Source organism: Phalangium opilio, unplaced genomic scaffold, assembly GCF_054372755.1.
Source record: "Phalangium opilio isolate 3A_F unplaced genomic scaffold, DU_Popi_V2 ptg000093l_1, whole genome shotgun sequence".
NCBI classification, from domain to species: domain Eukaryota; kingdom Metazoa; phylum Arthropoda; class Arachnida; order Opiliones; family Phalangiidae; genus Phalangium; species Phalangium opilio.
Window position 1 is genome coordinate 1,069,648 of NW_028324198.1, and position 72,089 is coordinate 1,141,736.

At 39.0% G+C, this 72,089-nt stretch overlaps 1 long non-coding RNA gene and 8 other non-coding genes across 9 annotated transcripts; 1 reads left to right on the plus strand and 8 right to left on the minus strand.

Annotated features, from left to right (window-relative positions):
* Positions 1 to 16,358: 16,358 nt before the first annotated feature.
* TRNAK-CUU (transfer RNA lysine (anticodon CUU)) lies at positions 16,359 to 16,431 on the minus strand. Its single transcript has one exon. It is a non-coding gene; the product is annotated as a tRNA-Lys (tRNA).
* A 515-nt stretch (positions 16,432 to 16,946) lies between these two features.
* TRNAY-GUA (transfer RNA tyrosine (anticodon GUA)) lies at positions 16,947 to 17,019 on the minus strand. The gene has a single exon. It is a non-coding gene; the product is annotated as a tRNA-Tyr (tRNA).
* Positions 17,020 to 17,682: 663 nt separating this feature from the next.
* On the minus strand, positions 17,683 to 17,755 carry TRNAY-GUA (transfer RNA tyrosine (anticodon GUA)). Its single transcript has one exon. It is a non-coding gene; the product is annotated as a tRNA-Tyr (tRNA).
* Positions 17,756 to 20,594: 2,839 nt separating this feature from the next.
* TRNAY-GUA (transfer RNA tyrosine (anticodon GUA)) lies at positions 20,595 to 20,667 on the minus strand. Its single transcript has one exon. It is a non-coding gene; the product is annotated as a tRNA-Tyr (tRNA).
* A 663-nt stretch (positions 20,668 to 21,330) lies between these two features.
* Positions 21,331 to 21,403, minus strand: TRNAY-GUA (transfer RNA tyrosine (anticodon GUA)). The gene has a single exon. It is a non-coding gene; the product is annotated as a tRNA-Tyr (tRNA).
* Positions 21,404 to 21,770: 367 nt separating this feature from the next.
* Positions 21,771 to 21,843, minus strand: TRNAY-GUA (transfer RNA tyrosine (anticodon GUA)). The gene has a single exon. It is a non-coding gene; the product is annotated as a tRNA-Tyr (tRNA).
* Positions 21,844 to 25,285: 3,442 nt separating this feature from the next.
* TRNAY-GUA (transfer RNA tyrosine (anticodon GUA)) lies at positions 25,286 to 25,358 on the minus strand. The gene has a single exon. It is a non-coding gene; the product is annotated as a tRNA-Tyr (tRNA).
* A 368-nt stretch (positions 25,359 to 25,726) lies between these two features.
* On the minus strand, positions 25,727 to 25,799 carry TRNAY-GUA (transfer RNA tyrosine (anticodon GUA)). The gene has a single exon. It is a non-coding gene; the product is annotated as a tRNA-Tyr (tRNA).
* A 17,346-nt stretch (positions 25,800 to 43,145) lies between these two features.
* Positions 43,146 to 43,563, plus strand: LOC149640170 (uncharacterized). The gene is made up of 2 exons (XR_016372230.1): positions 43,146 to 43,263; positions 43,339 to 43,563. It is a non-coding gene; the product is annotated as an uncharacterized LOC149640170 (long non-coding RNA).
* Positions 43,564 to 72,089: the final 28,526 nt, after the last annotated feature.

Here is a 72,089-nt window from a genome sequence, read left to right on the forward strand (position 1 = left end):
TAGGGCTTTCACAGGGTTATAATACAAAGCTTCGAGAGCTAGGGCTTTCACAGGGTTATAGTACAAAGCTTCGAGAGCTAGGACTTTCACAGGGTTATAGTACAAAGCTTCGAGAGCTAGGACTTTCACAGGGTTATAGTACAAAGCTTCGAGAGCTAGGGCTTTCACAGGGTTATAGTACAAAGCTTCGAGAGCTAGGGCTTTCACAGGGTTATAGTACAAAGCTTCGAGAGCTAGGGCTTTCACAGGGTTATAGTACAAAGCTTCGAGAGCTAGGGCTTTCACAGGGTTATAATACAAAGCTTCGAGAGCTACGGCTTTCACAGGGTTATAATACAAAGCTTCGAGAGCTAGGGCTTTCACAGGGTTATAATACAAAGCTTCGAGAGCTAGGGCTTTCACAGGGTTATAATACAAAGCTACGAGAGCTAGGGCTTTCACAGGGTTATAGTACAAAGCTTCGAGAGCTAGGGCTTTCACAGGGTTATAATACAAAGCTTCGAGAGCTAGGGCTTCCACAGGGTTATAATACAAAGCTTCGAGAGCTAGGGCTTTCACAGGGTTATAATACAAAGCTTCGAGAGCTAGGGCTTTCACAGGGTTATAATACAAAGCTTCGAGAGCTAGGGCTTTCACAGGGTTATAATACAAAGCTTCGAGAGCTAGGGCTTTCACAGGCTTATAATACTAAGCTTCGAGAGCTAGGGCTTTCACAGGGTTATAATACAAAGCTTCGAGAGCTAGGGCTTTCACAGGGTTATAATACAAAGCTTCGAGAGCTAGGATTTCCATCAACCATTGATTATGGCTGACTTTACAAAGCTTCGAGAGCTAGGACTATCACTAACCCTTTCGGGTTATAATACAAAGCTTCGAGAGCTAGGGCTTTCACAGGGTTATAATACAAAGCTTCGAGAGCTAGGGCTTCCACAGGGTTATAATACAAAGCTTCGAGAGCTAGGGCTTTCACAGGGTTATAATACAAAGCTTCGAGAGCTAGGGCTTCCACAGGGTTATAATACAAAGCTTCGAGAGCTAGGGCTTTCACAGGGTTATAATACAAAGCTTCGAGAGCTAGGGCTTTCACAGGGTTATAGTACAAAGCTTCGAGAGCTAGGACTTTCACAGGGTTATAGTACAAAGCTTCGAGAGCTAGGACTTTCACAGGGTTATAGTACAAAGCTTCGAGAGCTAGGGCTTTCACAGGGTTATAGTACAAAGCTTCGAGAGCTAGGGCTTTCACAGGGTTATAGTACAAAGCTTCGAGAGCTAGGGCTTTCACAGGGTTATAATACAAAGCTTCGAGAGCTACGGCTTCCACAGGGTTATAATACAAAGCTTCGAGAGCTAGGGCTTTCACAGGGTTATAATACAAAGCTTCGAGAGCTAGGGCTTCCACAGGGTTATAATACAAAGCTTCGAGAGCTAGGGCTTTCACAGGGTTATAATACAAAGCTTCGAGAGCTAGGGCTTTCACAGGGTTATAGTACAAAGCTTCGAGAGCTACGGCTTCCACAGGGTTATAATACAAAGCTTCGAGAGCTAGGGCTTTCACAGGGTTATAATACAAAGCTTCGAGAGCTAGGGCTTCCACAGGGTTATAATACAAAGCTTCGAGAGCTAGGGCTTTCACAGGGTTATAATACAAAGCTTCGAGAGCTAGGGCTTTCACAGGGTTATAGTACAAAGCTTCGAGAGCTAGGACTTTCACAGGGTTATAGTACAAAGCTTCGAGAGCTAGGACTTTCACAGGGTTATAGTACAAAGCTTCGAGAGCTTGGGCTTTCACAGGGTTATAGTACAAAGCTTCGAGAGCTAGGGCTTTCACAGGGTTATAGTACAAAGCTTCAAGAGCTAGGGCTTTCACAGGGTTATAGTACAAAGCTTCGAGAGCTAGGGCTTTCACAGGGTTATAATACAAAGCTTCGAGAGCTACGGCTTTCACAGGGTTATAATACAAAGCTTCGAGAGCTAGGGCTTTCACAGGGTTATAATACAAAGCTTCGAGAGCTAGGGCTTTCACAGGGTTATAGTACAAAGCTTCGAGAGCTAGGGCTTTCACAGGGTTATAATACAAAGCTTCGAGAGCTAGGGCTTTCACAGGGTTATAATACAAAGCTTCGAGAGCTAGGGCTTTCACAGGGTTATAATACAAAGCTTCGAGAGCTAGGGCTTCCACAGGGTTATAATACAAAGCTTCGAGAGCTAGGGCTTTCACAGGGTTATAATACAAAGCTTCGAGAGCTAGGGCTTCCACAGGGTTATAATACAAAGCTTCGAGAGCTAGGGCTTTCACAGGGTTATAATACAAAGCTTCGAGAGCTAGGGCTTTCACAGGGTTATAATACAAAGCTTCGAGAGCTAGGGCTTTCACAGGGTTATAATACAAAGCTTCGAGAGCTAGGGCTTTCACAGGCTTATAATACTAAGCTTCGAGAGCTAGGGCTTTCACAGGGTTATAATACAAAGCTTCGAGAGCTAGGGCTTTCACAGGGTTATAATACAAAGCTTCGAGAGCTAGGGCTTTCACAGGGTTTTAATACAAAGCTTCGAGAGCTAGAGCTTTTACAGGGTTATAATACAAAGCTTCGAGAGCTAGGGCTTTCACAGGGTTATAATACAAAGCTTCGAGAGCTGGGGCTTACAAAGGGTTATAATACAAAGCTTTGAGAGCTAGGGCTTTCAAAGGGTTATAATACAAAGCTTCGAGAGCTAGGACTTTCACAGGGTTATAATACAAAGCTTCGAGAGCTAGGACTTTCACAGGGTTATAATACAAAGCTTCGAGAGCTAGGACTTTCACAGGGTTATAATACAAAGCTTCGAGAGCTAGGGCTTTCACAGGGTTATAATACAAAGCTTCGAGAGCTAGGGCTTTCACAGGGTTATAGTACAAAGCTTCGAGAGCTAGGACTTTCACAGGGTTATAGTACAAAGCTTCGAGAGCTAGGACTTTCACAGGGTTATAGTACAAAGCTTCGAGAGCTAGGGCTTTCACAGGGTTTTAATACAAAGCTTCGAGAGCTAGAGCTTTTACAGGGTTATAATACAAAGCTTCGAGAGCTAGGGCTTTCACAGGGTTATAATACAAAGCTTCGAGAGCTGGGGCTTACAAAGGGTTATAATACAAAGCTTTGAGAGCTAGGGCTTTCAAAGGGTTATAATACAAAGCTTCGAGAGCTAGGACTTTCACAGGGTTATAATACAAAGCTTCGAGAGCTAGGACTTTCACAGGGTTATAATACAAAGCTTCGAGAGCTAGGACTTTCACAGGGTTATAATACAAAGCTTCGAGAGCTAGGACTTTCACAGGGTTATAATACAAAGCTTCTACAGCTAGGAAGTTCACCAACCATAACGGTATACTAAACTTTTACAGCTATTTCTTTTTAACGAAACATATTCCTTTATGATACGAATAGTACGATTCTCTGTAAGAGGCCTCGAATCTGTCTTGAAAAAGTTTGTTTCCGAACGCTAAATCTAACTGGCAATGATAGTCAGTTGAAATTTTCTCTTCAAGACCCGGCAGAAGAGACATGTTAAAAGAATCAAAGAACATTTTCAGGGCCGTTTTACTTTTTAAAAAATTTATATTAAAATCTCCAACTACAACTGTCGGAACAGAGGCATCGTATCTAATATCGAATAAAGGATTAAAATCCTCAAAAACTGATCTCAAACTCGCTCCGGGCGATTTGTACAACAAAACAACAGTCATCGGTTCATTTTCAATGGAAACATCCAACCAGCAACGTTCCACATGCGAATTTCTGAAAGGTCTATCGGTTCGCAAAACCCTATTATCCAAATCGTTAACTACATTTTCGGGTGTGTCTTTTAAATAAATGGAAGAACCAAACGCAATTCTACGTGCCGTTCTTGGCAGATAAATACCGCCCACTTCCTTAAAAGATGGCACACTAAAATCATCGGTATCTTTCTTCCACGTTTCAACAAAGCATAATAACTGGGCATTTTTTATTACCGTGTCTGCTAAAATATCTTCCAAATGCGCGTTTAAGGACTGCACATTATGAACATAAATGTAAACCCGTTCGTTCAAAAACGGTAATACAATACTCTTCGTATCCCGTAATCTTTTAAGTTCCAATTCTACTTGATTGTTTTTAGGCGCATTTGGAACTTGAAATTTACCCTCTATATACAAACCGGAGGCGTTTCTAGCCCTACTACAAGCAACATATAAGTGAGTTCTTTCCAATTTCTTTCTGGGATTACAATGCACTACTACGGAAGAGTACGTATCGCCTTGACTCTTGTGTATCGTAATAGCCTCAGAAATGACCAAAGGAAACTGTCTCCTAGAGACTGAAACATTATTTTGCCTCCATTTTCTACTAAACGCCTTAATAACCTTCTCGACAGGAGTCCAAGTCCTGTTATAGTTATTCTGTTCGTACAATCCAAGACACTTTTGTCTCAAACACTTCCCAACATTAGCATCAGCAAACTCAATCCAAACCCTGAACGGAATTTGTTCCCCGAGCCTATTTTTACCGTACTCTATCTTCCTTAGCCAACCTGTCGCACCATTCGTAAGTCCATCAGACGTACCGACATTGTTAGTCATCATATATCTCGCACCACAAGCGAGTGTTAGTTCTTTAGGGAGACCATAAGTATCAGACGTTGCTAACGTTTGAATTTGGGAAAGAATGTTACTTTTAACTTCGCTACTAAGATCACCATTTACAACATCTACTGAAAATGAAATACACTTTTCCGTACTCATTTTTAATAGAGTCTCTTGGTTAAATTGGTTGACTTCAACGTTAGTAGGGAAAAGATGTATCGCTTCTTTTGGCGGTACACGCTCTCTGTTTACTTCCAAACTTACGAATAAGTCAATATCATCCTGATTCATAGTTCCCACAGCCATTCTATTCAAAGCTTCCGCAAACCTCTTATCATCTTTTTGCCTCATAATTTCCTCAAGCTCACTAAATTGGAATTCCTCCCATATTGGGTTACCAATTAAAGACGCATATGGATTGTCACTATCACTTTGACTTTGAAAAGCGAAATGATCCCGGACGGGTCTAAGTTGGTTAAAATCTCCAACTAAAAGTACAGAGACACCACCAAAATAATCTGGGCAACCCATTATCTCTTGCATTCTCGAGTTAACTCGGTTAAAAACCTTCGCACCAACCATTGATATCTCGTCAATAATTAATAACTTCACTTGACCATACATCAATCTACAATTGTGAAGAGTTTCACTTTCTAATCTGGAAATGTTTCCGTCAAATTGACTAACGGGTAGACAAAAGGTACTATGCAAAGTAGCCCCACCTATATTAAAGGCAGCCTTGCCCGTAGGTGCGCATCGCAGAACTTTAACCTCCGAGGGATTAGACCCTGGTTGCTTATTGTAAAATCTAGTAACAGATTCAAATATGGCACTTATCAAAACGCTTTTTCCAACACCAGCGCCTCCTGTAACAAATAGCCGTAAAGGCGTTTCTTTGCACTTTATATGGTGCAGAACTTCATAAAATATTTCTTTTTGTTTCAAATTCAGCTTTCTAACAAGGGCATTGTATTCTGAATCATTAACTAACGTGACTGATGGAGCAACAGTTTTTTCCGCATTACCATCAAGAATATCTCTGTTAATATTTCCTATTGCCTCTTCCACTGTATTAACTAGAAATTCAGAATCTTCAACAATTAAAGACCTATCTATTTCATTTTGATGTTCCAATTCAGGTTGAATATTAGTAAGATCAGCTTCATTAGCTTCACTTTCGAAATCTCTCACAGCCTGTTCAATAGCTACTTCGTCAATTTCATTATGAAATTCTTTTCTAGATTCCGTTATAATCTCAAGTCTAAGCTCATACTCAGATTTTACATCCTTTGTCAAAATATCTCTACTCTCATCACGCCAAGGCGAGAATAACATGATTTGTTCACGATAAAACTGCTCGGGATCTTTCACTAAATTGAATCTACGATACCGTATAATTTTAGAATGACCACGTTTTCTAATGAACCCTGAATCATTTTTCAGTTTTAACCATTTACCACATTGAACTTCATCGCTCTCACCGTCATCAATATGACTTTGAGTTTTCGAAACTCTACGACTTCTGGAAAATTCATACCAAGCCGCAAATTGAGCTAACGTTACTGCCTCTAAATCATCTGGCCTTTGAACATAATGGTCTAACATTCCAGAAGCGAAAACATCCAAACTATCTTTGGACAATTGTTCAAGCTCAACTTTGCTTTTGAGAATATGAACACGATTCTCGGGCACATTTGTATTAACATAAATGCAAGCCCGACTACACCTGGAGACGGGAATTTGTAAAGCGCTATAAGCGGCTTCATGCGCGCTTACCTCGTGCGCGTTCAAAAACTGATTAGCAATCGCCTTCAACTTTTGCTTCACCGTGCATTTATCAGACTGCGCTCGTTTAGCAGCTTCACGCAGAAGCATTGACATACCACGCTGAGATTTCCCTATATAAGACACGATATACATAACCAGAGCGTAAGGATCAAGAACAAACTGAATGTCCATATTCGCTTGCCAGAGGCGCAAAGTGCACGGGTTGTACGGATTAACCCTAGTATCTTTAGGGTGTCTTTTCAATAAAACCACTTTCCTTTTGAGATCATACGTAATGGCTTTAATATAATCATCTTCGGTTATACGCAACTTTTCCAACAACTCCTCAAAACTATCTACCCACAATTCTTTTTCTTTCGATTGCAAAAGCTCATGCAATTTCTTGGAATTGTTCTTACACTTAAGTTCTTCGTCAAGAGTACCGGGTTCTCTTAAACTCGGATCATAAATAATAGTTCTAGGCATGGGAGGAAATGGAATTCCAAAACGACAAACTGAACTATCATTAACCTTCTTCCTACACGTTGTCGTGTGTTTATGCATTTGCAATGACGTTAACAAATCCCCATTATCATCGTTCAATTTACCAGCGCAAGAAATAACTTTATCAATATATTCCTCTACCTCTTTAACATTTGACAAGTCATCTTTAAGCTTAGGCGCATCTTTAATCCATATCAACCCATGTTGATGAGGAGAGCCTCTTTGCTGTATTTCAACCCTGAAGTAATAATCTTCAATAACACCAAGAGGGCCTAGCTTTTGCAGAGCTTTAAGAAGAGCCCGAAAACGGTGGTCAAAATATCTAGCACAAGTAACAGGATCATCCTGAATCAACTTTGCCTTTTCCGAAAAACTTAAATTGCCAATTTCATCATTCGCTAAGCGATCCTGACCCGAAGTCACCCTCAATATGTTCAAAAGCTCAGGCCATTTGCCTTCCGCAGCTGAAAACGTTATAAAAAAGGTAGCCGTACCAAGCTGCCTAATCATAGCCATTAACTCTTTCTGCCTATGCTGCCAATATGAAGGCGAGGACTGCAAATTTTCTAATACTCTAAAACCATCATCCTGCTTAACAATTGAATCGAGTGCACCAGCAGACGATAAAAACCCAGCAGTGTAGTTTGAGCCATCTTTTCTCTTCGTTTTTCTCATACAAACTTGTATGGAATCTCTAACTTTCATAGTTTCCAACTTAACAAAAGTGTAAAACAATTTAGACGGATTTTTAGCACAACGCCTATCAATATTACGAAGCTCCCACTTAGCAATGTCCCCAAAACTACCTTTAACCTTAAGGTCTCTCTTCTGACCCACATAAATACTGGGGAATGACAATTCCTCCGCGTCCTCGTCATAGAGTAAAGACATTGGCGTTTGACCTTCACCAGGAGCAAACTTAACATGCATGGTATTAGTGGGTAGGAAATCAGACAATGACACTAACAACGTGTCTTGATTCCCTACTGGGAATGAGTTAACTTCGTTAGATTCATTCCAAATTTCATCGCTATCATTCTCATTCTCTACATTCATTGACCCTTGTGGGTTTTCACTTAATGTATCACCATGGTCTAACTGACGGTCATTTTCGTCAACAATAAATTCAAGTTCTTCTGGAATTGGATCTAATATATCGCTCCTAACGGTTATCCCATGCTTAATATACAACGGTGTTTTCACCAAAACCTTAAGAGCTTCGTGCATTTTTTTCGGCCTAACAGTTTCATACAAATAGGGTGTATTATATTGCATTCTCCTCATAAACTCAATTTGAATAGTATCTGTTCACGAGGTAACCGTGGTAACACTGACACTGTAGACTCTACATTTATAGGAACGTTGACCACGTTTCCCTTAATCCCCCTTTGTTGATCACAACCTAACCTTCTTATTTGCATAAAAGGTATTCTTGGTGAAATCATTCTTTCCTCCAAATTAGACAAATTAACTAGTTCTGCTGGAATTTCAGGGAATTCAAATCCATTTTCTCTGGAAAACTTGGGGATTTCGTTCTTTTTCACAGCTTTATTACAAGTACTACATAAAAATACTTTGTCACCTAATTGACGACCGTGAATCCCAGGAACAGCCAAAAGCACTGTAGACTTAACAAAGCTACCCGATGCTTTAAAAAAAAGACCTGAGCACCCTTCACATGGCCACGTTGGACCTTCCTTAATACTTTCAAAATAAGTCTGCTCTATAAACAAAGGATTTGTCCTCCTTTCAGCCATAGACAATCTATTTCTAGAACGCTCTGGGTTTCTAACATTTACATTTTCACGCCTGGCAGCCTTACTCAACTGATTTTTAACACGCTCAGTTTCAACGTACTCCAAATCTTGACGTTTACTAGCCATAGCCAACTGACTTATAACACGTTCAGTTTCAATGTACTCTAAATCTCGGCGTTTATTAGCCATAGCCAACTGATTTCTAACACGTTCAGTTTCAACGTACTCTAAATCTTGACGTTTACTAGCCATAGCCAACTGACTTTTAACACGTTCAGTTTCAACGTACTCTAAATCTTGGCGTTTATTATCCATGGCCAACTGATTTCTAACACGTTCAGTTTCAACGTACTCTAAATCTTGCCGTTTATTAGCCATACTTAACTGGTTCTTAACTCTTTCGCTTGCTCTATACGATTCATCCAGCCTTTTAACTCTCTTGCTCAGTATACCAACTTGGTGTTCCCTTTCACGATATGACTCATTCTCCCGCTTTTTGGCCATTGATCGCGCCTCTTTCATTCTATACTCTTCATTCTGTCTCAAAATTCTCATTCTCTCTAACGGATACACATTACCATGAGACGTACAAGGTAATTGTTCATCGCTCGCTACCATTGTCGAACTATTTGCTTTATTACTAACTAAATTCATAGGTTCATCGTCAGTAACCAGCTCTGAGTTTACAAAAGAGCGATCTGAACCAGAACTACCGTGGCCGACTGGCGACGCCATAGAACTATCAAACATATTAGGACTGGACGTTCTAGCACCGCTCCCTTCACCCTTAGCTTTTTTCTGAGCTGCTAAAACTCGTCTCCTTTCATTTTCTCTCTTTTTAAACTCTGGATCCGACCTTTTTGCCCTCATCCTTTCCCTAGCTTTACGCTTTCGCATTTCCTCCTTACTCTCAACATTATCTTCCTCCATTTTACATACAAAAATTCAAATACTCACAAAAAGAAGCGGCAAAAACCTGCTGGCTCTTTAAAACCACTTAATTTCACTTAATCTCCAATTTTCAACAACAATAATATACCGGTAGTTTAATTGACAACCTACTAGCATAGAAATTCTCATTAAGAATGGCTCCCGCGGAGTAAAAAGGTCAATTTTCAACTAGGTGGGCGTTATCTCATCAGATTTGAAAAATATCATTTTTTATTTTTTCGGACTGTTATCTAAAGCTAGGTGGTTTTAGGTCAAACAAACGAGGAGTGTAAACACAATAGTGGAAGCTTTAGTCATATTCAAAACATAAATATCAATTTTAATCTCTTAAATTTGCTTTAAAATGTTTATTTTGGATTTTTCTAAAGCAATCTTAGAATCAAAGCTCATAAAATATTTTTTAACAAAGAATAAATGTTTAATATTCTTATTAATAATAAATCAAGAGGATTAAAAAATGTCAGTTTAATTTAAGCTTTTATCATTATTACATTCTACAGCTACACTACTCTTACACAAACAAGGAGTATAAACCCATTAGTGGAAACAGTATTTTTATTCAAATATGAAACATTCCCGCTTATATTTATCATCTCTGGACATTGGTAAAAATTAACTCCATTACTCCTAGGTATGCACAGGATTTTAGTCCTTTATAACTCAAATTCATCTGATTATGTTTTAAAAAAATGTTTCCTTATCATTGTGGTGTTTCGGGACGGTAAAAAATATTTAAATACGCCGCTTATAAAATATATAGTTTCAACTTCTTAATTCTTTAAGAAAAGAAATTGAAAACACCCAAGGAGTATGAACAGAGGTGTGGAAGTTTCAAAAATGGCCGCGGATTGAAAACATCTCTCTAATAGTGTACCAACAACGCGAATGTGCATAAAACAGGGAAACACAACCTACCTCACTTACGATAGTTTCGCACTTACCAACCGTTACCTCTCTAACTGAGACAGTGACACAACAAACTGCATTTGTTATTTATCCTAATTCAACTCCTCTACTCCGTCTCTATTAACATCAATACTCGACCTATTTTAACTTTCTAGAGTTTCCATGATTAGTAATACAGTGGGCTAAATTCTTAAATACTCGCTCTGTATTAACTATGAAATGTGTACAGCGTATCGACTTTATACGCAATCTTCATTACTCGTCCTATATAAACTTTGACTATTAACATCAATACTAGACCTATTTTAACTCTCTAGAGTTTCCATGATTAGTAATACAGTGGGCTAAATCGTTTATAGAAACGTTATTCTATTATCATTTGAAACTTGGCTAATATAGACATTTTAAGTGCAGCATGCACCCTTTGTTTCGCCCTACCCAATTAGGTAGAATATAAGGATGTCGAACTACAGTTAAAAGCAAGAACAACCGCAATTGCGAAAACCTTTGGTGGATAACTAACCCTAGGGAGGCTAGACATTTCTCGTAACCCTAGCCGATCGCCGCGAATGTCTTAAACCCCACGATGACGATGGAGTTAGAAGCCAATGAGGCAGATTGGTGTCTATGTGGAATAGACGGAAGACCAGTAGATGGTGGAAATTAGAAGCCAGTATGTACAGACTGGTTTCCAAGTGGGATGTACAATGACCAGAAGATGGTGGTGATTAGAAGCCAGTATGTACAGACTGTTGTCCGTGTAGGATGGACAAAGACCAGAAGATGGTGGTGTGAGAACTCAAGTAGAGGAACCATTTCCGTGACTGTGAATGCAGTTCGGAAATGGCGAACACGTTTGCTCCGATTTGGAAACTGCGAACGCGGTCACGTGGGTGTAACAACAGACACACACACAGACAGACAGAAACGATCGTAACAGCACCTCTCCGTGACATACGTCACTCGGAGAGGTAAAAAAGTCTGTTACTACTGCCAGTTTACCATTAGCTCTCTTACTATTCTAATTGCCACCATGTTCTTTTCTTCTATTATAAAATCTTAACCTGATTATATAACAGTGTATTTAACTTTCGGCTCAGTCTGAACCGTTGATGTCTCTTCATTTCAGACACGAAAATCAGAGCCCAAAGTTTACTTCACCTCAGGGCTCAATTATTTACTCTTTGTTTCACTAAGCCTATTGCGGATAATACTTGATATAACCGCCCGAGTCTAGGTCTTAGTTTTCTTCATGAAATCCCTAAACCAAGGATTATTCTATATACAGATGTAGTATAGCTTAAGTTATATATAAACAGCCATTTCAAATAACAATATTAAAAACAATCTTTGGAATATCAAAATGAAACAGAGCTTTAAAGCTACAATAGTACTAAATGCATCATAATTACGAAAAATACTTCCACATATTCACTTTATAGTATGAAAAAAGGGAATATTAAGGTTCTGTATGATTTCTTAACACATCAACACAAGGCTAACTGCTAACGCGACGCACAAGTGTAACAATGGACGGACACACACAGACAAAAACATAGACTGCTTTTTAACTCTTTCCGTATTAATTTTGAGTTGAAAAACAGGATTATCTTAAATATTAAAATAAATATAATTAATATTAAATATTTTCTTCGTTAGTTGTTCGCCTTATTGAGCGTTACATCGTTTTGATAAAGAACAATTAAAAATTCGTGAAAGACTTGACTAATATTGGCGTTTGAAATGAAGCATACGCCGGTTGCTTCGCCTTACTCAGATAGGTAGTATATAAGGGTGTCGAACTACAGTTAAAAGCAAGAACAACCGCAATTGCGAAAACCTTTGGTGGACAACCCACCCTAGGGAGGCTAGACGTTTCTCGTAACCCTAGCTGATCGCCGCGAATGTCTTAAACCAAACGATGACGATGGAGTTAGAAGCCAATGAGACAGATTGGTGTCTATGTGGAATAGACGGAAGACCAGTAGATGGTGGTGTTTAGAAGCCAGTATGTACAGACTGGTGTCCAAGTGGGATGGACGAAGACCAGAAGATGGTGGTGATTAGAAGCCAGTATGTACAGACTGGTGTCCAAGTGGAATGGACGAAGACCAGAAGATGGTGGTGATTAGAAGCCAGTATGTACAGTTTGGTGTCCGTGTGGAATGGACAAAGACCAGAAGATGGTGGTGTGAGAACTCAAGTAGAGGAGCCATTTCCGTGACTGTGAATGCAGTTCGGAAATGGCGAACACGTTTGCTCCGATTTGGAAATTGCGAACGCGGTCACGTGGGTGTAACAACAGACACACACACAAACACACAAACACACACACAAACAAACACACAAACAGACACACACGATCGTTACAGAACCTCTCCGTGACATACGTCACTCGGAGAGGTAAAAATTCAAATACTCACAAAAAGAAGCGGCAAAAACCTGCTGGCTCTTTAAAACCACTTAATTTCACTTAATCTCCAATTTTCAACAACAATAATATACCGGTAGTTTAATTGACAACCTACTAGCATAGAAATTCTCATTAAGAATGGCTCCCGCGGAGTAAAAAGGTCAATTTTCAACTAGGTGGGCGTTATCTCATCAGATTTGAAAAATATCATTTTTTATTTTTTCGGACTGTTATCTAAAGCTAGGTGGTTTTAGGTCAAACAAACGAGGAGTGTAAACACAATAGTGGAAGCTTTAGTCATATTCAAAACATAAATATCAATTTTAATCTCTTAAATTTGCTTTAAAATGTTTATTTTGGATTTTTCTAAAGCAATCTTAGAATCAAAGCTCATAAAATATTTTTTAACAAAGAATAAATGTTTAATATTCTTATTAATAATAAATCAAGAGGATTAAAAAATGTCAGTTTAATTTAAGCTTTTATCATTATTACATTCTACAGCTACACTACTCTTACACAAACAAGGAGTATAAACCCATTAGTGGAAACAGTATTTTTATTCAAATATGAAACATTCCCGCTTATATTTATCATCTCTGGACATTGGTAAAAATTAACTCCATTACTCCTAGGTATGCACAGGATTTTAGTCCTTTATAACTCAAATTCATCTGATTATGTTTTAAAAAAATGTTTCCTTATCATTGTGGTGTTTCGGGACGGTAAAAAATATTTAAATACGCCGCTTATAAAATATATAGTTTCAACTTCTTAATTCTTTAAGAAAAGAAATTGAAAACACCCAAGGAGTATGAACAGAGGTGTGGAAGTTTCAAAAATGGCCGCGGATTGAAAACATCTTTCTAATAGTGTACCAACAACGCGAATGTGCATAAAACAGGGAAACACAACCTACCTCACTTACGATAGTTTCGCACTTACCAACCGTTACCTCTCTAACTGAGACAGTGACACAACAAACTGCATTTGTTATTTATCCTAATTCAACTCCTCTACTCCGTCTCTATTAACATCAATACTCGACCTATTTTAACTTTCTAGAGTTTCCATGATTAGTAATACAGTGGGCTAAATTCTTAAATACTCGCTCTGTATTAACTATGAAATGTGTACAGCGTATCGACTTTATACGCAATCTTCATTACTCGTCCTATATAAACTTTGACTATTAACATCAATACTAGACCTATTTTAACTCTCTAGAGTTTCCATGATTAGTAATACAGTGGGCTAAATCGTTTATAGAAACGTTATTCTATTATCATTTGAAACTTGGCTAATATAGACATTTTAAGTGCAGCATGCACCCTTTGTTTCGCCCTACCCAATTAGGTAGAATATAAGGATGTCGAACTACAGTTAAAAGCAAGAACAACCGCAATTGCGAAAACCTTTGGTGGAAAACTAACCCTAGGGAGGCTAGACATTTCTCGTAACCCTAGCCGATCGCCGCGAATGTCTTAAACCCCACGATGACGATGGAGTTAGAAGCCAATGAGGCAGATTGGTGTCTATGTGGAATAGACGGAAGACCAGTAGATGGTGGAAATTAGAAGCCAGTATGTACAGACTGGTTTCCAAGTGGGATGTACAATGACCAGAAGATGGTGGTGTGAGAACTCAAGTAGAGGAACCATTTCCGTGACTGTGAATGCAGTTCGGAAATGGCGAACACGTTTGCTCCGATTTGGAAACTGCGAACGCGGTCACGTGGGTGTAACAACAGACACACACACAGACAGACAGAAACGATCGTAACAGCACCTCTCCGTGACATACGTCACTCGGAGAGGTAAAAAAGTCTGTTACTACTGCCAGTTTACCATTAGCTCTCTTACTATTCTAATTGCCACCATGTTCTTTTCTTCTATTATAAAATCTTAACCTGATTATATAACAGTGTATTTAACTTTCGGCTCAGTCTGAACCGTTGATGTCTCTTCATTTCAGACACGAAAATCAGAGCCCAAAGTTTACTTCACCTCAGGGCTCAATTATTTACTCTTTGTTTCACTAAGCCTATTGCGGATAATACTTGATATAACCGCCCGAGTCTAGGTCTTAGTTTTCTTCATGAAATCCCTAAACCAAGGATTATTCTATATACAGATGTAGTATAGCTTAAGTTATATATAAACAGCCATTTCAAATAACAATATTAAAAACAATCTTTGGAATATCAAAATGAAACAGAGCTTTAAAGCTACAATAGTACTAAATGCATCATAATTACGAAAAATACTTCCACATATTCACTTTATAGTATGAAAAAAGGGAATATTAAGGTTCTGTATGATTTCTTAACACATCAACACAAGGCTAACTGCTAACGCGACGCACAAGTGTAACAATGGACGGACACACACAGACAAAAACATAGACTGCTTTTTAACTCTTTCCGTATTAATTTTGAGTTGAAAAACAGGATTATCTTAAATATTAAAATAAATATAATTAATATTAAATATTTTCTTCGTTAGTTGTTCGCCTTATTGAGCGTTACATCGTTTTGATAAAGAACAATTAAAAATTCGTGAAAGACTTGACTAATATTGGCGTTTGAAATGAAGCATACGCCGGTTGCTTCGCCTTACTCAGATAGGTAGTATATAAGGGTGTCGAACTACAGTTAAAAGCAAGAACAACCGCAATTGCGAAAACCTTTGGTGGACAACCCACCCTAGGGAGGCTAGACGTTTCTCGTAACCCTAGCTGATCGCCGCGAATGTCTTAAACCAAACGATGACGATGGAGTTAGAAGCCAATGAGACAGATTGGTGTCTATGTGGAATAGACGGAAGACCAGTAGATGGTGGTGTTTAGAAGCCAGTATGTACAGACTGGTGTCCAAGTGGGATGGACGAAGACCAGAAGATGGTGGTGATTAGAAGCCAGTATGTACAGACTGGTGTCCAAGTGGAATGGACGAAGACCAGAAGATGGTGGTGATTAGAAGCCAGTATGTACAGTTTGGTGTCCGTGTGGAATGGACAAAGACCAGAAGATGGTGGTGTGAGAACTCAAGTAGAGGAGCCATTTCCGTGACTGTGAATGCAGTTCGGAAATGGCGAACACGTTTGCTCCGATTTGGAAATTGCGAACGCGGTCACGTGGGTGTAACAACAGACACACACACAAACACACAAACACACACACAAACACACAAACAGACACACACGATCGTTACAGAACCTCTCCGTGACATACGTCACTCGGAGAGGTAAAAACAATTATCGTCGCGAATTTTCGCAAAACTTTGACTTTTTTCGTTACATAAGAGACTTCACAACACCGCTTCTGGCTGGGCTTGAACCACCAAACTTTCAATTAACAGCCGAACGCGCTAACCATTGCACCACGGAAGCTTTGAAAAACAATAATCGTCACGTATTTTGGCAAAACTTTGACATTTTACGTCACATCAGAGACTTCACAACACCGCTCCTGGCTGGGCTCGAACCACCAACCTTTCGGTTAAGAGCCGAACGCGCTAACCATTGCACCACGGAAGCTTTGAAGAACAATAATCGTCACGTATTTTGGCAAAACTTTGACATTTTACGTCACATCAGAGACTTCACAACACCGCTCCTGGCTGGGCTCGAACCACCAACCTTTCGGTTAACAGCCGAACGCGCTAACCATTGCACCACGGAAGCTTTGAAGAACGATAATCGTCACGTATTTTGGCAAAACTTTGACTTTTTTCGTTACATAAGAGACTTCACAACAGCGCTTCTGGCTGGGCTTGAACCACCAAACTTTCGATTAACAGCCGAACGCGCTAACCATTGCACCACGGAAGCTTTGAAGAACAACAATCGTCACGTATTTTGGCAAAACTTTGAATTTTTACGTTACATCAGAGACTTCACAACACCGCTTCTGGCTGGGCTCGAACCACCAACCTTTCGGTTAACCGTTGTACGCGATAACCATTCCGCCACGGAAGCTTTGAAATTAAATGATCATCAGGTATTGTAGAAAAACTTTGAATTTTTACGTTATTTATAAGTCTTCACAACAACGCTCCCGGGTGGACTAAAACCAACAACCTTTCGGTTTACAGCCGAACGCGCTAACCATTGCACCACGGAAGCTTCGAAAAACAATTATCGTCGCGAATTTTGGCAAAACTTTGATTTTTTACGTTACATCAGAGACTTCACAACACCGCTCCTGGCTGGGCTCGAACCACAAACCTTTCGGTTAAAACCCGAACGCACTAACCATTGCACCACGGAAGCTTTGAAGAACGATAATCGTCACGTATTTTGGCAAAACTTTGACTTTTTTTCGTTACATAAGAGACTTCACAACACCGCTTCTGGCTGGGCTTGAACCACCAAACTTTCGATTAACAGCCGAACGCGCTAACCATTGCACCACGGAAGCTTTGAAGAACAATAATCGTCACGTATTTTGGCAAAACTTTGACTTTTTACGTTACATCAGAGACTTCATAACACCGCTCCTGGCTGGGCTCGAACCACAAACCTTTCGGTTAAAACCCGAACGCGCTAACCATTGCGCCACGGAAGCTTTGAAAAACAATTATCGTCACATACTTTGGCAAAACTTTGATTTTTTACGCTACATCAGAGACTTCACAACACCGCTTCTGGCTGGGCTCGAACCACCAACCTTCCGGTTAACAGCTGTACGCGCTAACCATTGCGCCACGGAAGCTTTGAAATTAAATGATCTTCAGGTATTGTGGAAAAACTTTGAATTTTTACGTTATTTATAAGACTTCACAACAACGCTCCCGATTGGATTAAAACCAACAACCCTTCGGTTTACAGCCGAACGCGCTAACCATTGCGCCACGGAAGCTTTGAAATTAAATGATCTTCAGGTATTGTGGAAAAACTTTGAATTTTTTCGTTACATAAGAGACTTCACAACACCGCTTCTGGCTGGGCTTAACCACCAAACTTTCAATTAACAGCCGAACGCGCTAACCATTGCACCACGGAAGGTTTGAAAAACTATTATCGTCACGGAAGACCAGTAGATGGTGGAAATTAGAAGCCAGTATGTACAGACTGGTTTCCAAGTGGGATGTACAATGACCAGAAGATGGTGGTGATTAGAAGCCAGTATGTACAGACTGTTGTCCGTGTAGGATGGACAAAGACCAGAAGATGGTGGTGTGAGAACTCAAGTAGAGGAACCATTTCCGTGACTGTGAATGCAGTTCGGAAATGGCGAACACGTTTGCTCCGATTTGGAAACTGCGAACGCGGTCACGTGGGTGTAACAACAGACACACACACAGACAGACAGAAACGATCGTAACAGCACCTCTCCGTGACATACGTCACTCGGAGAGGTAAAAAAGTCTGTTACTACTGCCAGTTTACCATTAGCTCTCTTACTATTCTAATTGCCACCATGTTCTTTTCTTCTATTATAAAATCTTAACCTGATTATATAACAGTGTATTTAACTTTCGGCTCAGTCTGAACCGTTGATGTCTCTTCATTTCAGACACGAAAATCAGAGCCCAAAGTTTACTTCACCTCAGGGCTCAATTATTTACTCTTTGTTTCACTAAGCCTATTGCGGATAATACTTGATATAACCGCCCGAGTCTAGGTCTTAGTTTTCTTCATGAAATCCCTAAACCAAGGATTATTCTATATACAGATGTAGTATAGCTTAAGTTATATATAAACAGCCATTTCAAATAACAATATTAAAAACAATCTTTGGAATATCAAAATGAAACAGAGCTTTAAAGCTACAATAGTACTAAATGCATCATAATTACGAAAAATACTTCCACATATTCACTTTATAGTATGAAAAAAGGGAATATTAAGGTTCTGTATGATTTCTTAACACATCAACACAAGGCTAACTGCTAACGCGACGCACAAGTGTAACAATGGACGGACACACACAGACAAAAACATAGACTGCTTTTTAACTCTTTCCGTATTAATTTTGAGTTGAAAAACAGGATTATCTTAAATATTAAAATAAATATAATTAATATTAAATATTTTCTTCGTTAGTTGTTCGCCTTATTGAGCGTTACATCGTTTTGATAAAGAACAATTAAAAATTCGTGAAAGACTTGACTAATATTGGCGTTTGAAATGAAGCATACGCCGGTTGCTTCGCCTTACTCAGATAGGTAGTATATAAGGGTGTCGAACTACAGTTAAAAGCAAGAACAACCGCAATTGCGAAAACCTTTGGTGGACAACCCACCCTAGGGAGGCTAGACGTTTCTCGTAACCCTAGCTGATCGCCGCGAATGTCTTAAACCAAACGATGACGATGGAGTTAGAAGCCAATGAGACAGATTGGTGTCTATGTGGAATAGACGGAAGACCAGTAGATGGTGGTGTTTAGAAGCCAGTATGTACAGACTGGTGTCCAAGTGGGATGGACGAAGACCAGAAGATGGTGGTGATTAGAAGCCAGTATGTACAGACTGGTGTCCAAGTGGAATGGACGAAGACCAGAAGATGGTGGTGATTAGAAGCCAGTATGTACAGTTTGGTGTCCGTGTGGAATGGACAAAGACCAGAAGATGGTGGTGTGAGAACTCAAGTAGAGGAGCCATTTCCGTGACTGTGAATGCAGTTCGGAAATGGCGAACACGTTTGCTCCGATTTGGAAATTGCGAACGCGGTCACGTGGGTGTAACAACAGACACACACACAAACACACAAACACACACACAAACAAACACACAAACAGACACACACGATCGTTACAGAACCTCTCCGTGACATACGTCACTCGGAGAGGTAAAAATTCAAATACTCACAAAAAGAAGCGGCAAAAACCTGCTGGCTCTTTAAAACCACTTAATTTCACTTAATCTCCAATTTTCAACAACAATAATATACCGGTAGTTTAATTGACAACCTACTAGCATAGAAATTCTCATTAAGAATGGCTCCCGCGGAGTAAAAAGGTCAATTTTCAACTAGGTGGGCGTTATCTCATCAGATTTGAAAAATATCATTTTTTATTTTTTCGGACTGTTATCTAAAGCTAGGTGGTTTTAGGTCAAACAAACGAGGAGTGTAAACACAATAGTGGAAGCTTTAGTCATATTCAAAACATAAATATCAATTTTAATCTCTTAAATTTGCTTTAAAATGTTTATTTTGGATTTTTCTAAAGCAATCTTAGAATCAAAGCTCATAAAATATTTTTTAACAAAGAATAAATGTTTAATATTCTTATTAATAATAAATCAAGAGGATTAAAAAATGTCAGTTTAATTTAAGCTTTTATCATTATTACATTCTACAGCTACACTACTCTTACACAAACAAGGAGTATAAACCCATTAGTGGAAACAGTATTTTTATTCAAATATGAAACATTCCCGCTTATATTTATCATCTCTGGACATTGGTAAAAATTAACTCCATTACTCCTAGGTATGCACAGGATTTTAGTCCTTTATAACTCAAATTCATCTGATTATGTTTTAAAAAAATGTTTCCTTATCATTGTGGTGTTTCGGGACGGTAAAAAATATAAGACTTCACAACACCGCTTCTGGCTGGGCTCGAACCACCAACCTTTCGGTTAACCGTTGTACGCGATAACCATTCCGCCACGGAAGCTTTGAAATTAAATGATCATCAGGTATTGTAGAAAAACTTTGAATTTTTACGTTATTTATAAGTCTTCACAACAACGCTCCCGGGTGGACTAAAACCAACAACCTTTCGGTTTACAGCCGAACGCGCTAACCATTGCACCACGGAAGCTTCGAAAAACAATTATCGTCGCGAATTTTGGCAAAACTTTGATTTTTTACGTTACATCAGAGACTTCACAACACCGCTCCTGGCTGGGCTCGAACCACAAACCTTTCGGTTAAAACCCGAACGCACTAACCATTGCACCACGGAAGCTTTGAAGAACGATAATCGTCACGTATTTTGGCAAAACTTTGACTTTTTTTCGTTACATAAGAGACTTCACAACACCGCTTCTGGCTGGGCTTGAACCACCAAACTTTCGATTAACAGCCGAACGCGCTAACCATTGCACCACGGAAGCTTTGAAGAACAATAATCGTCACGTATTTTGGCAAAACTTTGACTTTTTACGTTACATCAGAGACTTCATAACACCGCTCCTGGCTGGGCTCGAACCACAAACCTTTCGGTTAAAACCCGAACGCGCTAACCATTGCGCCACGGAAGCTTTGAAAAACAATTATCGTCACATACTTTGGCAAAACTTTGATTTTTTACGCTACATCAGAGACTTCACAACACCGCTTCTGGCTGGGCTCGAACCACCAACCTTCCGGTTAACAGCTGTACGCGCTAACCATTGCGCCACGGAAGCTTTGAAATTAAATGATCTTCAGGTATTGTGGAAAAACTTTGAATTTTTACGTTATTTATAAGACTTCACAACAACGCTCCCGATTGGATTAAAACCAACAACCCTTCGGTTTACAGCCGAACGCGCTAACCATTGCGCCACGGAAGCTTTGAAATTAAATGATCTTCAGGTATTGTGGAAAAACTTTGAATTTTTTCGTTACATAAGAGACTTCACAACACCGCTTCTGGCTGGGCTTAACCACCAAACTTTCAATTAACAGCCGAACGCGCTAACCATTGCACCACGGAAGGTTTGAAAAACTATTATCGTCACATATTTTGGCAAAACTTTGATTTTTTACGTTACATCAGAGACTTCACAACACCGCTTCTGGCTCGGCTCAAACCACCAACCTTTCGGTTAACAGTTGTACGCGCTAACCATTCCGCCACGGAAGCTTTGAAATTAAATGATCTTCAGGTATTGTAGAAAAACTTTGAATTTTTGCGTCATTTATAAGTCTTCACAACAACGCTCCCGGGTGGACTAAAACCAACAACCCTTCGGTTTACAGCCGAACGCGCTAACCATTGCACCACGGAAGCTTTGAACAAGTTGGGAAAGCCAAAATATTACCTCTCCGAGTGGAGATGACTATCACTACCCCTTTAACAACCAAAATATATGCATCTATCGCTTTTTTTAATTCTTTGCAAGTGCAGGAATTGAATTTTAAAATAGTCTATTGTTCAAGCCTTTTCAATATCTCTCAATTGCTGTGGAAACTCTACTCTCTCGCTATACCTCAACCGTATTCTTAGTCTACCAGTATGATTTGTAACATTTGTCCATATCAAAGCTGAATCATACCTCGCCACACAAAAAGCAAATGTCCCCAAAACATGGAAGCCACAACCCAATCACACATAAGCTAGGCTCCCACTTAACCAAAATAATTATTAAACAGTTCAATACTCACAAAAGTTGGCAAAATCAATCTCCTTCAGTAATACGTAAGGCTTAATTATATTATTTGCCGAACAAAATTAATCGAGCAAATCTAACACTTAACTTCTTCCTTCGAAATTCTATCAAAGAATGATTCAACTGTTTAAAAAAAGGTTTTTTTCGCAAATAGGGCGCTATCATATCAACCGCAATTCCGTCATATTTAAAAAATATACATTGCCAACACTTTTTTAGACACAATAGTGGAAGTATTAGTTTCATTTAAAACATGTAAAACAATTATCTCATCTACAAATAGCTTACACATGTCTTTTTTTACCAATATCTAGCCGTTTGGATTTTTCTAAAGCAATCTTACCACCAAAATATTTTTTGATATACGTCGTTTACCAGGCAAATTCCAAGGGGGCTGCCATTGCGTCTTAGTAGTTTTTGAAACCGCCATCTAGCGTCGAAGTAAAGCGAAAAATTCGGTATTTTTGTCCCTTTAAACGTCGGTGCTTAAAGCCATCTAGCGTTCAAAAGCAGGAAGTTCAAAACCATCGTCTGAAATCCTTTGGCGCGGTGAATCCGGTGATTTGAACATATTTTTTAATTCTCATTGGTAATTAGTATGTTTTGAAAAATAAAAGTGGCAAGTTGGGGTAGAACATGTTCCGTTCTTGGCTGTAAAAGTAGTGATAGGGATTTAAGGGAGTGGAGATCGCGCGTTTGCAAACTTCATTCGGGGCCTGACAAAGGGTTAACTCTGTGTCATAAAGACTGTTGTTGTCCGACAGTCCGCGGCCATTTTTAAAATACGGAATAAAATCAAAGTACAGAATTCGCTCACTAGATGGCGCTTATCAAAAACTACTAACATTTAAGAAGTGGGAGGTAACCTCGTACATCGCGTATAGAATAAATGTTCTATGTTCTTCATTTTTGAAAATATATTTTTTAGCGTTTGTAATGATTACTCTCTACACCTACACTAATCTAACAAGGAGTATAAATCCACTAGTGGAAGCGGTGTTTTTATTGAAAATATATTTTTTAAGCGTTAAATCTAACTGGGAGTAATATGAAAGGAGTAGAAGCTTATCTGTCTTAGGAAATATGAAATTTTATCTTAACAGTTCGTTAAATCATAAGTTTATAACGAAAAAACGCGGAAGGGGAAAACGAGCAGACAACAACGATTTTTGGGGGTAGAAGTTTAAGAGCGCCATCTGTCGTCCGTGCCAAAGTTGAACTTCCACTCGAAAGGCAATGGGAAAGTGGATAAAATAATGCCATCAGCTATTTAACTGCGTCGATATATTTAACGACTTGACCCATGACATGCCCTTAACACTGGCTTCTATGAATCCTATTTATTCTTGGATGCTAGGAAACTTGGTAGACGTAACAGTCTGTACCAAGTACCCAAGCATCCTTCAATAAACGCCTGGCAACATTGTGGTACGCATGGTACAACTAAAAAATAGGATGTGTATTTATCTTTCGACTCACTCCAAGCCTTTAAGCCCTCAATACAGAGGATTTGAAACACTATCGTAATTCCTAGTGTCTCGAATCTCTACGTTCCTGTCCATTATGAACAGTGCTGAGAGAATGATACATCAGAAAGAGCCATTCAAATCGAATTGCCGAAAATATTATCCATATTTTCATTTCATATAACTGAGAAAACAAATTATTATGGTTCTGAGAGGAGCTTCCCATTTTGGTTGTTGTTCTCAAAAATATATCGCAATGCACGGGCCTCGATAGATATTGGAGGCAATGAAGGAAATATATCACAATGCGTGGGCCTTGATAGATACAGGAGGCAATGTAGGAAATATAACGCAATGCACGGGCCTAAAAGGATATAAGAGACAATGTACGAAATATAACGCAATGCACGGGCCTTGATAGATATAGGAGGCAATGATTTAACGACTTCGGTACTTGGGTTTATCTTTAATATTTAAATAAATATAATTATTTTTAATTATTTTAATCGCCAGTAAATAACTTTAAAAATAGTTAAATAGTTTAAAATAAAGTTGGTCCTATTATCTTTCGAAACTTTGCTAATATTGACGTTTAAAGTGAAGGGTACCCCTCTTGCCCGCTTTTTTCAAATTTTGGGGTATATATACGTTTCGATTCCATTATAATAATAGATAAAAACGCATTCGCGTGAACCGATGGTGGAAGCCCTGCCATTGGGAGGCTAGACGTTTCTCGTAACCCTAGCCGCTCGCCGCGTATATCTTAAAACCAAATAAAAACGCATTCGCGTGAACCGATGGTGGAAGCCCTGCCATTGGGAGGCTAGACGTTTCTCGTAACCCTAGCCGATCGCCGCGTATATATTGAAACCAAACGATGACGGAGGAAAAGAAGCCAGAATGTACTGACTGGCGTCCATGTGGAATGGACAAAAGACCTGAAGATGGTGGTGCATTGAAGCTGGTGTCAATGTGGAATTGACGAAGAACAGAAGATGGTGGTGCATAGAAGCTGGTGTCAATGTGGAATTGACGAAGAACAGAAGATGGTGGTGCATAGAAGCTGGTGTCAAGGTGAAATTGACGAAGAACAGAAGATGGTGGTGCTTGGAAGCTAACAAGTACAGACTAGTGTCCATGTGGAGTGGACGAAAACCAAAACTGGTGGTGTTGGAACTCAAGTAGAATAGCCAGAGGAGACAAACCCAAATTTCCGTGAACTGTCAATGCAGTCCGGAAATTGGGAACACGTTTGCTCCGATACGCAAACTGCGAACGCGGTCACGTGGGGTCTGACAGACACACAGACACACAGACACACAGACAGACAGACACGGCCGGTGTAATACCTCTCACGTGACATACGTCACTCGGAGAGGTAAAAACAATTATCGTCGCGAATTTTGGCAAAACTTTGACTTTTTTCGTTACATAAGAGACTTCACAACACCGCTTCTGGCTGGGCTCGAACCACCAACCTTTCGGTTAACAGTTGTACGCGCTAACCATTCCGCCACGGAAGCTTTGAAATTAAATGATCATCAGGTATTGTAGAAAAACTTTGAATTTTTACGTTATTTATAAGTCTTCACAACAACGCTCCCGGGTGGACTAAAACCAACAACCTTTCGGTTTACAGCCGAACGCGCTAACCATTGCACCACGGAAGCTTCGAAAAACAATTATCGTCGCGAATTTTGGCAAAACTTTGACTTTTTTCGTTACATAAGAGACTTCACAACACCGCTTCTGGCTGGGCTTGAACCACCAAACTTTCGATTAACAGCTGAACGCGCTAACCATTGCGCCACGGAAGCTTTGAAAAACAATTATCGTCACATATTTTGTCAAAACTTTGATTTTTTACGTTACATCAGAGACTTCACAACACCGCTTCTGGCTGGGCTCGAACCACCAACCTTTCGGTTAACAGCTGTACGCGCTAACCATTGCGCCACGGAAGCTTTGAAATTAAATGATCTTCAGGTATTGTGGAAAAACTTTGAATTTTTACGTTATTTATAAGACTTCACAACAACGCTCCCGGGTGGATTAAAACCAACAACCCTTCGGTTTACAGCCGAACGCGCTAACCATTGCACCACGGAAGCTTTGATAAACAATTATCGTCACGAATTTTCGCAAAACTTTGACTTTTTTCGTTACATAAGAGACTTCACAACACCGCTTCTGGCTGGGCTTAACCACCAAACTTTCAATTAACAGCCGAACGCGCTAACCATTGCACCACGGAAGCTTTGAAAAACAATAATCGTCACGTATTTTGGCCAAACTTTGACATTTTACGTCACATCAGAGACTTCACAACACCGCTCCTGGCTGGGCTCGAACCACCAACCTTTCGGTTAACAGCCGAACGCGCTAACCATTGCACCACGGAAGCTTTGAAGAACAATAATCGTCACGTATTTTGGCAAAACTTTGACATTTTACGTCACATCAGAGACTTCACAACACCGCTCCTGGCTGGGCTCGAACCACCAACCTTTCGGTTAACAGCCGAACGCGCTAACCATTGCACCACGGAAGCTTTGAAGAACGATAATCGTCACGTATTTTGGCAAAACTTTGACTTTTTTTCGTTACATAAGAGACTTCACAACACCGCTTCTGGCTGGGCTTGAACCACCAAACTTTCGATTAACAGCCGAACGCGCTAACCATTGCACCACGGAAGCTTTGAAGAACAATAATCGTCACGTATTTTGGCAAAACTTTGACTTTTTACGTTACATCAGAGACTTCACAACACCGCTCCTGGCTGGGCTCGAATCACTAACCTTCGGTTAAAACCCGAACGCGCTAACCATTGTGCCACGGAAGCTTTGAAAAACAAATATCGTCACATATTTTGGCAAAACTTTGATTTTTTACGTTACATCAGAGACTTCACAACACCGCTCCTGGCTGGGCTCGAACCACAAACCTTTCGGTTAAAACCCGAACGCGCTAACCATTGCGCCACGGAAGCTTTGAAAAACAATTATCGTCACATACTTTGGCAAAACTTTGATTTTTTACGCTACATCAGAGACTTCACAACACCGCTTCTGGCTGGGCTCGAACCACCAACCTTCCGGTTAACAGCTGTACGCGCTAACCATTGCGCCACGGAAGCTTTGAAATTAAATGATCTTCAGGTATTGTGGAAAAACTTTGAATTTTTTCGTTACATAAGAGACTTCACAACACCGCTTCTGGCTGGGCTTAACCACCAAACTTTCAATTAACAGCCGAACGCGCTAACCATTGCACCACGGAAGCTTTGAAAAACAATTATCGTCACATATTTTGGCAAAACTTTGATTTTTTACGTTACATCAGAGACTTCACAACACCGCTCCTGGCTGGGCTCGAACCACAAACCTTTCGGTTAAAACCCGAACGCGCTAACCATTGCGCCACGGAAGCTTTGAAAACCAATTATCGTCACATACTTTGGCAAAACTTTGATTTTTTACGCTACATCAGAGACTTCACAACACCGCTTCTGGCTGGGCTCGAACCACCAACCTTTCGGTTAACAGCTGTACGTGCTAACCATTGCGCCACGGAAGCTTTGAAATTAAATGATCTTCAGGTATTGTGGAAAAACTTTGAATTTTTACGTTATTTATAAGTCTTCACAACAACGCTCCCGGGTGGACTAAACCAACAACCTTTCGGTTTACAGCCGAACGCGCTAACCATTGCAACACGGAAGCTTCGAAAAACAATTATCGTCGCGAATTTTGGCAAAACTTTGACTTTTTTCGTTACATCAGAGACTTCACAACACCGCTCCTGGCTGGGCTCGAACCACCAACCTTTCGGTTAAAAGCCGAACGCGCTAACCATTGCGCCACGGAAGCTTTGAAAAACAATTATCGTCACATATTTTGGCAAAATTTTGATTTTTTTACGTTACATCAGAGACTTCACAACACCGCTTCTGGCTGGGCTCGAACCACCAACCTTTCGGTTAACAGCTGTACGCGCTAACCATAGCGCCACAGAAGCTTTGAAATTAATTGATCTTCAGGAATTGTGGAAAAACTTTGAATTTTTACGTTATTTATAAGACTTCACAACAACGCTCCCGGGTGAACTAAAACCAACAACCTTTCGGTTAACAGCCGAACGCGCTCACCATTGCACCACGGAAGCTTTGAAGAACAATAATCGTCACGTATTTTGGCAAAACTTTGACTTTTTTCGTTACATAAGAGACTTCACAACACCGCTTCTGGCTGGGCTTGAACCACCAAACTTTCGATTAACAGCCGAACGCGCTAAACATTGCACCACGGAAGCTTTGAAAACAATTATCGTCACGTATTTTGGCAAAACTTTGACTTTTTACGTCACATCAGTATACTGAAATGAAGAAATCGTTTCACAAAAGGACAGAAGAAAGTTAATTAAAAAAAAAGACAAAACGGTACACTATTATTTAGATTGGAATCCAAACTTTCGGTTTGGATCATCCCACGTGTAAAGATACAAAACGTTTAAACCAATTGAATAGCTCACCTATATCACAACCAATGTATTATTAGAGTGAAATGATTCAAATGAACTAAGTAACCATAGCAACAGTATAAAACCTAAGGATAAAGTATGGTAAGATTTTATTTCTTGTCATTTTTCCCAAGTTAAATTTATACCAAACACAAAGTGACTAACAAAGTAACACCTAAACATCCGTACATTACATGTCGATAAGTGGCGAGTAATAGCTAAGGCGCGAATTTTTTTTTTTTTAGCCCCATCTTTCGCGCCTTTTTCTAACAGTAACGTCTTCAGCGCCGTACTGATCGATAAAATACAGAGCAAAAGCATCTATAGCTGGAAGGCCCCAGAAACAACTATCTCCATCGTAAGAACGAACATATAGTTGAGGTTTGCAACTTTTGCACGCGATTCTATTCAGACATACTAGCATAGATTAGTTCGGTATACGGAGAGCTACGTCGGTTCCCGCTTCAAGGACCCGGCTGGGGGGGGGTTGAGGGGAAGAAACAGAAGTACACGACGTAATTAACAGCCAACCCCCATAAAGTCGCCGCAATCAAAGTTACAGAGACCAGGCCAGGCCGAAATTAGAACCGCCGACATTCTCTGTACATACATATATTGGATCGGAGCCTCCGAAATAAACTAGGCCCATGCGTGTCGCGAAGCGAGAATATTTTTTTAACCAATTTAGTTCGCCGTGGTTTTACGCTTGGGGGCGCTTATATTACCGTAAAATAAACAAAGTTCAACCCCGTGACCCTGTCGACTGCTTAATTATTTGGGCCAAGGTCGCGGATTGTAAGTATACGTTTTTATTACTCTTACTGAATTATTTTAATTGAAATAATATATTTTGTTTTCATCAATACAATCTAACCGAAAGATTCAATAAAAAGTGAATAGCCCCAAAAGATTCACGTTAATTAAAGTAGGCTTTAACGCAACTCCCCTTGCCCCTGTAAAGTAGGCTTTAACGCAACTCCCCTTGCGTTCACCAAGATATCAACGCAACCAAGATTGGTGAACGCAAGGGGAGTTGCGTTAAAACCTACTTTACAGGGGCAAGGGGAGTTGCGTTAAAGCCTACTTTACAGGGGCAAAGGAAGTTGCGTTAAAGCCTACTTTACAGGGGCAAAAGAAGTTGCGTTAAAGCCTACTTTACAGGGGCAAAGGAAGTTGCGTAAAAGCCTACTTTACAGGGGCAAAGGAAGTTGCGTAAAAGCCTACTTTACAGGGGCAAAGGAAGTTGCGTTAAAGCCTACTTTACAGGGGCAAAGGAAGTTGCGTTAAAGCCTACTTTACAGGGGCAAGGGGAGTTGCGTGAAAGCCTACTTTACAGGGGCGAAGGAAGGTGCGTTAAAGCCTACTTTACAGGGGCAAGGGGAGTTGCGTTAAAGCCTACTTTACAGGGGCAAAGGAAGTTGCGTTAAAGCCTACTTTACAGGGGCGAAGGAAGGTGCGTTAAAGCCTACTTTACAGGGGCGAAGGAAGGTGCGTTAAAGCCTACTTTACAGGGGCAAGGGGAGTTGCGTTAAAGCCTACTTTACAGGGGCAAAGGAAGTTGCGTTAAGGCCTACTTTACAGGGGCAAAGGAAGTTGCGTTAAAGCCTACTTTACAGGGGCAAAGGAAGTTGCGTTAAAGCCTACTTTACAGGGGCAAAGGGAGTAGCGTTAAAGCCTACTTTACAGGGGCAAAGGGAGTTGCGTTAAAGCCTACTTTACAGGGGCAAAGGAAGTTGCGTTAAAGCCTACTTTACAGGGGCAAAGGAAGTTGCGTTAAAGCCTACTTTACAGGGGCAAAGGAAGTTGCGTTAAAGCCTACTTTACAAGGGCAAGGGGAGTTGCGTTAAAGCCTACTTTACAGGGGCAAAGGAAGTTGCGTTAAAGCCTACTTTACAGGGGCAAAGGGAGTTGCGTTAAAGCCTACTTTACAGGGGCAAAGGGAGTTGCGTTAAAGCCTACTTTACAGGGGCAAGGGGAGTTGCGTTAAAGCCTACTTTACACAATAAAATTGTACCCTGTCTATGGACTCAACATCAATTTTTTTATTGTGACAAAAATTTATTCAAAACAATTGAATAAATTATATAATAAAGGACTTGGTGTGCCCAAGCCTAAAAAACAAAACGCATCGTTAATTTCGTCACTGCAAAAGCTAAGATAGGCCTAGTGCTTTTAAATATTCTTATCTGTGTTTTAAATTTCGAATTCCCGTAATTTCTCGCCATTTACTCGAATTGACTGACGTCATAAACGCGAAATTTATTTACCACCAGGGCCTGTGTACGTAGCCAAACCCAACCGCCGGCTTCTATATTTGACAATTAAGAAGCCAGTGACGTCATGGCTATTTATTTTTCGCACGACTTTTGACTACCATAAACACGAAACCTTAGCAAATTGATTTTCCAAACTTTGAAAACACTCATTTATAAGTAGTAAAGCTGTGTCACAAATATTTCAGATAATCCAAAATTTATCCCCTAGAACTAGAAGAGTTAAGAATTGATAAAATACTTCGCGTTCCCTCAAATACCATCATCGCAAGCGTCCATAAGTAATCATTTTTGTCCCTAACCCGCAGCAAGGTCTATAGGGTATGTTATCGATTGGGCGTGTTATCAAAACAACATTGTCCAAAACGGCTTTTTCATAAACGCGTTTGCCATTATAGCCATTTCTCGTTTTAGCGCATTTTTGATTACAGCGTTTATATCTTGAGCGTACGAAAGTACGCCTTTTCCAAAATATTGTTGTTTATCTTCATTAACTTCCCAAAATAATATGCCTTTTCCAAAAAATTACATTTTATATTTACTTTCGATATAACACTACTCCTTTTTGCATAATATTGTTCTTTGTCCTATATACTTAATATAGTAGAGATTTCCCTCCCTATCAATCACAGTTTGGGCGGAAACAGCAACCGCTGTTTTGGGAAATAGCGCTGTATTGAGAAACGCGGAAACAGCAACCGCGGTTTTGCAAACCGCTTTATTCCAAAACGCTCTTTTGAAAACCGCTCAACTACCCGTGAACCGGTCTATAGACATTCAACTCAAGAATAACTAGTGGGGATTATTTTAGGCCCTTTCAAGAAGTGATATCTATTAAGCAAAAGCTTCATATTATTAATCCTAGACAACAAAATAGGCTGGTAGAGGCGGGATTCGAACCTACGCCCCCGAAGAGACGGGTGCCTTAAGCCAGCGCCTTAGACCACTCGGCCACTATACCTGAAGGGTAAAGGAAACTCAGTCTATTAAGCAAAAATTTCATATTATTAATCCTAGAAAACAAAATAGGCTGATGGAGGCGGGACTCGAACCCACGCTCCCGAAGAGACTGGTGCCTTTAACCAGCGCCTTTGACCACTCGGCCACTATACCTGTAAACAAAAGGAAACTCAGTCTATTAAGCAAAAGCTTAATATTATTAATCCTAGAAAACAAAATAGGCTGATAGAGGCGGGATTCGAACCCACGCCCCCGAATAGACTGGTGCCTTAAACCACTCGGCCACTCTACCTAACAGCAAAAGGAAACTCAGTCTATTAAGCAAAAGCTTCATATTATTAATCCAAGACAACAAAATAGGCTGGTAGAGGCGGGATTCGAACCAACGCCCCCGAAGAGACTGGTACCTTAAGCCGGCGCCTTAGACCACTCGGCCACTCTACCTGAAAGCAACAGGAAACTCAGTCTATTAAGCAAAAGCTTCATATTATTAATCCTAGAAAACAAAGTAGGCTGATGGAGGCGGGATTCGAACCCACGCTCCCGAAGAGACTGGTGCCTTAAACCATCGCCTTAAACCACTCGGCCTCTCTGGAACCAAACCGAAATATAAAAGCAGCTAAAAAACCCTTAAATTTCTTGCTAAAAAATTAGCATGTTGTAATTATTTAAAATGTACTTCATTTAAAAAATTTATATTGTTTCCAATGTACCTGATTTTAAAATTTCAAATGTACCTTTCTAAAATTTCAAATGTACCTGATTTTTAAAATAAATAAGAAAAAAAAGGTTGTCTTCCTTAAAAATACTTTTAAATAAGCTAATAAATAAATTATAATTCAAAGAATATTAATACCAACAAGTTGGGAAAGCCAAAATTTTACCTCTCCGAGTGGAGATGACTATCACTACCCCTTAAACAACCTAAATATATGCATTTATCGCTTTTTTTAATTCTTTGCAAGTAACTTTGGAAAGGGTCATGTTTGCCCCGCGTGCTAGCTAGATTGTGGCACCAGATATAGTTTTCCCAGCGGGATTTTTATTTTGGCGGGAATATCTCGTACGACCTCCTCGTCAAGACATCTCCCGAACGTCCTTCAATTTATTTTTTTAAGCCTAACACCGGCATCCTCTTCCCACACAAACAGTTCATACGTACGAACTGAACTACTCAGTGGATCACGTACTAGAGGATCCACTCACCCTCCCCAACCCCTTTTTCCGATGGCAAATATCACATTCACGGCAAACAAAAAAAACTTGGGGTGATGGTATAGTACAAACAAACGCGTGGTCAATGTAGGAATTGCTGGTTAGAGATGGGGGGAAGTAAAAAAAAAGGGCCAAGAAGTGATATCTAGTTTATTAGGGAGAAGGTATAAGATGCCAAAGTATTCACGCGCCATAGTCTCAGTCCCCCTTCCAGAATACAAGGGGGGACGTAAAAGGAGGCCGGGCTACTTCGCCTCTCCTCAGTCGGAAAATAAGAATTTTCGTCATTCGCGTCGCGTTGACGTGATTTTTCAAAAACCAGTGAGATGCTGGTTGTAATTTAGAGGCGGGGATTGACTCCGGACCTACGTTTGGACTGGAGATAAAGCTAGAAATGTGACGAATTTACACCTCTCCCTAGTAAACTAGATATCACTTCTTGAAAGGGCCTAAAATAATCCCCACTAGTTATTCTTGAGTTGAATGTCTATAGACCGGTTCACGGGTAGTTGAGCGGTTTTCAAAAGAGCGTTTTGGAATAAAGCGGCTCCCAAAACAGCGGTTTGCAAAACCGCGTACTAGCAAAACCGCGGTTGCTGTTTCCGCGTTTCTCAATACAGCACTATTTCCCAAAACAGCGGTTGCTGTTTCCGCCCAAACTGTGATTGATAGGGAGGGAAATCTCTACTATATTAAGTATATAGGACAAAGAACAATATTATGCAAAAAGGAGTAGTGTTATATCGAAAGTAAATATAAAATGTAATTTTTTGGAAAAGGCATATTATTTTGGGAAGTTAATGAAGATAAACAACAATATTTTGGAAAAGGCGTACTTTCGTACGCTCAAGATATAAACGCTGTAATCAAAAATGCGCTAAAACGAGAAATGGCTATAATGGCAAACGCGTTTATGAAAAAGCCGTTTTGGACAATGTTGTTTTGATAACACGCCCAATCGATAACATACCCTATAGACCTTGCTGCGGGTTAACGTTACATTTAGTAAGTATGACCATAAATTCATAAGATATGTTCCATTAAGTTTGTCACTGGTTACTGAGACCTTGACATGAAGTGAGTGAGGTAGGTCATAAAATCTCGTAAAGAGACGCCTGGTAAGGCGCTCTCAAAGGCTAAGTAAGATATGTTCCAAAAGTTTGTCACTGGTTACAATCTGGAGCTAGTCACGAAGTGAAGTACGTAGGTCATAGATTCGAGGTAAAGCGACGGCTGGTGAGGCGCAGTCAAAAGGCTTAGTACAGACTAAATAGGACCTAGATGGCAGTCCTGCAAAATTAACCGAGTGTAGTCAATTATTGCAAGTTGTTCTCGGACTAGCCCTCTGTAAGTCTCTAGCATTACGAAGTATAGATAGTGTCATACTTATAGAACATATCACTTATAAACTTATGGTATCACCTATATATAATTTCCTAGTGAAGTTTATGGTGTCTCCGAGGTAGCTCGTTGTATATATAAATATCCTGGGTACATATGGAGTCAATTATCCATGCGTAAGACCAATCCTGTACGTGTTTGGATCTAAACCAGTAAAGAGACATTCAAATCCCCTAGACATTTGTAATGTCACGTTTCCATCTGAGAATGATGTCTTTTGACGATTATGCCTTATTCTTTTCTTTTCAAAAGGCGTTTAATTTTCATTAATTGTTAGTGATTAATTAATTAAATATGATGTACTCACACACTGCTTCAAGTCCATTTGTAAAACCAAAACTGGTAGTCCGTTAACATCTTGATGACAGGTAATTCCGGGTCCATAATTAAACGTTGTTTAAGCCTTTTCCTGTATTTCAGCTCTAAAATATATCAGTATCAATTAGTTTTTAATAAAATTTTCATTCGATAAACAATGTCAAATTTTATGTGGGGAAATATCCAGTTTGGTAAGGAAAATATTTTCACCATATATGTGTACGAGATGGCGCTTATATTACCGTTGTGACAGGGGTCTTCCTTAAATTATCGTTGATATTTTAGGGGCAGTCAGAAAATTTTTATGATTGAGTAAAGTTTCATCCTAAAATTAACGTGAATTTTTTGGGGCTATTCACTTTTTATTGAATCTTTCGGTTAGATTGTATTGATGACAACAGAATATATTATTTCAATTAAAATAATTCAGTAAGAGTAATAAAAACGTATACTTACAATCCGCGACCTTGGCCCAAATAATTAAGCAGTCGACAGGGTCACGGGGTTGAACTTTGTTTATTTTACGGTAATATAAGCGCCCTCAAGCGTAAAACCACAGCGAACTAAATTGGTTAAAAAAATATTCTCGCATCGCGACACGCATGGGCCTAGTTTATTTCGGAGGCTCCGATCCAATATATGTATGTACAGAGAATGTCGGCGGTTCTAATTTCGGCCTGGCCTGGTCTCTGTAACTTTGATTGCGGCGACTTTATGGGGGTTGGCTGTTTATTACGTCGTGTACTTCTGTTTCTTCCCCTCAACCCCCCCCCAGCCGGGTCCTTGAAGCGCGAACCGACGTAGCTCTCCGTATACCGAACTAATCTATGCTAGGTGAAGGTGGGTGTGTATGAATTTATCGGATATCTATATTTCATCGTTAACCATATAACATACCAGTAGAATATCTTAGAAGTGCCCGGCCCGATACCAAAAGGGGAAGGATATTGGCCTAATTTCGTTTCCATTGGGTCTACCTTTGTGGAATCTTATTTATAATAAAGGCCTTTTCAGACGATACAACTTTGACTCAATGGGATGTCATAAACCTTAGGAACAGATATGGCACCCTAACATCGTGGTTGTTGTAACATTTATCCCCTCCCTTCTTCTTCTTTTTCTTCTTCTCTCCCAGCGAATGATTAAATTCTCTTCAATAATGGACAAATCGAGTAGAAACTTCCCGGCCGGGCTCCGCTCCCTGCAAACTTCCTTCTCCTTCCCATCTTCATCCAGCTCTTGGCTTCACTCCGTCCGTCCGTCTCTGACAGTTTAATTCTCGCGAACCCCCCAAGAACCCCCCGGCCCCACTCTCTTTCCTGGCCCAGAAAAATTTCCTTATAAACAACTTCATTAGCAATTCCCTCTCGTTACTTCCTCCTTTACTTCCTCTCCCCCCTCGGGGTAAGGGAGCGACCCCTCTCACGTGTTTTTATACAAACCCCTCTCCCTTCCTACTCCCGTTTCATCTTCCTTGAAGGAGAAAAACCCAAGACTAAGAGATGAGGAAGAGAAAGGATAATTGTGGAAGTAAAAAATAAAAGAACTGGAGCGGAAGTTGGTCCCAGTTCCGATCTGCAGTTCTTCAATGTGTTACGCCAGATAGACAGGGTGCGTTTCAACCCCTGACTATAGCCAACGTTGCAACTTAAGTTAACGAAATTTAGTAAAGCAAACGTTTGTGCCAGCGCCTGCTGCAAGAGGAACCCGGGTTCGATCCCGGACTGCAAGTTCCCTCCCTAATTGTTTAAGTGGTTATACTCCGCTGTCTTACCCTGTTTCTCTATTCTTTCAATACTTGCTGAGGTTAACGGTAATAGTTAGTGTAGGGCGCTGTCGGTTAGCTGTGGGGCAGACGGGGCTAGCCCCCTGCACCCCTCTATGCATTGTAAAGAAATTCGCCCATCTTTTTAATTTTGGATTTGAGAGAACCTAAAATTTGTACAGTTTATTTGGCTATGTTTCGTAATTAGACCATTTTAAATGCGAAGGTGGTGATATTGTAAGTTCATGAGATATGTTGGCCATAAGTTTGTCACTGGTTACTTCAATTTGAAGTAGGTCATAGATTCGAGGGGGTAAAGCAAGGGAGGCCTGGTGAGTAATGCGGACTAAATAGGAAAACTCTCTTTGCGTGGGAAAACTCTCTTTGCCTGGGTAAACTCTCTTTGCCTGGGTAAACTCTCTTTGCCTGGGTAAACTCTCTTTGCGTGGGTAAACTCTCTTTGCGTGGGTAAACTCTCTTTGCCTGGATAAACTCTCTTTGCCTGGGTAAACTCTCTTTGCCTGGGTAAACTCTCTTTGCCTGGGTAAACTCTCTTTGCGTGGGTAAACTCCCTTTGCCTGGATAAACTCTCTTTGCCTGGGTAAACTCTCTTTGCCTGGGTAAACTCTCTTTGCGTGGAAAAACTCTCTTTACGTGGAAAACGGTCTTTGTGTTGGGAAACTCTTTGCGACTGAGTTTAATGGTTAACCAGCGACCCCTGGTTTTACCTCCAGTAAACACGGCACAGAGTCAAATAGTCAATGTCCACGGAATGAACTTCCGGTTCTCGAATCATGTACGCTGTGAATTAAACCCCATAGGCACTAGGCAACGATTAAACCCGTTTTTAGGGACTCCTCTTGCTCTGTCGCTTAAGTATAAAAAATTAACGGTAACCGAAAAGTAAACTCTTAATTTGATTAGTACAATCATAGTAAGTATAAAAGATGAAGTATGTTGAAAACGTTTTATTACAAGGTATAAATATATTCTAACGAACCTGTGAACGAATTTTACTTGATGTGTAGAAAACTTAAATATAAAATCATGGATTAATTAACTTATATTGTCGCCCTAAAATTCTGTCTGAACCGCGAAATTTAAAACTTTTTGAAGCTGTAAGGGTTGTTTCAGCGCTAGGCATGGGCCTAGCATGTCAATTGCATGGAACAAAAAAAATCCAAGATAAAGCCTATGTTTAGTCAAGGTTTAGTTTAATTTGATTACTACAATCATTGCGAGTATAAAAGATGAATTACATTGAAGAATTTACTTTTTTATTACACTACGCATACGGAGTAAATATATATACGAATCAGTCGGCTCTAAAAGTTAGATTAACGCATGTAGATTTACATAGGGATATTGATATATCATAAGTTACGTTCCATATCAAGCATACACCCATGATATTTATTAAATTTTCTTACCTACCTTTTTCTCCATAGAGTTCCAGTCTCTAGATGGAATTATTCTATGAACTTTTAACGTGATTAATGAAGTAAAATATTTTAGAAATTATACTAATTAGAAGATGAAGTTTTTAAATTATTTCTAATCATATTTGGGAATAGGCTTGCCGGCAGGCCTGTGCGAGTACTCGATCAAAGGCGAGTACTTGATCGAGTCTCGAGTCGAGTACTCGACTCGAGACTTGAAAATCAAAATTTTAGGACTTGAGAATAATTTCGAGTCCTCAAAAAGCCTCACTACTGGACTCGAGGAGGACTCGAACTGAGGCTTAACACCATATCAAGTCCAAAAATATTTATTATGGATAAAAAATTTATTCTTTTTTCGTCTCTTGTCAGCACGCACAAATCTACATTACATAGAAGCCTAGCTTTCCCGTGCTGACAACCGAAGCTGCAACAAAGTATATATCGAATAAGCTGCCTTCGGAGATAGGGAGTTGCCTATCCTCTAGCGTGAAAACAAATTTACTCACGCTCATCCTTTATCCATGTATTTCGTCTGAACTCGGTGACTCGGAATTTCAAGTATCGGAATTTCGGTATCTAGTGGGGTTTACCGTTTTACCGATTTAGATTTTAGAGAAGACAGATGATTGGACAAAAATTTGACGTCAGCTAGAACATGTTTATTGACGTTTGTATACTTTTTATATCCAAGCTGTGATATTTGAACAAATGAAGAGTAAAAAATAAAAGATATGAAAATATTTAGCCTTGATTTTGACATGAAATAATTTACTAGGACTCGACTGGGACTTGATATAATTTATCGGGACTCGATACTGGACTTGAGACGTAGTTTTGAAGCTGAATTTAGGACTCGAAGACTCGATACCAGTTAAAGGACTCGACTCGCGATTCTATAAGACCTTTTTTTAGGACTCGAGACTCGACTCGAAGCCCAAAAAACTGGACTCGCACAGGCCTACTTGCCGGTGTTAATCTAACTTTTAGAGCCGACTGATTCGTATATATATTTACTCCGTATGCGTAGTGTAATAAAAAAGTAAATTCTTCAATGTAATTCATCTTTTATACTCGCAATGATTGTAGTAATCAAATTAAACTAAACCTTGACTAAACATAGGTTTTATCTTGGATTTTTTTTTGTTCCATGCAATTGACATGCTAGGCCCATGCCTAGCGCTGAAACAACCCTTACAGCTTCAAAAAGTTTTAAATTTCGCGGTTCAGACAGAATTTTAGGGCGACAATATAAGTTAATTAATCCATGATTTTATATTTAAGTTTTCTACACATCAAGTAAAATTCGTTCACAGGTTCGTTAGAATATATTTATACCTTGTAATAAAACGTTTTCAACGTACTTCATCTTTTATACTTACTATGATTGTACTAATCAAATTAAGAGTTTACTTTTCGGTTACCGTTAATTTTTTATACTTAAGCGACAGAGCAAGAGGAGTCCCTAAAAACGGGTTTAATCGTTGCCTAGTGCCTATGGGGTTTAATTCACAGCGTACATGATTCGAGAACCGGAAGTTCATTCCGTGGACATTGACTATTTGATTCTGTGCCGTGTTTACTGGAGGTAAAACCAGGGGTCGCTGGTTAACCATTAAACTCAGTCGCAAAGAGTTTCCCAACGCAAAGACCGTTTTCCACGTAAAGAGAGTTTTTCCACGCAAAGAGAGTTTACCCAGGCAAAGAGAGTTTACCCAGGCAAAGAGAGTTTATCCAGGCAAAGGGAGTTTACCCACGCAAAGAGAGTTTACCCAGGCAAAGAGAGTTTACCCAGGCAAAGAGAGTTTACCCAGGCAAAGAGAGTTTTCCCACGCAAAGTGAGTTTTCCTATTTAGTCCGCATTATTCACCAGGCCTCCCTCGCTTTACCCCCTCGAATCTATGACCTACTTCAAATTGAAGTAACCAGTGACAAACTTATGGCCAACATATCTCATGAACTTACAATATCACCACCTTCGCATTTAAAATGGTCTAATTACGAAACATAGCCAAATAAACTGTAGAAATTTTAGGTTCTCTCAAATCCAAAATTAAAAAGATGGGCGAATTTCTTTACAATGCATAGAGGGGTGCAGGGGGCTAGCCCCGTCTGCCCCACAGCTAACCGACAGCGCCCTACACTAACTATTACCGTTAACCTCAGCAAGTATTGAAAGAATAGAGAAACAGGGTAAGACAGCGGAGTATAACCACTTAAACAATTAGGGAGGGAACTTGCAGTCCGGGATCGAACCCGGGTTCCTCTTGCAGCAGGCGCTGGCACAAACGTTTGCTTTACTAAATTTCGTTAACTTAAGTTGCAACGTTGGCTATAGTCAGGGGTTGAAACGCACCCTGTCTATCTGGCGTAACACATTGAAGAACTGCAGATCGGAACTGGGACCAACTTCCGCTCCAGTTCTTTTATTTTTTACTTCCACAATTATCCTTTCTCTTCCTCATCTCTTAGTCTTGGGTTTTTCTCCTTCAAGGAAGATGAAACGGGAGTAGGAAGGGAGAGGGGTTTGTATAAAAACACGTGAGAGGGGAGGCTCCCTTACCCCGAGGGGGGAGAGGAAGTAAAGGAGGAAGTAACGAGAGGGAATTGCTAATGAAGTTGTTTATAAGGAAATTTTTCTGGGCCAGGAAAGAGAGTGGGGCCGGGGGGTTCTTGGGGGGTTCGCGAGAATTAAACTGTCAGAGACGGACGGACGGAGTGAAGCCAAGAGCTGGATGAAGATGGGAAGGAGAAGGAAGTTTGCAGGGAGCGGAGCCCGGCCGGGAAGTTTCTACTCGATTTGTCCATTATTGAAGAGAATTTAATCATTCGCTGGGAGAGAAGAAGAAAAAGAAGAAGAAGGGAGGGGGTAGAAGAAATGGTATACCTGGGATAGATGTTACAACAACCACGATGTTAGGGTGCCATATCTGTTCCTAAGGTTTATGACATCCCATTGAGTCAAAGTTGTATCGTCTGAAAAGGCCTTTATTCTAAATAAGATTCCACAAAGGTAGACCCAATGGAAACGAAATTAGGCCAATATCCTTCCCCTTTTGATATCGGGCCGGGCACTTCTAAGATATTCTACTGGTATGTTATATGGTTAACGATGAAATATAGATATCCGATAAATTCATACACACCCACCTTCACCTAGCATAGATTAGTTCGGTATACGGAGAGCTACGTCGGTTCGCGCTTCAAGGACCCGGCTGGGGGGGGGGGTTTGAGGGGAAGAAACAGAAGTACACGACGTTATAAACAGCCAACCCCCATAAAGTCGCCGCAATCAAAGTTACAGAGACCAGGCCAGGCCGAAATTAGAACCGCCGACATTCTCTGTACATACATATATTGGATCGGAGCCTCCGAAATAAACTAGGCCCATGCGTGTCGCGAAGCGAGAATATTTTTTTAACCAATTTAGTTCGCCGTGGTTTTACGCTTGGGGGCGCTTATATTACCGTAAAATAAACAAAGTTCAACCCCGTGACCCTGTCGACTGCTTAATTATTTGGGCCAAGGTCGCGGATTGCAAGTATACGTTTTTATTACTCTTACTGCATTATTTTAATTGAAATAATATATTTTGTTGTCATCAATACAATCTAACCGAAAGATTCAATAAAAAGTGAATAGCCCCAAAAAATTCACGTTAATTTTAGGATGAAACTTTACTCAATCATAAAAATTTTATGACTGCCCCTAAAATATCAACGATAATTTAAGGAAGACCCCTGTCACAACGGTAATATAAGCGCCATCTCGTACACATATATGGTGAAAATATTTTCCTTACCAAACTGGATATTTCCCCACATAAAATTTGACATTGTTTATCGAATGAAAATTTTATTAAAAACAGTACCGCTTCTGGCTGGGCTCGAAACACCAACCTTTCGGTTAACAGCTCAACGCACTAACCATTGCGCCACGGAAGCTTAGAAATTAAATGATCGTCGGGTATTGTGGAAAAACTTGGAATTTTTACGTTATTTATATGACTTCACAACAACGCTCCCGCGTGGACTAAAACCAACAACCTTTCGGTTTGCAGCCGAACGCGCTAACCATTGCACCACGGAAGCTTTGAAAAACAATTATCGTCACGTATTTTGGCAAAACTTTGACTTTTTATGTTACATTAGAGACTTCACAACACCGCTCCTGGCTGGGCTAGAACCAACAACCTTTCGGTTAACAGCCGAACGCGCTAACCATTGCACCACGGAAGCTTTGAAAAACAATTATCGTCACGTATTTTGGCAAAACTTTGACATTTTACGTTACATCAGAGACTTCACAACACCGCTTCTGGCTGGGCTCGAAACAACAACCTTTCGGTTAACAGTTGAAAGCACTAAGCATTGCGCCACGGAAGCTTAGAAATTAAATGATCGTCGGGTATTGTCGAAAAACTTTGAATTTTTACGTTATTTATATGACTTCACAACAACGCTCCCGGGTGGACTAAAACCATCAACCTTTCGGTTTGCAGCCGAATGCGCTAACCATTGCACCACGGAAGCTTTGAAAAACAATTATCGTCACGTATTTTGGCAAAACTTTGACATTTTACGTTACATCAGAGACTTCACAACACCGCTTCTGGCTGGGCTCGAAACAACAACCTTTCGGTTAACAGTTGAAAGCACTAAGCATTGCGCCACGGAAGCTTAGAAATTAAATGATCGTCAGGTATTTTGGAAAAACTTTGAATTTTTACGTTATTTATAAGACTTCACATCAACGCTCCCGGGTGGACTAAAACCAACAACTTTTCGGTTTGCAGCCGAATGCGCTAACCATTGCACCACGGAAATTGCCCCTGACGTATTCTTGACGACCTTTGTGTACTTGACTCCATAATAGTTTACGAGTAAATAAATTATACAATAGGGTGTTTCCGCCAGAGTAAAAAGGGAGAAGAAATAGGGGGCGAAAACCGGTTTTCAGGGGATGTCAACATGGCGTCCTAACGTGGCCAGAGCGGGAAGCCGGCAAGGGGGGAGGAAAGGGGGAAGGTAACTTGACGTCACGCGCAAATACCCTATAGTAATCTTGACCTATTTATCTACTACTCCTAGCATTCCTTAAATAGACCTGTCAATATTTGATTGATTGAAGAAATATTTTTTTACAGTACATCTTCAAGTATTGTCGTAAAAACCCACTACTGGAATGACGGATCAACTCTTTTGTTCTTTTGTAATACCGACTGTTAATTTGGGGGGGGGAGATTGGACCTCTTAAAAGCTATTGTCATACGTGTTTCAGCATGCCACCACCCTTCGTCATGTGATTTATATTCTATAGCTAATATACTGAGAGAAAGGACTTTGAAAAGTATATAAACCGCACTCCAACCATTTGGAGAATCATCATTTAGGAAACTATCTTCCAGATAACATGAAATCTGTAGTAGTTGACTTTGAGTATCTACACGGTAAGGACGAAAAATGCAACCTCGCAGTCGATCTGATAGTTAAAGAACTAAGTTGTGCTACTGTTACTAAAATTCCAGGAATAGTGTCATAGACATTTTTACCGCCTTATAGTCAATCTACGCTTCCTTCATCTACACAACGACTCAATAGCTACATCACCAGAAATTTACACGGAATCTCATTTGGACGAGGAGAAACGCCTTATCATAATCTTCGTCGCTGTCTCATGTTAGGTACCCGGTTCGCAGACCGTATATATTGCAAGGGTAATCAAAAATGTTTCTTTCTTTTTAAAATTTTAAATAAAGAAGTCATAAATTTGAATGACGTGGATTGTCCAAAGGCCATGGATATAGAAGGGGAGACACGTGTCACCTGTCTCTATGACCACCAATCAAACACGTTAGCCAGTCATCGTCCGTGCGCATTGGAAAAGAGCCTTTTATACGCTGATTTCGTATACCAGAACGAGGAGAGCATAAATTTTATGTTAATAGTGTAAAATTTTGAAAATTAAAGTTAAGTTTATTGCATTTAAATATATATTTCTTATTGGAATGCATAATAATAGATCATGAAGGAGAACGCTTTTCGTAATTGTTAGTTTGTATAATATACATTTTTTTATAATGGCTCTCTTTAATTAAAATGAGAATATTTTCATAGATATTGCATACGTCACAGATGGGGGGGGTAAATATCTCAAAAAATTCGATTGCGGGGAGGGGGGGGGGTAGTAAATACCCTCGTATAACGGGTAAATATTATAATTGCCTCAGGACGTTTCCCAGTACCATAGATTGCGAATGCGAACGAGAGAAAGGCCACTGATCGAAGATCTTTAAGTAATGCAAGGTTTTATTCTCTACCTGACAATGTATAAGGTCTATAATATAAAGGAACTTTTTCAGCATGGGAAACTCTATAAGAGCCGCTTGCCGAACGAAAAACATACAAATCAGCATTGATAACCATGGAAAATACGCTGAACCACTTGACCTATTTATCTATTAATAGAGACGACCCTAACCTGTCAATATTTGATTGATTTTGGAAATACTTTCTTAACAATACATCTTCGTGTAATGCCGTAAAAACCCCGCTAATGGAGTGACGCATCATCTCTTTTCTTACAATCCTTTTGTTGAACTAAAAAAAATCTATTGATGACTCATCATTTTGTTACCATCTACCACCTCTTAAAATCACTCTGATGTCAATCTTATGTCACCTATTGTTGATTTACAAACAATATTAAACGTGTTTAAACACGTCCGAAAGGACAACGTACCCTTGACCAATAGATGCTTAGGTAACCCTCCACCCCCTTTACCCCCTCCTGCTTGGGATAAATTCTTTTGTTATGAACCATGTTCGACCCCCCTCGTCCCCCTTGATGTCATATAACACACACACCTGAGTGGCCAAAAGGGGGATTTTGTAAACTATAGAGAGTCATTTCACTTCCGAATTCTGGAGAGAAAGGTTGGTGACAAGGGTAGTAAGAAATCACGTGTTTCCTCCGATGCACCTTACGTAATATGTAATTCTTGTTTTGGTAAAAATGTCCCTTAAAATGTGTGCTAAATAGAAAACATATGAGACAGTCTAGCCATATTCGTGTATACTTTACTCGGAAATGTTAAGATCGGTAAGTTTTTTAGCATAATAAGTAATATTCCGGTATATTTCATTCATCTGACCACATCTCTTTCGGTATGGCCGAAAATGTTCAAGAAAACCTCAAAAAACTAGGTTATGCCCCCGTGCCACGTACGGGTCATCTACACTGCCCTCATTGTGATGGTACTTTAAAAGATGTGCCTGACTGCGGTCAATTAAATTATTTCTGCAGATCATGTGACTGCGCGCACTTCAGACGTTGTGTTTTAGTTCAATCTAAAAACCTTATCCGTATGTCGACCCATAAAGAGCGAAGACATCTTCTTGACGAGCGAAACTTTTGTACTCTGTGCGGTGAGTTTAAATACCGGATTAAGGACTTGTGCCCGTGTTACAAATGGACAGATGATTCACCAGAGATCTAACTCAGGTACGGCAGTGACTTTCGAGATGAAATAGAATTGTGGAAGCATCATAGTTAATACAAATCAACTTTTGCTTCATAAAAAAGGGTATGTTTCACTTTGCATCATAACAATGTTTGTATTTTAGTCGATATTCATGTGTACTTTAGTATTATTCGTATGAAGTTCAGTATTAATTTCTAATAAGCCACTTGTGCAGGGTAAAATTGGTGTTTTTTAGGTAGTTCATGTGTATTTTAGCCAGTATTCAGCTATAACGTTTGCATGTATTTTATATAAATCCCTTGTAGTTTAGTATTATTCGTATGAAATTCAGTATTAGTTTCTAATAAGCCACTTGTGCAGGGTAAAATTGTTTGTAATCTCTTTTGTATTTTTGAAAAATAAATGCGTCACCTTTTTTAGCCATATCGTAGTATACGATAGGCTCTTAGTTTGACCCGAGCCGTAGTAGTAATAGTAGTAGTAATAGTAGTAGTAATCTGAGGTTTTCTTGAACATTTTCGGCCATACCGAAAGAGATGTGGTCAGATGAATGAAATATACCGGAATATTACTTATTATGCTAAAAAACTTACCGATCTTAACATTTCCGAGTAAAGTATACACGAATATGGCTAGACTGTCTCATATGTTTTCTATTTAGCACACATTTTAAGGGACATTTTTACCAAAACAAGAATTACATATTACGTAAGGTGCATCGGAGGAAACACGTGATTTCTTACTACCCTTGTCACCAACCTTTCTCTCCAGAATTCGGAAGTGAAATGACTCTCTATAGTTTACAAAATCCCCCTTTTGGCCACTCAGGTGTGTGTGTTATATGACATCAAGGGGGACGAGGGGGGTCGAACATGGTTCATAACAAAAGAATTTATCCCAAGCAGGAGGGGGTAAAGGGGGTGGAGGGTTACCTAAGCATCTATTGGTCAAGGGTACGTTGTCCTTTCGGACGTGTTTAAACACGTTTAATATTGTTTGTAAATCAACAATAGGTGACATAAGATTGACATCAGAGTGATTTTAAGAGGTGGTAGATGGTAACAAAATGATGAGTCATCAATAGATTTTTTTTTAGTTCAACAAAAGGATTGTAACAAAGAGATGATGCGTCATTCCATTAGCGGGGTTTTTACGGCATTACACGAAGATGTATTGTTAAGAAAGTATTTCCAAAATCAATCAAATATTGACAGGTTAGGGTCGTCTCTATTAATAGATAAATAGGTCAAGTGGTTCAGCGTATTTTCCATGGTTATCAATGCTGATTTGTATGTTCTTCGTTCGGCAAGCGGCTCTTATAGAGTTTCCCATGCTGAAAAAGTTCCTTTATATTATAGACCTTATACATTGTCAGGTAGAGAATAAAACCTTGCATTACTTAAAGATCTTCGATCAGTGGCCTTTCTCTCGTTCGCATTCGCAATCTATGGTACTGGGAAACGTCCTGAGGCAATTATAATATTTACCCGTTATACGAGGGTATTTACTAACCCCCCCCTCCCCGCAATCGAATTTTTTGAGATATTTACCCCCCCCAATCTGTGACGTATGCAATATCTATGAAAATATTCTCATTTTAATTAAAGAGAGCCATTATAAAAAAAATGTATATTATACAAACTAACAATTACGAAAACCGTTCTCCTTCATGATCTATTATTATGCATTCCAATAAGAAATATATATTTAAATGCAATAAACTTAACTTTAATTTTCAAAATTTTACACTATTAACATAAAATTTATGCTGTCCTCGTTCTGGTATACGAAATCAGCGTATAAAAGGCTCTTTTCCAATGCGCACGGACGATGACTGGCTAACGTGTTTCTTTGATGATCATAGAGACAGGTGACACGTGTCTCCCCTTCTATATCCATGGCCTTTGGACAATCCACGTCATTCAAATTTATGACTTCTTTATTTAAAATTTTAAAAAGAAAGAAACATTTTTGATTACCCTTGCAATATATACGGTCTGCGAACCGGGTACCTAACATGAGACAGCGACGAAGATTATGATAAGGCGTTTCTCCTCGTCCAAATGAGATTCCGTGTAAATTCCTGGTGATGTAGCTATTGAGTCGTTGTGTAGATGAAGGAAGCGTAGATTGACTATAAGGCGGTAAAAATGTCCATGACACTATTCCTGGAATTTTAGTAACAGTAGCACAACTTAGTTCTTTAACTATCAGATCGCCTGCGAGGTTGCATTTTTCGTCCTTACCGTGTAGATACTCAAAGTCAACTACTACAGATTTCATGTTATCTGGAAGATAGTTTCCTAAATGATGATTCTCCAAATGGTTGGAGTGCGGTTTATATACTTTTCAAAGTCCTTTCTCTCAGTATATTAGCTATAGAATATAAATCACATGACGAAGGGTGGTGGCATGCTGAAACACGTATGACAATAGCTTTTAAGAGGTCCAATCTCCCCCCCCCCCCAAATTAACAGTCGGTATTACAAAAGAACAAAAGAGTTGATCCGTCATTCCAGTAGTGGGTTTTTACGACAATACTTGAAGATGTACTGTAAAAAAATATTTCTTCAATCAATCAAATATTGACAGGTCTATTTAAGGAATACTAGGAGTAGTAGATAAATAGGTCAAGATTACTATAGGGTCTTTGCGCGTGACGTCAAGTTACCTTCCCCCTTTCCTCCCCCCTTGCCGGCTTCCCGCTCTGGCCACGTTAGGACGCCATGTTGACATCCCCTGAAAACCGGTTTTCGCCCCCTATTTCTTCTCCCTTTTTACTCTGGCGGAAACACCCTATTGTATAATTTATTTACTCAGAGACTTCACAACACCGCTTCTGGCTGGGCTCGAACCACCAACCTTTCGGTTAACAGCTGTACGCGCTAACCATTGCGCCACGGAAGCTTTGAAATTAAATGATCTTCAGGTATTGTGGAAAAACTTTGACTTTTTTCGTTACATAAGAGACTTCACAACACCGCTTCTGGCTGGGCTTGAACCACCAAACTTTCGATTAACAGCCGAACGCGCTAACCATTGCACCACGGAAGCTTTGAAGAACAATAATCGTCACGTATTTTGGCAAAACTTTGACTTTTTACGTTACATCAGAGACTTCACAACACCGCTCCTGGCTGGGCTCGAACCACCAACCTTTCGGTTAAAACCCGAACGCGCTAACCATTGCGCCACGGAAGCTTTGAAAAACAATTATCGTCACATATTTTGGCGAAACTTTGATTTTTTACGTTACATCAGAGACTTCACAACCCCGCTTCTGGCTGGGCTCGAACCACCAACCTTTCGGTTAACAGCTGTACGCGCTAACCATTGCGCCACGGAAGCTTTGAAATTAAATGATCTTCAGGTATTGTGGAAAAACTTTGAACTTTTACGTTATTTATAAGTCTTCACAACAACGCTCCTGGGTGGACTAAAACCAACAACCTTTCGGTTTACAGCCGAACGCGCTAACCATTGCACCACGGAAGCTTCGAAAAACAATTATCGTCGCGAATTTTGGCAAAACTTGCCTATTTTCGTTACATCAGAGACTTCACAACACCGCTCCTGGCTGGGCTCGAACCACCAACCTTTCGGTTAACAGCTGTACGCGCTAACCATTGCGCCACGGAAGCTTTGAAATTAAATGATCTTCAGGTATTGTGGAAAAACTTTGAACTTTTACGTTATTTATAAGTCTTCACAACAACGCTCCTGGGTGGACTAAAACCAACAACCTTTCGGTTTACAGCCGAACGCGCTAACCATTGCACCACGGAAGCTTCGAAAAACAATTATCGTCGCGAATTTTGGCAAAACTTGCCTATTTTCGTTACATCAGAGACTTCACAACACCGCTCCTGGCTGGGCTCGAACCACCAACCTTTCGGTTAACAGCTGTACGCGCTAACCATTGCGCCACGGAAGCTTTGAAATTAAATGATCTTCAGGTATTGTGGAAAACTTTGAACTTTTACGTTATTTATAAGTCTTCACAACAACGCTCCTGGGTGGACTAAAACCAACAACCTTTCGGTTTACAGCCGAACGCGCTAACCATTGCACCACGGAAGCTTCGAAAAACAATTATCGTCGCGAATTTTGGCAAAACTTGCCTATTTTCGTTACATCAGAGACTTCACAACACCGCTCCTGGCTGGGCTCGAACCACCAACCTTTCGGTTAACAGCTGTACGTGCTAACCATTGCGCCACGGAAGCTTTGAAATTAAATGATCTTCAGGTATTGTGGAAAAACTTTGAATTTTTACGTTATTTATAAGTCTTCACAACAACGCTCCCGGGTGGACTAAAACCAACAACCTTTCGGTTTACAGCCGAACACTGGAGTTCGACCGCATAAATGTGAATATTGTGGAAAAGAATTCATTCAAGCGGGTGGATTGAAAGCCCATTTGTTTGTCCACACCGTGAGTGAATTGTCAGCAAACGAACTCGCTACTCCATGAGTCCTTGATATATTTGATCGGGGATTTCTATAATTAATCTTTCAGGGTCAAAATGGATTCGAATGCGAAGATTGCGGAAAGGTGTTCAACATCGAAGCCCGTCTTCAAATGCACATTCGTGGAGTGCATGAAAAGATAAAGCCATTTCAATGCCAGGAATGTGGCAAAGCTTTTTCTCGAAGGGGAGATCTCTATCGTCATTCGGTTTCGCATTCCGGCGAAAAGCCTCATCAATGTCCCACGTGTCTGAAGAGATTCGCCATCAAATCTTCGTTGAAGCGTCACGTGTTGACGCATACGAAAGAGAACGCAGATCGTGTTGATTCGAATTGATTCCCAATTATGTGACATTTTATTTTATTTTAATATATTTCTTTAATAGTATGTTCATTAATTTTATTTCTCCTCATCTCGGATTTTATGGGAAAATCAATTTTAGAAGTATGACACGAGGTCAATTAAGTTCGCTAAGTATGTATGTGTTTAAGGGTCAACATGAAATTCCGCCAGGATCAAAATATTGCTTAATTTGTCGGATGTATACTTTGTAAAGCCAAATGAATTAATAAAATAAGTAAATTAATCTCGAACTGGGACTTTCACGAAATTCATTGCTGATTAGCCTTTTGGATTTAAATTTAGGACTAATACCGGTTTATGGCAAAGAGGCTATTTGTAAATTAACTAAGTAAGACTAGTGGCTGGATAATGTCACGCTTTTTAGATATGTAAGTTAATCATACAAGAATAAATTTTTATATTAATCTATTGTCCCCAGCAATAATGCAAGTTTTTTATATATGAAAATTATGGGAATATTTGATTTACACGCTGGCTATTGGTGGAATTTGGCTATTGAAAATTCCAAAATGATGTCAAGTTGATTTTTATCCCTTCAGGAGCATATTATTTTCTGAAAACTAAAAGAAAGAAAGATGAATTTCTGATCCATTTTAACTCTGAATTTGATTATGAAATAAAATTGGTAAAAAGAAAATAAACTCTAAGATTAATTATTTTACTTAGTCAAAAACAAATTTTACAAGAAATTATTTAATAACAAAATGTTACAGTTGACCTTGCTCATCTCAAGTACAGCAAATGAAGTGAGCCACGCTAATGTAAGTATAATTAGGCCTAGGGGGGTTTACAGCATGGATTAAAAAAAGGCAAATAATTAGAGCATTTAGTTTTATAATGTGATGGTTTTTGAAATCTTTTCTCAGGACTTGGGAGTTGCTGCTAATTTTTGCGCGGCTAAAGATGCCTGTAACTTCACTTCCATTGTTTCAATAACGGCTATAATGAGGATTGCATTCATTTTGGGTTTGTTAATAATAAATAATTTTTTAACCATCTCTAAAGATAACTTTTGGTTGGGCAATTTTCTGTGACATATGTACACTATCTTACGTGACAATGTTGCGTCACTATTTAGATTTACATAGGGTGCAATGAAATACATGTCCGGGTACGACAATATTTAATTGTTAAAATATTAGACCGAGACCTTGCAAGTTACAACCATCTATATGATTGAACTCTTGATTTTTATCCAACTTTTGAACATAAATTTACAAAAATCTGCAGCAACGTTCGAAAATGACCATTTTCCTTTACAACCCCGAAATGCGGAACAAAATCCATTTTCAATTTATTATGATTATTATTATACTACTTGCTCGGGTGTTTTTTATCTTTTTATTGACTAAAAACCGGCAAGAGTTTCCTGTGTATGTACAAACAAAATCCCAAATAGTATTGCGGGCAACGCTTTTGCAATATCTGCATTATTTGGTTAAAAAAATAATATTTTTAAAAACTTTCGATTCATGCTTTAATCATAAAGCTAAAATGTTAGGGGTCTGTTATAGGACGTTTTTAACAGTCTTAATCTCAAAGGACCCAACCTTGAGTATCTCAACCAAAGCATTCTCTAGAATTACTAATATCAACTAAAGTTAATATGTCCGATAAGTTTGTCACTGGTTACTGAGAGTTTGTCACAAACGTCATAGATTCTCGTAAAGTGACACCTGGTGAAGCGCTGTCAAAAGCTCAGTGCAGACTAAATATGAAGATATACTGCATAACCGAATATAGTCAATTGACTCGCTTCCGTCGTTCTAGTTAGTCTCAGTTAGTCTCTAGCATTACGAAGTATAGGTAGTAGTGTCATACTTACGGAACATACTTATGAACTTTTGATATCAACCATTCAGTTTAGTCGAACTGTGCTTAAAGAACAAACATCCAAAGCAACAAACACACTTAACCTTATTTCCCAATATATTTTTTCACCTTCTACGTCGCAGGGAACTAATATCAACATCCAGTCGCCATAAATTTTGATGCTCCTGTTTTGAGGGGACGAATCTCTTCTTGTTTCATCCAAGTTAACGTAAGGTCGGTACAATTTTGAAATTCTTGAAAAGTTTCATTGTAAAAGAGACGTTTCATTGCTTTTATTTTCAGGATCAACGTCATCTCATCGTCACTCCATAGAAGTTGGTAAGGATGAACGTGTACGCGGACGCGGGGGATGATTCCGGATGAAAAGACACGAGTGTTCGTCGCGTACGCGTCAGAAGTCCAGACGGATAACGGATACGGTCGAGATATCAATTGCAATGATGGGAAAAGTTGGGCGAGTGAAGGACCACGGGAAAGAACTACGTTTCCAATTTTGACCCCTATCCTAAGAGAAGCAAAGTGACCGCACCAACTCAGGAAGCCTGACCTCGAGGAAGGGGAAACCTCATTCAACCCACCAACCTTACCCCTCATCTAACCCAACCTCACAATTAACCTAAACCTAATATTTACCTTGACCTAAACCTCCCCCTTCTTCTACTGAGGAGACAGGCTCTGCTAGAGATTAAGGACATGGTGGTCAAGCACAACCTGTAAAGGTTGTTAAAGGGAAAATGGACAGACGACCACCATTATTAAATCTCTTTAGATTAGAGTGGACAGTTCACTCTCCCTTTAAGTATCTTCTGGCAGTTCTTTCTCGTGGTTCCTTTCACTTTCCCTTCATCTGGAATTGTTGTCGACTACTGTCCCGACAACTGGACACCACCTTCTTCCACCGACTAAACGGTGTCCGCGAAAGAGTCTTCCCTCTTCTACACTTTGACCACAAACGACCTTTGACCTTCCTCATCATGGGACTGCCTTCCAGTGAGTCACCAACTTCCGTTATTCATTTCCCCAGTTCGGGATTCGACAATTCTTCAATTTGCCGAATTGACCCCATCATTTCCACCTAAGTCTATTTATTTATTTTGAACAATTTCAAGAGTTAGTGGCGAGATTCACGAACAATTAAAGCCATTTACGGATTTAAAAATACTTAAATGAGTTTTCAACATTTTATTAATTGACGCCACGAGTCTTGGTGAACTTTTTCAAGAACTTCCCGTGTAAGGTTTCGCGATAATTCCGGACCAAATAACTCAATCATTTCGAATTAACTTTTCGCCAAATATTTCAACTTTGTGAATAATTTATTAACCTTTTTTATTCGCAAATGCAACGAAGACTTAATTTTCCGTTCATTTTAAATAATGTCTAGTGAACTTAATGGGAATTTTCAAGAACGAAAGAATCAAATTATTTGCGAAATTTATTCATCTTTTTCTCATGAATTTACGAGTTTTTTCTATGAAAATTAAAATATATTTTTCGTAACGATTAAATTTGATTGAAATCGAAACTTTAAGTTTTGTTTCAAATAAGAATTGATCAAACTGAACTAGGCCTAGTTTCTGAATGTTTAATATTTTCACAATTATTTGAAACGTTTCAATGTTTTTTTGAAAATTGAGCGCTATTATCCAGAGACCAGATTGAAAATTTTATCGGACCGGTCGGGTCGGGCTTTTCAAATTTTGCAAATTAAGGGGCTGACCCGGGCCGGGCTTTCGATTATTTTTTCAAAATTCGGGCCGGGCCTGACTTTGTTCTGCTTTAATTCATAATTCAAATGAAAGATAATTTAAACGAGTATGAGCTTCTTAGAACAAATGTGACGTTGTGACGGACTATTATTAATAAAAGTGAATAATACGCGACGCTAAAGCAAATATCAATTCAATTCATTGATGATATTTAAAAAGAAAATAGCAACGTGGCTGGTCAATTCTTGCAATCGACGGGCCGGGTCGGAAAACCAACTTTATACTCGGACCGGGGCCGGGTTACGGATTTTTCAAGATGCTAGATCCCGGGCCGGGCTCGGATCGGGCCTGAAAATTCGGCTACTATCCCTTTAGTTTCCTGGGATTTTCCCAATTATTCCAGGGCTTTTTGAATGATCGTGGAATTAATTATTTCCAATGTTTTAAGTTTAGTTATTGGTTAAATTATAATTTTAATTCGGTCAATTTTAAACCCAAGGTCCTTACGCCTAACCTAATCTAAACCTGCCAAGGGAGAGACCTATTCTTCCAATTAATAAAAAAAGTAACTTTGATGACAAAGCCTTGAAAATTAAAAGATAAGTGGTCAAAATCATTTGGGTGAAGTAAGGTATAATACAAAAATTCAGTTTTAAAGGCAACATAAATTACTTGAAAGAATTAGGCCTACTTATCATGTTTCTTTTTTGACCAAAATCTTTCATTTAACGAAAATATTTTTCAACCTAAAAGACAAAGAACTATGAGGGACTTTTCCTATGTACTTTTCACATTTTTCTATGAAATGTGCTTCTCGGAAGAACATGGGCTCTTCCCGGATAGTGGTGAATCATGGCCGGGGCTTAGGTGAAGAGAGAGTGCCGTTTGAAGAAAACATTTACTTTATAAATGTTATTTTTCAGTGGTTTCCACTCCTCCCCTATATTCTCTTTGGTGACGTAAAACGCGTAGTTCTCAGCTTGGCGAAAAAACATGGAGGAATTAATTCAAATAGCTCTTGCTGATTCTGATGGGACTATAGCTATTTAATTGGCGTGAAACCAGTTGAGCACGCGAGAATTTTAAGAGACGTGTTAGTTTCTAATTTTAATTATAAAAGTTGTTGTTATCTATCTCTTTAAATAAATTATTATACAATTTTTTCGAAGAATTTTCCATCTCCTCAAGCGCTTTTTTTCTCTTTGTAGCTTAACTTTCAAATTTGCGACTCATAGTTTTTACTCGTCTAAACCCACTGACCCTTGCGATGATTTAGGATATTTTGAAGTTTGACAAATATAGGCCTGAAAAATCCATGCGTGCTCAAACTAAAACCGACTCATTTAAGAGAGCAAAGTTCATAACTCCAGTTTGGCCTATCACTCACATTTACATCGCTGCATTATCCCCTGCATAGCGTTTGAGGGACAATGCGTCACGTTATCAGTTAGCGTTAGGAAAGGTAAACAAGAAAAGTCCATTAGTGTGGTTTATTGAAAATTCAAAATGAGTGTATAAATAATATAATTTGGTAATCAGATTGTACTTGTTGTATGTTTGTACTATGTATACATTTTATATGGGATATTTTTACGAATCAGGCCTAATGCGCTCTCGCAAATATTCCTGTTTTAAAGAATTAGGTACAATCACGTTTTAACTTGTAAGCATCGATATCGAAGAACATTTGGGTTTTCTATCTATTTTACCGCGAGATGGCATTGCGAGCTGGACCAAAACGTGCGCGAAAATGATTATTTCAAATTTCAAGCTAGGGAAAATGCTTATTAGCGAAGCGGCAACTCTATAGACCTTGGGGAAAATGAACATTTCAATTTCCTTAAGTCCAGCTAACAGCGCTCTCGGGTGAGAGAATTCGGCAACATAAGTTGAAAAAAGAAAAATGAAAAACGGCGTTGCGCTGGCCTTGATTAATGTAGGCAATATATAAAGTAACAGATTAAGTAAAGTAGAGTGAAAAGACAGTTTAGATTGAAAGACATTGAGTTGATTGGATTTAATAAACCGTTTGAATTCGGCTAACAGCTAAAGCAAATCAGACTGATTCTTTGATGTTACGAACGGGAACTATATAGTGTTTTGATTTTTCAGTCGGTCGGAACACTAAAAAAAATTTACCTGTCCTAAATTAAAGTCAACGGAGTAAGAGAATAGAACGATGACATGCATGCAGCTTGGGCTAGGTATACTTTTATCTCAGTAAACATGTGTGAATTCATCTGAGAAGGGTGGTTGTAGCCATGGAACCTAGTGTAGGCCATGAACCTCTTTAAAAAGGGGGTCCACAGAGATTTTGGTTAGAAAAATTGTTCACAACTTAATATTCCCTCGAAGCGTGACGGTCATATTTACGTATTGCCAACTTCTTGAACAAGAAATCTGGGGCCCTTAATTCACGCGGGGCCCTGGGCTATAGCCCATATAGCCCATGCCTTAAGACGGCACTGGTTTGAAGTTTACTTTGCGAAGGCATCCGACGAAGTTGGGCCTTATTTTGGCTCCGACATTGGAGCTGGTTTTATCGCTGCCACCGACGAATAGAACGCTGCTCGATAACAAGGAAAAGGTCCCGGCTGTCGAACCACGTTGCGTGTAAACTCCATCCACCGTAATCGAAAACTAACATAAGATCAACACACCTAAATTAAAACAAATTTAGTGGGCAAAAATAAAACGCTTCGCTATACTTGCAGTTGCACCATAGAGAGCATAGAGTAGAGGAGTAGGCACTTTAGCTCCACCAGAGATACCTCTAGTTTTTTTTCTTAAATATAATTTAATCGCGTATTATGGAAAGAAATTACAATTACTTGTGGTAATAAAGTTATGATTAAAGACATAATTGCTGTGTAACTTATGTTCCTCGTGTTATAACTAGCAACCCACTTTGGCTGATCTTCAGTACAATAGCCTCAATATAGGAGCCGTTAAAAGTTTGGATCCCCACCACAGAGTACTATTTTATATAAACTTTGACCCCCTAAAGCTCTTTTTTGATTAGTTGGTTCTTGTAAAGGTTGAGAGGAGGGTCGTGTGCTTCTCATTTTACATGGCGTCTACTGTCTACAGCCAAAGCCCAAAGACTAGGAACATTGAGAGAAGTTTCAGGGTCAGAACTGTTAGCTCCCTGTAGTAGTAAAAAAGGCGCGCCAAAACGCACGAGCAAAAATACAAATGAATAGGATAGGTACGCGAGGTGCAAGGTTCGTAAAGAAAGCGCTATATAAGGTTGCCTCGATCCCGCCGTTTTCTTTCGATTTTTTCTCATTATTTTATTGGTCTCTCCCTGACTCTCTCTGTGACGTAGTACGTGGAGATTCTGCAGACGACCATAGCTCAAATATACAGCGTAGAGGCTATAAGTTATGGACAAGGCTTAGATAAAATCAATTAATTTTGATTAGTTCCTATTTTTTAACTTGTTTTAATGACCTAAATAAAATATTTAACATGCCGTACGGTGGAGCAAAGTGTGCAATAACTGGATGTGATAATAAATGTTCCGTAACTTCTAAAAATGTGGACAAGAATCATATCAGTTACTTTACATTACCAAAGGACTCAAAAATCCGAAGAATATGGATTTCTAAATGTTACAATCCTAAAATTAATACTACTTAACTTATGCAAGAATTTGCTCAGAACATTTCAAAGACGAAGATTTTGTAAGAGATTTTAAAGCTGAATTGATGGGAACGAAGCCTAAAAGACGGTTAAATTCAAGAGCAGTTCCTTCTATGAAGTTACCATACTAACAGTCTGTGTGTGTGAAAAGTTCAGAAGCAAGAGAGTCTAGAGCCAGATGTAGAGGAAGAAGAAAACTTATTGATGAGTTAGTAAATTCAGAACTGTTAGAATCTAGAAAGATTTCTTCCAAATCAAGTATATTTTCAAATATAACGACTGAAACCATTATTTTTGTACTTTTTTCTGTAATCTTTTGCCAAAATACGTGACGCGCAATGGTTAGCGCGTTCGGCTGATAACCGAAAGACTGGTGGTTCGAGCCCACAAGGGAGCGTTGTTTTGTAGCCTTATAAGTAACGGGAATTATGCAAAGAAGCTGCCAATTTTGGTGTCAGAAAAAAAAAAATTCATCTTCTTTTGAAACTTAACCTGAGTAATTTAAATTAAAGAATAGCTTGATATCTTGGTGAACGCAAGGGGAGTTGCGTTAAAGCCTACTTTACAGGGGCAAGGGGAGTTGCGTTAAAACCTACTTTACAGGGGCAAAGGAAGTTGCGTTAAAGCCTACTTTACAGGGGCAAAGGAAGTTGCGTTAAAGCCTACTTTACAGGGGCAAAGGAAGTTGCGTAAAAGCCTACTTTACAGGGGCAAAGGAGTTGCGTTAAAGCCTACTTTACAGGGGCAAGGGGAGTTGCGTTAAAGCCTACTTTGCAGGGGCAAAGGAAGTTGCGTTAAAGCCTACTTTACAGGGGCAAGGGGAGTTGCGTTAAAGCCTACATTACAGGGGCGAAGGAAGGTGCGTTAAAGCCTACTTTACAGGGGCAAGGGGAGTTGCGTTAAAGCCTACTTTACAGGGGCAAAGGAAGTTGCGTTAAAGCCTACTTTACAGGGGCAAAGGAAGTTGCGTTAAAGCCTACTTTACAGGGGCAAAGGAAGTTGCGTAAAAGCCTACTTTACAGGGGCAAAGGAGTTGCGTTAAAGCCTACTTTACAGGGGCAAGGGGAGTTGCGTTAAAGCCTACTTTACAGGGGCAAGGGGAGTTGCGTTAAAGCCTACATTACAGGGGCGAAGGAAGGTGCGTTAAAGCCTACTTTACAGGGGCAAGGGGAGTTGCGTTAAAGCCTACTTTACAGGGGCAAAGGAAGTTGCGTTAAAGCCTACTTAACAGGGGCAAAGGAAGTTGCGTAAAAGCCTACTTTACAGGGGCAAAGGAGTTGCGTTAAAGCCTACTTTACAGGGGCAAGGGGAGTTGCGTTAAAGCCTACTTTGCAGGGGCAAAGGAAGTTGCGTTAAAGCCTACTTTACAGGGGCAAGGGGAGTTGCGTTAAAGCCTACTTTACAGGGGCAAGGGGAGTTGCGTTAAAGCCTACATTACAGGGGCGAAGGAAGGTGCGTTAAAGCCTACTTTACAGGGGCAAGGGGAGTTGCGTTAAAGCCTACTTTACAGGGGCAAAGGAAGTTGCGTTAAAGCCTACTTTACAGGGGCAAAGGAAGTTGCGTAAAAGCCTACTTTACAGGGGCAAAGGAGTTGCGTTAAAGCCTACTTTACAGGGGCAAGGGGAGTTGCGTTAAAGCCTACTTTGCAGGGGCAAAGGAAGTTGCGTTAAAGCCTACTTTACAGGGGCAAGGGGAGTTGCGTTAAAGCCTACATTACAGGGGCGAAGGAAGGTGCGTTAAAGCCTACTTTACAGGGGCAAGGGGAGTTGCGTTAAAGCCTACATTACAGGGGCGAAGGAAGGTGCGTTAAAGCCTACTTTACAGGGGCAAGGGGAGTTGCGTTAAAGCCTACTTTACAGGGGCAAAGGAAGTTGCGTTAAAGCCTACTTTACAGGGGCAAAGGAAGTTGCGTTAAAGCCTACTTTACAGGGGCAAAGGAAGTTGCGTTAAAGCCTACATTACAGGGGCGAAGGAAGGTGCGTTAAAGCCTACTTTACAGGGGCAAGGGGAGTTGCGTTAAAGCCTACTTTACAGGGGCAAAGGAAGTTGCGTTAAAGCCTACTTTACAGGGGCAAAGGAAGTTGCGTAAAAGCCTACTTTACAGGGGCAAAGGAGTTGCGTTAAAGCCTACTTTACAGGGGCAAGGGGAGTTGCGTTAAAGCCTACTTTGCAGGGGCAAAGGAAGTTGCGTTAAAGCCTACTTTACAGGGGCAAGGGGAGTTGCGTTAAAGCCTACTTTACAGGGGCAAGGGGAGTTGCGTTAAAGCCTACATTACAGGGGCGAAGGAAGGTGCGTTAAAGCCTACTTTACAGGGGCAAGGGGAGTTGCGTTAAAGCCTACTTTACAGGGGCAAAGGAAGTTGCGTTAAAGCCTACTTTACAGGGGCAAAGGAAGTTGCGTAAAAGCCTACTTTACAGGGGCAAAGGAGTTGCGTTAAAGCCTACTTTACAGGGGCAAGGGGAGTTGCGTTAAAGCCTACTTTGCAGGGGCAAAGGAAGTTGCGTTAAAGCCTACTTTACAGGGGCAAGGGGAGTTGCGTTAAAGCCTACATTACAGGGGCGAAGGAAGGTGCGTTAAAGCCTACTTTACAGGGGCAAGGGGAGTTGCGTTAAAGCCTACTTTACAGGGGCAAAGGAAGTTGCGTTAAAGCCTACTTTACAGGGGCAAAGGAAGTTGCGTAAAAGCCTACTTTACAGGGGCAAAGGAAGTTGCGTAAAAGCCTACTTTACAGGGGCAAAGGAAGTTGCGTTAAAGCCTACTTTACAGGGGCAAAGGAGTTGCGTTAAAGCCTACTTTACAGGGGCAAGGGGAGTTGCGTTAAAGCCTACTTTACAGGGGCAAGGGGAGTTGCGTTAAAGCCTACATTACAGGGGCGAAGGAAGGTGCGTTAAAGCCTACTTTACAGGGGCAAGGGGAGTTGCGTTAAAGCCTACTTTACAGGGGCAAAGGAAGTTGCGTTAAAGCCTACTTTACAGGGGCAAAGGAAGTTGCGTTAAAGCCTACTTTACAGGGGCAAAGGGAGTAGCATTAAAGCCTACTTTACAGGGGCAAAGGGAGTTGCGTTAAAGCCTACTTTACAGGGGCAATGGAAGTTGCGTTAAAGCCTACTTTACAGGGGCAAAGGGAGTTGCGTTAAAGCCTACTTTACAGGAGCAAGGGGAGTTGCCTTAAAGCCTACTTTACACAATAAAATTGTACCCTGTCTATGGACTCAACATCAATTTTTTTATTGTGACAAAAATTTATTCAAAACAATTGAATAAATTATATAATAAAGGACTTGGTGTGCCCAAGCCTAAAAAACAAAACGCATAGTTAATTTCGTCACTGCAAATGCTAAGATAGGCCTAGTGCTTTTAAATATTCTTATCTGTGTTTTAAATTTCGAATTCCCGTAATTTCTCGCCATTTACTCGAATTGACTGACGTCATAAACGCGAAATTTATTTACCACCAGTGCCTGTGTACGTAGCCAAAAACAACCGCCGGCGCGAACTCCGACATTCTTCTAGTTAATATGGCCGCCTCAAGTTCGAGACCGATTATAATTGCAGGCAATTTTTAATTATAGGTATTTACATTGTTTATCGAATGAAAATTTTATTAAAAACTAATTGATACTGATATATTTTAAACTGAACACTGCACTACCCGTACTTCGTAATGCTTATGCTAGAGACTTACAGCTCGAGATAGTTCGGGAACGGCAAGCGAGAATTGAATGGCTACACTCGGTTAATTTTGCATGACTTCCATCTTCCTATTTAGTCTGCATTACTAAGCCTTTGACAGCACTATCAGCCGTCGCTTTTCGAGAATCTACGACCTACGTTGTCACTTCATGACAAGCTCCAGTTTGTAGCCAGTGATAAACTTATGGAACATATCTTATGAACTTATGGCTGTATGCATTTCTGTTTTAATTTAAATTCCGCCATTTTAAGGGTATGCTGTATGCATTCCTGTTTTAATTTAAATTCCGTCATTTTGAGGGTATGCTGTATGATTTCCTGTTTTAATTTAAATTCCGCCATTTTGAGGGTATGCTGTATGATTTCCTGTTTTAATTTAAATTCCGCCATTTTGAGGGTATGCTGTATGATTTCCTGTTTTAATTTAAATTCCGCCATTTTGAGGGTATGCTGTATGATTTCCTGTTTTAATTTAAATTCCGCCATTTTGAGGGTATGCCGTATGATTTCGTGTTCGAATTTATAGAATTTGTTGGTATAAATGGCTTTCTAAAGGTCCCAGGCCCATATAGCCACTCGGTGGTGTAATATTCTCCGCCATTTTGAGGGTATTTTTAAGGATCCATTCCTTACCTCTCCCTACTAAATTAAGGTGTATCCCCTGTAAATGCAACATCCACGTTTTCACTCTTTGAACCGTATCAGGAATCAGGCTAGGCTATCTCCCTTTTTCTCGAGTCCAATTTTATTTCTTTTATTTTTCAAAGGTGACTTTTTCTTTCAATGGCACTTTGATGACGGTTTTTTTTACCTCTCCGAGTGACGTATGTCACGGAGAGGTATTACACCGGCCGTGTCTGTCTGTGTGTCTGTCTGTGTGTCTTTCTGTCTGTGTGTCTGTCTGTCTGTGTGTCTGTCTGTGTGTCCGTCTGTCAGACCCCACGTGACCGCGTTCGCAGTTTACAATTCGGAGCAAACAAATACCCGATTTCCGGAACGCGTTCGCGGTTCACGGAAATTTGGTCATCCATCTACCAACACCAGTCTTTACTAACTGGCTTCTAAGGACCACAATCTGCTAGTCTTTGTCCATCCCACATGGACACTAGTCTGTACGTGCTTGCTTCCAAGCACCACCAACTTCTGTTCTTCGTCAATTTCACCTTGACTCCAGCATCTATGCACCACCATCATCTGTTCTTTGTCCATCCCACATGGACACTAGTCTGTACTTGCTGGCTTCCTAGCACCACCATCTTCTGTTCTTCGTCAATTCCACATTGACACCAGCTTCTATGCACCACCATCTTCTGTTCTTCGTCAATTCCACATTGACACCAGCTTCAATGCACCACCATCTTCAGGTCTTTTGTCCATTCCACATGGACGCCAGTCAGTACATTCTGGCTTCTTTTCCTCCGTCATCGTTTGGCTTCAAGATATACGCGGCGATCGGCTAGGGTTACGAGAAACGTCTAGCCTCCCAATGGCAGGGCTTCCACCATCGGTTCACGCAAATGCGTTTTTATCTATTATTTGGTTGTAAGATATACGCGGCGATCGGCTAGGGTTACGAGAAACGTCTAGCCTCCCAATGGCAGGGCTTCCACCAAAGGTTCACGCGAATGCGTTTTTATCTATTATTATAATGGAAACGAAACGTATATATACCCCAAAATTTGAAAAAAGCGGGCAAGAGGGGTACCCTTCACTTTAAACGTCAATATTAGCAAAGTTTCGAAAGATAATAGGAACAACTTTATTTTAAACGATTTAACTATTTTTAAAGTTATTTACTGGCGATTAAAATAATTAAAAATAATTATATTTATTTAAATATTAAAGATAAACCCAAGTACCGAAGTCGTTAAATCATTGCCTCCTATATCTATCAAGGCCCGTGCATTGCGTTATATTTCCTACATTGCCTCCTGTATCTATCAAGGCCCACGCATTGTGATATATTTCCTTCATTGCCTCCTATATCTATCGAGGCCCGTGCATTGCGATATATTTTTGAGAACAACAACCAAAATGGGAAGCTCCTCTCAGAACCATAATAATTTGTATTCTCTGTTATATGAAATGAAAATATGGATAATATTTTCGGCAATTCGATTTGAATGGCTCTTTCTGATGTATCATTCTCTCAGCACTGTTCATAATGGACAGGAACGTAGAGATTCGAGACACTTGGAATTACGATAGTGTTTCAAATCCTCTGTAATGAGGGCTTAACGACTTGGAGTGACTGGAAAGATAGATACACATCCTATTTTTTAGTTGTACCATGCGTACCACAATGTTGCCAGGCGTTTATTGAAGGATGCTTGGGTACTTGGTACAGACTGTTACGTCTACCAAGTTTCCTAGCATCCAAGAATAAATAGGATTCATAGAAGCCAGTGTTATGGGCATGTCATGGGTCAAGTCGTTAAATATATCGACGCAGTTAAATAGCTGATGGCATTATTTTATCCACTTTCTCATTGCGTTTCGAGTGGAAGTTCAACTTTGGCACGGACGACAGATGGCGCTCTTAACCTTCTACCCCCAAAAATCGCTGTTGTCTGCTCGTTTTCCCCTTCCGCGTTTTTTCGTTATAATCTTATGATTTAACGAACTGTTAAGATAAAATTTCATATTTCCTAAGACAGATAAGCTTCTACTCCTTTCATCTTACTCTTAGTTAGATTTAACCTTGTTAAAACATAATCAGATGAATTTGAGTTATAATGTCGTAAAATCCTGTGCATACAGTTACCTAGGAGTGATAGAGACATTTTTACCGATGTCTAGAGATGTTAAGCTTAAGCGAAATTGTTTTACCTTTGAATAAAAATACCGCTTCCAGTAGTGGGTTTATAGTACTCCTTGTTTGTGTAAGATTAGTGTAGCTGTAGAGCGTTGTTGCTGTTTAGTTTATACGCCCCCTAGGCCTATTTGTGAAAGACCTTTTTTACGCACTTTTATTGATCATTCTTTATTTGAAAAAAGTGTTGGCAATGTATATTTTTTAAATATGACGGAATTGCTGTTGGTATGATAGCGCCCTATTAGCGAAGAAAACCTTTTTTTAAACAGTTGATTCATTCTTTGATAGAATTTCGAAGGAAGCAGTTAAGTGTTAAATTTGCTCGATTAATTTTGTTCGGCAAATAATATAATTAAGCCTTACGTATTACTGAAGGAGATTGATTTTGCCAACCTGTGTAAGTATTTAACTGTTTAGTAAGTATTTTGGTTAAGTGGGAGCCTAGCTTATGTGTGATTGTGTTGTGGCTTCCATGTTTTGGGACATTTGCTTTTTGTGTGGCGAGGTATGATTCAGCTTTGATATGGACAAATATTACAAATCGTACTGGTAGACTAAGAATACGGTTGAGGTATAGCGAGAGACTAGAGTTTCCACAGCAATTGAGAGATATTGAAAAGGCTTGAACAATTGACTATTTTAAAATTGCATTCCTGCACTTGCAAAGAATTAAAAAAAGCGATAGATGCATATATTTAGGTTGTTTAAGGGGTAGTGAAAGTCATCTCCACTCGGAGAGGTAATATTTTGGCTTTCCCAACTTGTTTTCTTTTGTTATTGTTTCTTTAAAGGACTTGTTTTATGTAGTCTTAGGTACCTTATCTGTTTGACTTGGGCTTTGCAGAGATAAGTTGAAGTCAGAATGGGATGGGCTTTATAGCTATTGAATATTAAGGGTGAATCGCTCCATATCACGTGGAATTGAATCTTTGAACGCTTTAATTTCAAAGTTTTTATATTTTTTTGAGCGACGATTACATTGGGTGTGGTTGCCTTAAGTTTTTTTTATCGTTTAAAGGACATTTTTTTCGTAGTTTGAAATAATTTGAGCAACTATTTGAAGCAAAGATAATTTTGACTTGGTGTTTTGGTTGAGAGAATGTGAAGTATTTGAGTTTTAAAACCAAAGAATATAAGGGGAAAAAATTTATATTTTTCTGTGTATAAAATAATAGGTGCAGGGTTCATACAAACCTGGAAAAATCAGGGAAATAAATAGTTGACAAAAACCTCAGGGAAATTTAGAGTTTTTAGTAAAATTCAGGGAAATCAGGGAAATTTGCGTCAAACAGGGGCCGAGTAATTAAGCAAAATGTTCGTGAGCAATCCCTCCATAAGATTAACATTACACTATAATTTGGAGGCTATAACTCTTGTTATATTAGAGATACGGGGATGTCCTTTGATTATGTTTTAGTCCTATTTGCCCCCCTCCCTACTTCGTTTACATTTGCTCCATAAGATACCCCATATGCGGGAGAAAACCTGGAAAACTCACGGAAATATATGGGGAGAAAACCTGGAAATCTATGGGAAATTTGTTTTCCAAAAGTTGTCCCGGGGTGGTATTTTTAATTGTAAATTATCAATATTAATTAGAATTAATTTATTTATAATTTGGGTGTAAGAATAATTAATACTATAATGGATGTGGCAAGTTTACTAGACGCCACTAAAATCGCTCTAATCACCAAAAATGTGATGAAATTATTCGTCAAAAGGTGTCCTTACGCCTTTAGTTAAATCATAAGTAATATAAAAACAATAAGTTGACACTCAGTCAACGATTAAGGCAGCTAATAGGAAGTATTGTGTAGCCAGGTAATTTTTCAGCGTATCTAGGCGGATTTTGTTTGAAGAGCTAGCTAAACTAATCATTATATATGACGAATTTTATCTCGCTACCTGTTGCACCTTGCGCCGCTAACAATGCCATGGGATGGGAAGTGGTATACTTTTGGGTTATTAATGTTACTTATGGTGAAGGTTATAAAATCATTGTTTATGAGATGCGTGGCTGTGGCAATATGGTCAAGGGCGCCGCAGTTAGCGCACTGCGTCGGGCCCTTACAATCCTGAGCATCCGCGTGGCTGACCCCACACGTGACACAGCGGAAAGGGCTCTTACAGTACTTGAGAGGATGTCCAAAACGGCGGCAGTTTTTGCATTGGAGCGGTTGGCGTTGGTACGGGGAGACTTTGTAGTGGCGGTAGTACATTCGGATTTCGGAAGGAATCTCTGCTGGTCCAAAGTTGATCAAGTAGGTGGTGGTGGTCCCTAAGCGGGACACTTGGGCGCATGGAATGTTCTGTCGGTTTAGTGCATCGCTAATGAGGGCTTCATCGAGATTATCGGGGACCCGATATATAACCCCTTTGTTGCCTGGTTCGTGGTTCGGTCCCGGGGAGGAAATCGAAAAGTCGACCAGTTGAGGATTTCATCATGTTGCGTTTGCGAAACGGGCACCACCAGTAGAGCGCCTCCTTTCAAGACCCGGAGGTCTTTCACTTCGCCGATGGAGTCTTCGAAATACTTACATAGGTAAATAAAGTCGACATCATGGAAGGTAAGTACATTGCTGCCTGGTATATCTGTGGCGATCGGCCCTTCGCGGGTAACGGCGGGTTGTAAGATCAACGGTTTGACCCGAGCAGAGGCGACCGAAGGTTCCAAGTCGTCGGTGGTGTGTCCTCGTTCCGTGTCAGAGTGGGAATCATCGTCGGTTTGGGGAGAGGCCGAGGCTTCGCGTTGCTTTTTTTTCCGTTTTCTGGTCATAAGGGGGAAAGGGGAGGTGGGAATAGAAAGAGCTAGAGGAGCGTGGTTGTGAACGACAGTTTAGCGGAGCGCAAGAAAAGCGACCGATCGTCTCGCTGTCTAAAAACCGAAAAAAAGAATTGCCTTTACATGACTTGCTGAGTACAAAGAATGAATGGTAGTGGGGACCTTCAAAATAAAAATGTACCTCGATTTTTTGTTACATTTTCAAAATCGACGTATCTCGGCCAGAGAAGCTCATTTTGAGTATTTTTTCACTATTTTCAAATATTTCGACTGAAACCATTGTTTTTGTACTTTTTACTGTAATTAGAGCCCGAGTAACTATTTTCATTCAGAAAACTGTTTAAATTCAATTTTCAATAAGAAATCGTTGTCACGGATTTTGTATCTTGAAGAAAAAAAACATGCGATTTTTTCGATACACTTTTGAACGAATCTTTTTCTGGGCAAATTTTTGACCGAATTCAGCTTAATAGCCTATATAATACTCATAAAAAGTGTTTTCATCTCGATTGATCAATAAATAAAAATGTACCTCGATTTTTTGTTACATTTTCAAAATCGACGTATCTCGGCCAGTGAAGCTCATTTTGAGTATTTTTTTCACTATTTTCAAATATTTCGACTGAAACCATTGTTTTTGTACTTTTTACTGTAATTAGAGCCCAAGTAACGATTTTCATTCAAAAAACTGTTTAAATTCAATTTTCAATAAGAAATCGTTGTCACGGATTTTGTATCTTGAAGAAAAAAAACATGCGATTTTTTCGATACACTTTTGAACGAATCTTTTTCTGGGCAAATTTTTGACCGAATTCAGCTAAATTGCCTATAATTTACTCATTAAAAGTGATTTCATCTCGATTGGTCAATAAATAAAAATGTACCTCGATTTTTTGTTACATTTTCAAAATCGACGTATCTCGGCCAAAGAAGCACATTTTGAGTATTTTTCACTATTTTCAAATATTTCGACTGAAACCATTGTTTTTGTACTTTTTACTGTAATTAGAGCCCAAGTAACTATTTTCAATCAGAAAACTGTTTAAATTCAATTTTCAATAATAAATCGTTGTCACGGATTTTGTATCTTGAAGAAAAAATACATGCGATTTTTTCGATACACTTTTGAACGAATCTTTTTCTGGGCAAATTTTTGACAGAATTCAGCTTAATAGCCTATATAATACTCATTAAAAGTGTTTTCATCTCGATTGATCAATAAATAAAAATGTACCTCGATTTTTTGTTACATTTTCAAAATCGACGTATCTCGGCCAGAGAAGCTCATTTTGAGTATTTTTTTCACTATTTTCAAATATTTCGACTGAAACCATTGTTTTTGTACTTTTCACTGTAATTAGAGCCCAAGTAACTATTTTCATTCAGAAAACTGTTTAAATTCAATTTTCAATAAGAAATCGTTGTCACGGATTTTGTATCTTGAAGAAAAAAACATGCGATTTTTTCGATACACTTTTGAACGAATCTTTTTCTGGGCAAATTTTTGACCGAATTCAGCTAAATTGCCTATATTATACTCATTAAAAGTGATTTTATCTCGATTGGTCAATAAATAAAAATGTACCTCGATTTTTTGTTACATTTTCAAAATCGACGTATCTCGGCCAGAGAAGCTCATTTTGAGTATTTTTTCACTATTTTCAAATATTTCGACTGAAACCATTGTTTTTGTACTTTTTACTGTAATTAGAGCCCGAGTAACTATTTTCATTCAGAAAACTGTTTAAATTCAATTTTCAATAAGAAATCGTTGTCACGGATTTTGTATCTTGAAGAAAAAAAACATGCGATTTTTTCGATACACTTTTGAACGAATCTTTTTCTGGGCAAATTTTTGACCGAATTCAGCTTAATAGTCTATATAATACTCATAGAAAGTGTTTTTATCTCGATTGATCAATAAATAAAAATGTACCTCGATTTTTTGTTACATTTTCAAAATCGACGTATCTCGGCCAGAGAAGCTCATTTTGAGTATTTTTTCACTATTTTCAAATATTTCGACTGAAACCATTGCTTTTGTACTTTTTACTGTAATTAGAGCCCAAGTAACGATTTTCATTCAAAAAACTGTTTAAATTCAATTTTCAATAAGAAATCGTTGTCACGGATTTTGTATCTTGAAGATAAAAAACATGCGATTTTTTCGATACACTTTTGAACGAATCTTTTTCTGGGCAAATTTTTGACCGAATTCAGCTAAATTGCCTATATTATACTCATTAAAAGTGATTTCATCTCGATTGGTCAATAAATAAAAATGTACCTCGATTTTTTGTTACATTTTCAAAATCGACGTATCTCGGCCAATGAAGCACATTTTGAGTATTTTTCACTATTTTCAAATATTTCGAGTGAAACCATTGTTTTTGTACTTTTTTCTGTAATTAGAGCCCAAGTAACTATTTTCATTCAGAAAACTGTTTAAATTCAATTTTCAATAAGAAATCGTTGTCACGGATTTTGTATCTTGAAGAAAAAAAACATGCGCTTTTTTCGATACACTTTTGAACGAATCTTTTTCTGGGCAAATTTTTGACCGAATTCAGCTAAATTGCCTATATTATACTCACTAAAAGTGATTTCATCTCGATTGGTCAATAAATAAAAATGTACCTCGATTTTTTGTTACATTTTCAAAATCGACGTATCTCGGCCAAAGAAGCACATTTTGAGTATTTTTCACTATAGTTACTCATAAGTAACCTAGTTACTTGGGCTCTTATTACAGTAAAAAGTACAAAAAAAATGGTTTCAGTCGAAATATTTGAAAATAGTGAAAAATACTCAAAATGTGCTTCTTTGGCCGAGATACGTCGATTTTTAATGAGTAGATTATAGGCAATTTAGCTGAATTCGGTCAAAAATTTGCCCAGAAAAAGATTCGTTCAAAAGTGTATCGAAAAAATCGCATGTTTTTTTTCTTCAAGATACAAAATCCGTGACAACGATTTCTTATTGAAAATTGAATTTAAACAGTTTTTTGAATGAAAATCGTTACTTGGGCTCTAATTACAGTAAAAAGTACTAAAACAATGGTTTCAGTCGAAATATTTGAAAATAGTGAAAAAAATACTCAAAATGAGCTTCACTGGCCGAGATACGTCGATTTTGAAAATGTAACAAAAAATCGAGGTACATTTTTATTTATTGATCAATCGAGATGAAAACACTTTTTATGAGTATTATATAGGCTATTAAGCTGAATTCGGTCAAAAATTTGCCCAGAAAAAGATTCGTTCAAAAGTGTATCGAAAAAATCGCATGTTTTTTTTCTTCAAGATACAAAATCCGTGACAACGATTTCTTATTGAAAATTAAATTTAAACAGTTTTTTGAATGAAAATCGTTACTTGGGCTCTAATTACAGTAAAAAGTACAAAAACAATGGTTTCAGTCGAAATATTTGAAAATAGTGAAAAAATACTCAAAATGAGCTTCTCTGGCCGAGATACGTCGATTTTGAAAATGTAACAAAAAATCGAGGTACATTTTTATTTATTGATCAATCGAGATGAAAACACTTTTTACGAGTATTATATAGGCTATTAAGCTGAATTCTGTCAAAAATTTGCCCAGAAAAAGATTCGTTCAAAAGTGTATCGAAAAAATCGCATGTATTTTTTCTTCAAGATACAAAATCCGTGACAACGATTTATTATTGAAAATTAAATTTAAACAGTTTTATGAATGAAAATCGTTACTTGGGCTCTAATTACAGTAAAAAGTACAAAAGCAATGGTTTCAGTCGAAATATTTGAAAATAGTGAAAAAATACTCAAAATGTGCTTCTCTGGCCGAGATACGTCGATTTTGAAAATGTAACAAAAAATCGAGGTACATTTTTATTTATTGATCAATCGAGATGAAATCACTTTTAATGAGTATAATATAGGCAATTTAGCTGAATTCGGTCAAAAATTTGCCCAGAAAAAGATTCGTTCAAAAGTGTATCGAAAAAAGCGCATGTTTTTTTCTTCAAGATACAAAATTCGTGACAACGATTTCTTATTGAAAATTGAATTTAAACAGTTTTCTGAATGAAAATAGTTACTTGGGCTCTAATTACAGAAAAAAGTACAAAAACAATGGTTTCAGTCGAAATATTTGAAAATAGTGAAAAATACTCAAAATGTGCTTCATTGGCCGAGATACGTCGATTTTGAAAATGTAACAAAAATCAAGGTACATTTTTATTTATTGACCAATCGAGATGAAATCACTTTTAATGAGTATAATATAGGCAATTTAGCTGAATTCGGTCAAAAATTTGCCCAGAAAAAGATTCGTTCAAAAGTGTATCGAAAAAATCGCATGTTTTTTTTCTTCAAGATACAAAATCCGTGACAACGATTTCTTATTGAAAATTGAATTTAAACAGTTTTCTGAATGAAAATAGTTACTTGGGCTCTAATTACAGTAAAAAGTACAAAAACAATGGTTTCAGTCGAAATATTTGAAAATAGTGAAAAAATACTCAAAATGAGCTTCTCTGGCCGAGATACGTCGATTTTGAAAATGTAACAAAAAATCGAGGTACATTTTTATTTATTGATCAATCGAGATGAAAACACTTTTTATGAGTATTATATAGGCTATTAAGCTGAATTCTGTCAAAAATTTGCCCAGAAAAAGATTCGTTCAAAAGTGTATCGAAAAAATCGCATGTATTTTTTCTTCAAGATACAAAATCCGTGACAACGATTTATTATTGAAAATTAAATTTAAACAGTTTTATGAATGAAAATCGTTACTTGGGCTCTAATTACAGTAAAAAGTACAAAAGCAATGGTTTCAGTCGAAATATTTGAAAATAGTGAAAAAATACTCAAAATGTGCTTCTCTGGCCGAGATACGTCGATTTTGAAAATGTAACAAAAAATCGAGGTACATTTTTATTTATTGATCAATCGAGATGAAATCACTTTTAATGAGTATAATATAGGCAATTTAGCTGAATTCGGTCAAAAATTTGCCCAGAAAAAGATTCGTTCAAAAGTGTATCGAAAAAAGCGCATGTTTTTTTTCTTCAAGATACAAAATTCGTGACAACGATTTCTTATTGAAAATTGAATTTAAACAGTTTTCTGAATGAAAATAGTTACTTGGGCTCTAATTACAGAAAAAAGTACAAAAACAATGGTTTCAGTCGAAATATTTGAAAATAGTGAAAAATACTCAAAATGTGCTTCATTGGCCGAGATACGTCGATTTTGAAAATGTAACAAAAATCAAGGTACATTTTTATTTATTGACCAATCGAGATGAAATCACTTTTAATGAGTATAATATAGGCAATTTAGCTGAATTCGGTCAAAAATTTGCCCAGAAAAAGATTCGTTCAAAAGTGTATCGAAAAAATCGCATGTTTTTTTTCTTCAAGATACAAAATCCGTGACAACGATTTCTTATTGAAAATTGAATTTAAACAGTTTTCTGAATGAAAATAGTTACTTGGGCTCTAATTACAGTAAAAAGTACAAAAACAATGGTTTCAGTCGAAATATTTGAAAATAGTGAAAAAATACTCAAAATGAGCTTCTCTGGCCGAGATACGTCGATTTTGAAAATGTAACAAAAAATCGAGGTACATTTTTATTTATTGATCAATCGAGATGAAAACACTTTTTATGAGTATTATATAGGCTATTAAGCTGAATTCTGTCAAAAATTTGCCCAGAAAAAGATTCGTTC